This window comes from Ovis aries, chromosome 22, assembly GCF_016772045.2.
Source record: "Ovis aries strain OAR_USU_Benz2616 breed Rambouillet chromosome 22, ARS-UI_Ramb_v3.0, whole genome shotgun sequence".
NCBI lineage: Eukaryota > Metazoa > Chordata > Mammalia > Artiodactyla > Bovidae > Ovis > Ovis aries.
Window position 1 is genome coordinate 33,751,570 of NC_056075.1, and position 68,429 is coordinate 33,819,998.

At 41.5% G+C, this 68,429-nt stretch overlaps 1 protein-coding gene across 3 annotated transcripts; it reads left to right on the forward strand.

Annotated features, from left to right (window-relative positions):
* The first annotated feature begins 5,070 nt into the window (after positions 1-5,070).
* Positions 5,071-33,397, forward strand: PLEKHS1 (pleckstrin homology domain containing S1). 3 transcript variants are annotated; one of them, XM_012102957.5, is made up of 13 exons: positions 5,071-5,150; positions 7,471-7,517; positions 13,681-13,769; positions 13,881-13,987; positions 14,314-14,448; positions 16,414-16,489; positions 17,567-17,680; positions 19,460-19,585; positions 22,492-22,607; positions 23,101-23,307; positions 24,010-24,111; positions 25,737-25,872; positions 30,971-33,397. In XM_012102957.5, the coding sequence occupies exons 2-13, from the start codon at positions 7,490-7,492 to the stop codon at positions 31,142-31,144; spliced, it is 1,410 nt and encodes a 469-aa protein (XP_011958347.2). In that variant the 5' UTR covers positions 5,071-5,150; positions 7,471-7,489; the 3' UTR covers positions 31,145-33,397. The 3 variants fall into 3 exon arrangements, with proteins under 3 accessions (XP_011958347.2, XP_004020254.2, XP_060260485.1); XM_004020205.6 differs by having other exon boundaries at positions 17,570-17,680; XM_060404502.1 differs by lacking the exon at positions 25,737-25,872 and having other exon boundaries at positions 17,570-17,680.
* Positions 33,398-68,429: the final 35,032 nt, after the last annotated feature.

Here is a 68,429-nt window from a genome sequence, read left to right on the forward strand (position 1 = left end):
GTTACAACATTTGTGTCTACTTTTGCTTTGACAAAGGAATTCAACTATTAAAATGGACACTGATGTATGTATGTGTTAGGGGAAGTGGGCAGAGATGATTAACTTCATTCTGTTGTTAATTTCAAAAAAAGTTAGAGAATTTCAAAAGGATTTTGTTCCATAAACTAGACATCCATGTGGATGATCAACCATCTTAGCCGCTAAGTTCCGTGACCTCCTCATTGCCAATGACCTTCTTATACACTGTAACTCAGCCATCCCCTCCCTGCAACTGTTCTCCTTTTAAGATCATCAGTCAATCATGCTCTCTCCAAGGATCAGCTCCTACCCTTCCAGCCAGCTTATTCTACCTGTCTGCAATCTCACCTTTACTTCCTCTCCAGGAGCCCCTCTGTATGCCTCTCTGATTGTGTGGTTCATCATTTTGGGCACCCTTTTGCAAATAACCTAACCGGCCCTGCTCTTTTGTCCTTTCGTGGCATCTCCCCAGCAAAAATGCTAACCCAGAATGAACCTCACCACCTGGCTTTCCCACATCTGCTAGTAAACAGCTGGGTGCTGCTGTAGAAAATCACACCTTGGGCAGATAGGAATCTTGCCGGATTTATGGTCACCAACCTCAATGAACCCTCAACAGTTCTAGCATCAAAAGGTGCTTGAAGAGTGGGTAAATTTCTAGGGAAGGAATTGTACAGGGAGAGAAGTGAACAAAAAAGACGAAGATGGATCTGCAGAGACGAGAACTAGAAGAGAAAGTAGCTTGGAAGTAAGGGAAAGCGATGTTCAACAAGGCTTCACTAACTGCCATTTTCTTTTTTGAGCAAATCTCTTTGTGTCACCAGCCACTAGCCAACCCAACAGAGGGGTGGCTCTAGGGTCACCTGCTCACCTGATCCAAAGCCCAGGTTGGCTCATCTCCATTGACAGGGAGTTGGGGAATGTCAGTTTCAGCTAGAAAAGGTCACTGATCACAACAGACGTGTGAAGGTATGAGGAAAGGTCAAGGATCTTGAGGGTTTGGAGAGGCTGGATAAAAGGTTTGATTGAAGTAAGAAATGGTAAAAGGATGGGAATTTACAGTCAGAAGACGGGATACCAGGATTTCAATGTGATCAAAGGCCAGACAGGTATGGGTAATTACAAAGTGTGGCCGTGGGACTGGGGTACGGAAGTGGAGCAGATGTATCACTGGAGCTCCACGGCCACATTAAGAGCTCTCGAAAGACATTCATCTTTTAATCCATAAAATAACACCTTGCATATGGTAGGCCCACCGTAAATGAAGACTGGGAGAAGCTTCTAATCTAGCTACTGGGGATGCAGTGGTCAGTAGAAGCCAAGGTGATACTAATAATTCTCATGGATTTTGTGGAGGGAGAGACAGACATTAACCAAGTAATCAGACAAATGAGGATAGACTCACAAATGGGAAAGTGTGTTCTGAAGTTAACACAGCACCATGATAATGTACCAAGAGAATCTGGCCTTATCTAGGGGAAAGAGGAAATCCCTGGGAAGTGGAGAAGTTATCCAGGTGAAGAGATGAAAGAAGAATGAATCAGAGAGAGGGAACAGTAAGCACACAGGTAAAGATGCCTAGAGGGCGGGGAGCACAAGTGGGAATTCTCAGAGGTGATCTTGGAGAGGGAGTCAGGGACCAGGTGATGATGTCATCAACAGACATTCTGCATCCTCTATCTTCCTGATAACTGTTCCCCAATTTTGTTCAGATGCTAGGGAAAAGGATCACAATTGGTCCAAGCCAACCCAGGAAATCGTATTTCCTCTTGATCAACAATTGACCTTGAGGTGACACAAGACCTATTTTGTACAATTTGATGTAAGGAGAAGTCTTCTGCAGGTTTTGTATGAAATTTTTTTCCTCCTAAAAGTGGAAGGTACGTAAAAAGAATCTTCCTTTTCCCTCAACCCTTCTTTGCTGCTTGAGAGGCTGTCTTGTGAAACGATGATGCTTCTGACAGCAAATGTATGGCCATATAGAAAAAAATCAAGAAAATCAGAGACATGAATTCAACCTTCTAACATCACTGAATCATCAAACCAACTCTGAGTCGGGTTCACTTCAGACATCTTACATGATGTATGATAAGCAAATTATAAGCCACTATTCTTGACTACTTTCTTTTCACTTGCAGCCAAAAGCAATCCTAACTGTGTGGCAATTCTCAGTCATAGAAGAGAATGATTTATATTATCAATCCTGTACTCTTTGCAAATTTAAGATGATTTAGATTGCCACGAAATAGGCTGTTAAAAGTAGATTTTCATCTATTATCATTTTAACACAATCTAAAAGGCACCCGAGTTGTGATTCTTTTTTCCTGTGTACAACTCTCCCCTTGCTTCCCTTGGAGTCCTTGTTCTAAAGAAGAGGTACAGCAAGAATATCCTGAAGTGATGTGATTGATGTCCCTCCTTCACTGGTGACGTCAGCAAAGGCATGTATACTATCCACTTGGATAGCAAGCATGCAACGTGCAATGTGACAGCCTGCTTGTTGATGAGTCATTGGCACTGCCTTAAAGGCATCATCATAATCAGAACTGAATGGGTACTTGGAGCTCCTTAACAAAGGGACAGCAATGGGGTTAGGAGGCCCAGAAAGTATCAGCCTATGTAGGGTCACACCGTTGGTGGCGGAACAGGCCAAGAGCCCGGGCTGACGGATCCCAGCCTAGGATTCAACACGGTAGAGGGTACAAAGGGCACATAGAAGCTTAATAGTCAAGACAGTCTGATTTCTTGTGGTCTACATGTTAGTTGTATGTCTTTGAGCGAGTTGTTTTTTTCTCTCTAAATTTCAATTTCCTCTTTTCAAAAATAAGGCATCACAACACTTATCTTACAAAATTGTTGGGATTACATAATATATTATATGTAAAAGAAAAATTCCCCAAGTGTTAGGTCATATAAGAGAAACTGTTCAGTTGTGTTTTGCTTAAAAGGCAGCAGAGCTAAGCACCTCTTTCACGATAGAAAAGCACAACTGGCAAAATCAGGAAATAATTTACCTGATATTTTGAATGAACAAGTGAGTGGCCTTTTGTAATAGGTATTTCACTGACCTCTTGTTTACAGGTCACTGAAGATAATGAAGGAAACTATACTTGCTTTTCATAGGTATGGTCAGTTTTTACAAGCTTAGTATTTGGTGTCTACTTGCCATTTTTTAAAATTTTCTAGATGGCATCTACAGTACAAATAGCTCTCATAGGCACCTGTAAGATATATTAAGCCTTTTCTTCAAAGAGCTTTATAATACTGTTAGGAAAATATGACGAGAAAACCTAGAACAAGGTGAACTGGGTGGGTAGATATTTGAATGGATACACAGATGGATGAATCGATGGATGGGGAGTTCCTTTGTCTGTTTAACTGGTTTTATAGCCTTTCCAAAGGAATGCAGTCTTAAAGTAATTTTCTCTCCTCTGTTTTTTGTTAAGTCCCTGGATTATGAGGTACTGTCTGTAGCTTTATATTTCTGAGTAAGTAGAGAGCAGCACAAGATTTTCAAGAGCTGCTTAGAGCAAAAACTAATGATATCTGGTCAAAAATCAAATGTAAAGATACTAAAAACTATTTTTAGAGTAGTCAAAACCTGGCCTAAGGAAACATCTAAAGAAATACATTCCAAGAAATTATTTCTTCTCACTCAAGCAAAACCTGTCCCATGCAGGAAGTAACCTATAAAATACTCACTTCTGCATTTCTGAACTTCATCTGTTTGCTAAATGAAGTATTACCTGCACCCTCCATAAGGTACCATAAGGGAAAGCAGAGAAATAACCATTGTTGAATGCTTACCATGGATCAAGCCCTGGGCTATAGGGTTTTTATGGTGAAATCTTCATTTTTGAAAGATCCTGTGAGGTTAGCATTATCTGCCTCACTTTTCAAATGAGGAAGCAGACTCAGAGAACTTGAGTAACTGGCCAAAACCATTCAGTGAATACCTGGTAGAGCTGGTTCAAATGCAGCTACGCTAGTGAAGACAAAGATTAAAATTATGTACTTTTACTTCTGAAGGTGTTATAAGAAGTTAAAGTCATTTGCCCCTTCCTCTTTCCCCTAAAAACAATTTAATAGAAATGAAAATATATCTAGGGCCCTTTGGTGACCAGATATAACTGAGAATGACCAGTCATGGTGGCCTGCTTTTTTTTTTTTAGTAACTAATAATTATTGAAGATTATAATTGTATAATATGGAGAAGTGTAGAACAAAATACAATTATTGGGGAACAGTTGCTCTACAATATTCTGTTGGCCTCTGCCACACATCAACATGGATCAGCCACAGGTATATATAGGTCTCCTCACTCCTGAACCACACTCCCATCTCCCTACACCTCTAGATTGTCACAGAACACTAGGTTGAGCTCCCTGTTTCACACAGCAGATTCTTTTGCTGTCTGTTTTACATATGGTAACGTACATGTTTCTATGCTACTCTCTCAAGTGCTTCCCCCGTGGTGGCCACAAGTCTGGTCTCTATTTCTGCATCTCCATTCTTTTTAAGAGTTGTTGGTGGCTGTGCAGGATGTTCAAGACAGCTTGCCCAGTGCTACGCTGTTGATGACCACTCCATTATGGATATATAAGCAAATCTTCAGGAAGACCCTTGGCTTGTGCAAATGTGTTGGAGAAGCCAGGCTTTTGTTTCTTCATCTGGCATAAAAGAACCCTTCCTAACTTCCCTAGGAGGTTTGGGGAGGGTTTGGATGGGTGGGTAGCAAAGGAATTGTTTCACTGGTGGTCGCCTTAGGAGGTCAAGACTGAGCTGGCACTGTTTTCAATAACAGCCATTGTGATCATGGTCCAAAGTCTGGCAGGAACTTTTATATGTTTGTTTTCGTTTTGTTGTTAGACACCTGGAATGCCAAGGGCAGTTCTCTGCCAAACCACAAGAAGAATGAAAGCCCAGGACTTCCCTCGGGTCACCAGCTTCCTTCAGCTTGGGGCAAGAGTAAAATCTGCCCGAAGGTAGAAGTTTGGGAATTTCCCGTTGGCTCACATTTCAAACAAAGCTTGTACTTAATCCTCAGAGCTCAGAGTGAGCAGGGGTGAGTTCAAGAGACACAGGAACAGTGCACTCTGCTGAGAAGCACACTAGCGACCACCTGGCTTCTAGTAAGTACTGCTTGACATGATGAGTTTGGGTTCTCAAGGCTATGCCAATCTGGGCTGTCGCGACTCTTTCTTCATAACCTTCTTGGGCTGTACCATCAGAGGGAAATAGGACCTCTTGGGATCACACTCATCAGATTTCATTATAATGAACAGGTTAGGCAACAAGACTGGGTCGAGTCTCCTGAACAAGATCAAAGAGCTAAATCTGAAAAGCTTTTTTGTTTGGGGGCAATGACAAGAAATAAAAGGCAAACTATGAACAGATTTAATTCTTTTTTTCTCAGATAAAAGGAAGAGAAAAGTAGTTCAGACACCAGCTCTCAAGTTATGATTCTGACTCTGCTTTTTCTTAGTTATGTGATCAAAAGCAAATTACTTAATCTCTCTGGTAACAGTTTCCTAGTCTGTAAAATGGATATTGTATTACTGTAAGAATAATGAAAACTTTATAGTATTGTTGTATCTCATTATTACGTTATGGTGAATCTCATTAGATTTCATACATGTGATAGATAATATTAAAGTTTTGCTTATATAAGCAGAGTTTATATAATAGATTTTATGTTTTCATGTGCATGTAATAGTAGATTTCATATATATGTATACATATACTGGATTTCATAAAAATAATTTGAATTTGATATAATAGAAATTAAATTGCATATATATAGTATGCAATATATGTTATATGAAATCCAGATATGTATACATATATATGAAATCCATTGACATACATAAACATACAAAATCTATTTTACAGGTTTTGCTTAAAAATGCTTGGAATGTATTAGTCACTTAGTACATGCCAGTCATTATGAAGCAGTCAATAGACTCTCTGAACTGGACATGACCTAACAAGCAGCACTTGTTAAGCACCTATAAATTACTGAATGCTCCTTGCCAGATTATCTCAAGTAATGCTGACAAATCCTATGAGGGTGGTGATAGTATCGCTTCCATTTTATAGATGAAGAAACAGAGGTGTAGAGAGGTTAACATGTACATATGTACACACATATAATATACATACATACATATAGTATACTATGTTTGTTTGTTTATATGGAGAGTATAGTATATAGTACATAGTATATAGGATTCCCCGGTTGTTCAGCTGGTAAAGAATCAGCCTGCCAATGGAGGATCCGCAAGAGACGTGGATCTGATCCCTGGGTCAGGAAGATCCCCTGGAGGAGGAAATGGCACCCCCTCCAATACTCCTGCCTAGAAAATTCCATGGACAGAGGAGCCTGATTGGTTACAGTCCATGGGTTCACAAAAGAGTCAGACGTGACTGAGAACACACGCACGCAGCAAGCAGCACACAGGGATGGTAAGGGACAAAGTGCTTTTCAAATACTTTCATCCTTCACCCGTGAGTTATTTAATGAATAATTGTGTGTGTGATATGAATAGATATCTTTCCAGAACTTCTATGAGTTATTTATATCATTTATACCTTGGGAGGAATGAGAGTTTATGCTGGAGAAAGGGAGCCCTCAGGAGAGGAGGAATGATCTCATGCCAACCAGATAGTAAAGGACCCTTTGCCTCCTCCCATTTACTGGGATGACCCTGGCACTGCCCTGTTCAGTGCTGCCTCCTGTTTGAGAGTCCTATGAATTCAAGGTGAAAGTTTGATTCCTGATTTAAAGATCACACCTGCCCCTTGGGCTTTCATCCTGTGGGACCCCCCTACTCACAGGGCCTCATGTCATTCACAAGATTGCCAGCAGATGTGTGCAGGAAAGGACTTGACCTCTAGATTCAGTTTGATCATATCAGCCTGAGCTCCTAGGGCTGGGCAGCCGTGGGAACGGGCCTCTCAGATGGCAGAGGCAGTTTAAGGACGGGGTGTGCCCTGGTTCTTGCTCTCAGGTTTCCCTCTAGAGCAAATGAGTTCCTGGCACAGAGAAGAGCTTATCTTGGGCTTCTTTTCAGCCAGGAATGCTTTATCCGCTGCGTTTGGTCCGTAGCATCCTGCCCTCTGCCCTATTCTTGTCTCCCTGGTTTGGTGTTTCTGTCTCCAGGGGCTCTCTTGTCAGAGCCACTTAAGAGGCAGAAACGGAGAAAGTCCAGGGAAGATGCTCCTTCAGTCATCCAGCAACACTTCCACAGAACTGCCACTTGGTGAGCACAGGCCGCTGGGATGGTTCTCGTTACCATGACTGCTATCAGCCTCAAGGGCAGAATGGGAAGCGGGGCTGATGACCCATCTCACCAACATTCGAGAGCGCCATTCTGGCACTTGGTGACTGAGTGGCTATCAGGGAAGCATACTGTTGTTTGGGGACTAACACTTAGTCCTTCTTTTTTGCAGGTGAGAACAGACAGCCATAATGGAGCGCAAACCTCCGAAGAGTTCAGGTACCCAAGGGGCATACTCTCACAAGGAAAAACCTTTTTATTGGAAATCATTATCAATTCCCATAAAAGTAGACAGGATACAGAAGATGGTTTTAGTAAGGATAATGGGTGGCATTCTAGGGTAATGGTTGTTGATGTGGAGAATGTAGCAGAGACTGTTAGATTCAGTTAATTATTTTGTAAGAGCTCACTTATCTAGAACTTTGGCATTTTCCAACTTTTATGGATCAAATGTTTTATGGAGATGGTATTGATATTAACAGCACACTAGAGCCCTGAGAAGACTGGAAAATATTTCCTTAATTTTACAGGAAACTCTCACTTGGACAGAAACTGCCTAAATTGTTACCAAAGTGTATTATGTGGATAGATTAAGGGGCATCATTCAGATGTTCTTGCTTCATGCTCATATGCCTCACCATGTAAATGACTGGACAGAAAAGTCAGATTTAGGATGAAGTAACTTAGAAATCACACTATCCAGTTCAATTCAAAAATAAATATTAATGAACAATTATTCAAAGCACCTATTATTAGTAAGTTACAGTACTTCCCATTGCAGAAGGATGTACAGCCTAGTTAGTAAGAGTCTTTGCTCTCAATGAACTTGTAATTTCATTCGGAAGTTAAGATAAACACATCTGAGTAGCTATACTAAGAAGTTAAGACAAGCACATGCAATCAGGATCAGATTATGAAAGGCAAGAGCAAAATGCTGTAAAGTTTGAAGAAAAAGGCGGGGGGCGGGGGGGGGGGGGGAGCCACACACATAGTTGTGGCAATCCAGAGGTTTTATGGAAAAGGCATTTGAACTGGATCCGAAACGATCCAATCGAGTTTCAAAAGAGATTGGGAAAGAGAGCATATCTCAGCAGAAAGGGATGGTTTGACCAAAAGCAATGAAGTAGGATAGAGGCAGGTTGTGTTCAAGGAGAATATGGCTATAAAATAGGACGGGAGAGAATAGATTTGGTGCCAGGAATTGACCTCGTAGAAGCCTGGCGATCCTTGAAGAATTTCAAGCCCGGAAAAGGTATCATCAAATATGCTTTGGGGATTGCTCATATTTCGAGAAAAATAGCTTCATTGTGGTATAACTGACATACAATCAACTGCACGTATTTTAAATGGTTTGTGTGTGTATGCCTTGGAAATGATCACCGCAGGAAGAGATTATCACCCGCATCACTCCCAGTAATCTTCTTGTGCTTCTTTATAATTCTTTCCTCCAGGAACCAGTTCTACTCCCCGTAGTTCCGCTTTCTGTCATTCTTTTAAGTTCATTCCTACGTACTAGAGCTTTACACAAATGGAATCTTACTGAATGAATTCTTTGGTTTCTTTCACTCAACTTAATTCTTTTGAGATTCACCTATATTGTTGTTACATATATCAAGTTTTTTGTCTAGACAGTCAATTGAATTTTTATCTTTTGAATAGTAAGGAAAATATTCCACATATTTATCCTTGCCATTACCACTTCAGTGTTCATCATTCACTTGTATAAATTCAGATTCCGTCTGGTGTCATTTTTTCACCTGAAGGATTTCCTTTAACATATCTTATAAAGCAGTCCTCCTAATTCTTTCAACTTTTGTATGTCTGAGTATGTCTTGAAACTGCCTTCATTTCTGAAAGATATATTTGCTGCATATAAAACTCTAAAATGACCTATTTTCCTTTCAATAGTTTAAGCATCTTGTTCCACTGGTTTTTATTATTGTTGTTGTTTGCTTGCATTGTTTCTGATGAGAAATCTAATGTCATCTGTATTTTTTCTTCTCTATGCATTAATGTCTTTTCTCTTCCTCTGATAGTTTTAAAGATTTTTTTTTTTTTATCACTGATTTTGAGCAATTTGGTATGATGTTCCTTATCAGTTTTCTTCATATATTTTGTGTTTGGAGTTCCTGAGCTGCTTAGATTTCCGAGACAGTTTTCTTTAAATTTGTGAAATTTTCAGCATTATTTCTTCAAATATTTTTTCTGCCTTTCTCCTCTACTTCAAGGACTCCAATTACTTTAAATTGTTGTTGTTATTCAGTTGCTAAATTGAGTCTGATTCTTTTCAGCCTCATGGACTACAGCACACGAGGCTTCTTTGTCCTCCACACTCTCCCAAAGTTTGCTCAAACTATGTCCATTGAATCAGGTCACTTGAAATTGTCCCACAATGCACTGGCGCTTTTTTTAATGTTTGGGGTTCTTTTTTTTTTTTTTTTTGCTTTTCACTCTGAGTTTGTTTTGGTAGTCCTGTTAATCCCATCTGGTATTACTGTTTTTCTGAGACATTGTAGTTTTCATCTCCAGTTCACTTTGGATCTTTGCTATATCTTCTGTATATCTAATTTCTTGAATGTGAAAAATCAAATTAATGCTGGTTTTAATGAACTCCTCTATTAATTCTCATATCTCTGTCAGTTCTACACCTGGTTTGATGTATTGATGACTATCCACATTATGGATAATGCTTTCCTGCCTCTTTGCATAGCTGGTAACTTTTGATTGGTTGCCAGATCTTGCAAATTTTACCTTGTTGGGTACTGGATGAGTGAGTGAGTGAGTGAAGTCGCTCAGTCATGTCTGACTCTTTGCGACCCCGTGGACCTATGTAGCCTACCAGGCTTCTCTGTCCATGGGATTCTCTAGGCAAGAATACTGGAGTGGGTTACCATTTCCTTCTCCAAGGGATCTTCCCAACCCAGGGATCGAACCCGGGTCTCCCACATCAGAGGCGGACGCTTTAACATCTGAGCCATTTTTTTATTTCTATGGAAAAAAAAAAAAAAGATCTTAATGACCCAGATAAATGTGATGATGTGATCACTTAGCTAGAGCCAAATATCCTGGAATGAGAAATTAAGTAGGCCTTAGGATAAATCTCTGCAAATAAAGCTAGTGGCGGTGAAGGAATTCCAGCTGAGCTATTTCAAATCCTAAAATATGATGTTATTAAAGTGCTGCACTCAATGTGCCAGAAAATTTGGAAAACTCAGCAATGGCCACAAGACTGGAAAAGGTCAGTTTTCATTCCAATCCCAAAGAAAGGCAATGCCAAAGAATGCTCAAACTACCACGCAATTGCACTTGTTTCACATGCTAGCAAAGTAATGTTCAAAATTCTCCAAGCCAGGCTTCAACAGTACGTGAACTGTGAACTTTTAGATGTTCAAGCTGGATTTAGAAAAGGCAGAGGAACCAGAGATCAAATTGCCAACATCCGCTGGATCATCAAAAAAGCAAGAGAGTTCCAGAAAAACATCTACTTCTGCTTTATTGACTATGCCAAAGCCTTTGACTGTGTGGATCACAATAAACTGGAAAATTCTGAGAGAGATGGGAATACCAGACCACCTGACCTGCCTCTTGAGAAACCTGTATGCAGGTCAGGAAGCAACAGTTAGAACTGGACATGGAACAACAGACTCGTTCCAAATAGGAAAAGGAGTACATTAAGGCTGTATATTGTCACCCTGCTTATTTAACTTATATGCAGAGTATATCATGAGAAATGCTGGGCTGGAAGAAGCACAAACTGGAATCAAGATTGTCTGGAGAAATATCAATCACCTCAGATATGCAGATGACACCACCCTTATGGTAGAAAGTGAAGAGGAACTAAAAGCCTCTTGATGAAAGTGAAAGAGAATGAAAAAGTTGGCTTAAAACTCAACATTCAAAAAACCAAGATCATGGCCTCTGGGCCCATCACTTCATGGCAAGTAGATGGGGAAACAATGGAAACAGTGAGAGACTATTTTCTTGGACTTCGAAATCACTGCAGATGATGACTTCAGCCATGAAATTAAAAGACGCTTGCTCCTTGGAAGAAAAGCTATGGCAAACCTAGACAGCATATTAAAAAGCAGAGACATGATTTTGCCAACAAAGGTCCATATACTCAAAGCTGTGGTTTTTCTGGTAGACCTGTATAGATGTGAGCGTTGGAGCATAAAAAAAGCTGAGTGCTAAAGACTTGATGCTTTTGAACTGTGGTGTCAGAGAAGACTCTTGAGAGTCCCTCAGACTACAAGGAAATCAAACCAATCAATCCTAAAGATAATCAGTCCTAAATATTCATTGCAAGGACTTATGCTGAAGCTGAAGCGCCAATACTTTGACCACCTGATATGAAGAGCCAACTCATTATAAAAGACTCTGCTGCTGAAAAGATTGAAGGCAGGAGGAGAAGGGGACAACAGAGGATGAGATGGTTGAATGGCATCACCGACTCAAGGGACATGAGTTTGAGCAAGCTCCAGGAGATGGTGAAGGACAGAGAAGCTTGGCATGCTGCAGTCCATGGGGTCACAAAATATTAGACACAACTGAGCAACTGAACAAACAAAAAATAAACCTTGAGCATTCTTTCTGGGATGCAGTTAAGTTTCTTGCAAGCAATTCAATGCTTTTAAGACTTGCTTTTCTGCTTTGCTAGATCTGGAGCAGTTCTCACTACTGAGGAATGACTTTCCTGAGTACTGTTCCCAAAACTCCAAAAATGATCAGTTTTGCTAGTTTAGCTGGAGGGAACAAGCACTTTCTCTGGCCCACCAGAACACTGGGCATGATTTCCTCTAATTTTTTCTAATGGTTCTTTATCTGGCCTTGGGTAATTTTCCCACACACATATACTGATAAATATTCTTGAATACTTGAAAGTGAAGTCACTCAGTCGTGTCCAACTCTTTGCGACCCCATGGACAGTAGCCTGCACCAGGCTCCTCTGTCCAGGGGATTTTCTAATACTGGAGTGGGTTGCCGTTTCCTTCTCCAGGGAATCTTCCCGACTGAGGGATCAAACCCAGGTCTTCCGAATTGTAGACAGATGCTTTACCATCTGAGCCACGAGGGAAGTCCTATGAATACTTGAAAGTGAAGTCACTCAGTCATGTCCGACTCTTTGCGACCCCATGGACTATAGCCTACCAGGCTCCTCTGTCCCTGGGATTTTCCAGGCAAGAGTACTGGAGTGGGCTGCCTTTTCCTTCTCCAACGAGGGGGACCTTATTAATGTCTCCGGGATTCTCTCTCATGTAGCTCTTTCTTCTGTCTTGTGAGCTCTAGCTGCCTTGATCTCCCTGAACCCTCATCTTTCTTCCCCTAGTTCAGGGGTCCACCTGGTCCCACCTCAGTTCCCCTTTTCTGTGCTGTGGGCTGGAAACTCCATCAAGGGAATTGTGGGGCTCACCTAGTTTGTTTCCTGTCTGTTAAAGGTCCATTGACTTTTATTGCCTATGACCAGTGTCTTGAAAACCACTATTTTATATATTTTGTTTATTTTAAACAAGAGAGTAAATCCTGTCACTACATCTTTGTCCAAAGTGTAAATTTGGTCAGATTTGGCATGGGTTTGATTCCTGGGTAGGAAAGACCCCCTAAAGTAGAAAATGGCAACCCACTCCAGTATTCTTGCCTGGAAAAATCCCATGGACAGAGGAGCCTGGTGGGCTACAGTCCATGGGGTCACAAAAAATTGAACATGGCTGAGCACAAGCACGGACAGATTCTTTAGTAAAGGCTATCTTTTACCAAACCCATGGATGAAATAGAATTTTAGCCTGGATGTAAAAGCAAAGTCAAAGTCTTCTTTTCAAAATAAATTCTATTTTAGCAACATTAATTTTTTTCTAAATAATGAAAGTAGTTCATATTTCTTGCAGACATTCTCAAAAAATATAGGAAAAGTTGAAACTGCCTCTACATTTCAATCCTTACAGAGAAGTAGCTAACAATTTGGAAACCTCTTATTTAATGACTTAGCCACCTTATTTTCAATAACAGGTAAATTTGCTTTTGTTTGGTAAGTCAAAGGGTAAGGCAGAATTATCTGGCTGTGGCTGGTGCTTCAACAGAAATGGAGACAAATCTTGGTTCACATCTAGAGAGCCAATAGCCTCCTCCAGAGACAGGGAGCCAGACAGGTGTGAGCTGAATTAAAGAGCTTCTAAATGTCATCTGAATGAAGGTCCTAACAGTGGATGAATAAGAATCGCACACTTGGTCCTGAGGTTTTTGTTCTCTTGGCCTATGATAGATGTTCTTTTCCGTAACTGAGTAATTTGAAGACCTTTCCAGAGGTAAACAGTGTTTTTTAATTGAATCATTTCTTCTCAGAAATTTATAGAGAACAGATTGAGTCCTGTTCACTTTCTTTTACTAGGCAAACAATTTACATTCTATTATGAAAATGAAGTCTGCAAACAAGATTACTTTATTAAATCACCACCTCCTCAGCTTTTCTTCTCTGCGGTAAGTATTCACAAAAATTTAACAGGCCTCCCACCAGCCTCATGAGCATTTTTTAAATCCTTTCTCTTCCTCTGAGATTTAACTGAGATGCAAAGTGTTTTCACTTTTCAGACCTCTTGGAAAAAGCGGCTTTTCATTCTGTCAAAGAGTGGGAAAAAGGACTTTAGTCTTTCGTATTACAAAGACCATCATCACCGAGGTTCTATTGAAATTGACCGGTGTGTATCCAATCAAGAAAATGTTTACAACAACAAACACTAACATGTTGCATGCAAATTAGAAAAAGAATTAGCAAACGTTAATTTGTGGAACCGAGACTAACTGAAATATGAATTTTTCAGTTAAGTTTTAGGCTGAACAAAGTATTTTTAATCAGTGATAAACCAGATCTAAACTTATTTTCTAAAACTACTGGACAATTTTCAAAGCACTGATCAAGCAGATCTAAAGTTTTATTCAGTTGGGATCTTAACAATTGAAAAATATTAGCCAGTTTTCTTCCTAATTTTGTATTTGCATCTGTTTAATACTTCATATCTCCTAGAAATTCCAGTGTAGAAGTTGGCATCAGGAGCCATGAAAAAATGCAGTCTGTACAGAAGATGTTTAAATGTCACCCTGATGAAGTGATGTCTATCAAGACCACTAACAGGGAATACTTCCTCATTGGCTGTGACAGGTAAGTAGTAAGATGACATGGAGTGTCTCCTGTATGTAGAATAAAAAACAAACAAAAATATTTTAAAACAATAAATATGCCTTGAATAGAAACCAACAGCCATAACCTTATAATCAGCTATGCATGCATGCATTCTAAGTCACTTCAGTCATGTCTGACACTGCACGACCCTGTAGACTGTAGCCTGCCAGACTCCTCTGTCCATGGGATTCTCCAGGTAAGAATACTGGAGTGGGTTGCCATGCCCTCCTTCAGGGGATCTTCCCAACCCAGGGATCGAACCCGCATCTCTTACATCTCCTGCATTGGCAGGCAGATTCTTTACCTCTAGTGCCGCCTGGGAATACAAAGTAAAATACAAAATAAAAAGTCAAAAAAAGAAAAAAAAGAAACCCATGACCACGACCTTGAAAAGCATCTTGCAGTCTTTTCCTTTACTGTGGTTTGCTTAGGCTGTGCTGGGTCTTCGCTGCTGCACGGAGTTTTCTCTAGGTTCAGTCTGCAGGCTTCTCGTTGCCGTGACTTCTCTTGTGGAGCACGGGCTCTAGGGTGCGTGGGCTTCAGCAGCCGCAGTTCCTGGCCTCTAGAGCACAGACTCATAGTTCTGGCTCATGGGCTTAGTTGCTTCGTGGCATATGGGATATTCCCAGACCAGGGATCAAACCTGTCTCCTGTACTGGGAGGCGGACTCTTTACTAGTAAAGTCCTTTAGCATTCTTAATTATGATTTTAGTCTTTATTATGCCCCTTGACACATCACAGTATTCATTTCCTAGGGCTGCCATAACAATGTGCCATAAACTGGGTGGCTTAAAACAACAGAAATTTGTTATCTCACTGTTCTAGAGCCTAGGAGTCTGAATTTGAGGTGTCATGGGCCACATCAGTTCTAGAGGTTCTATAGAAGATCTGTTCCAGGCCTCATTCCTAACTTCTGGTAGTTTCTTGGCCTGCGGCAGCAAACCTCCATCTTTTACATAATGTTCTTCCTATGTGCACATCTCTGGGTCCAAATTTCTCCTTTTTATAAGAACACTAGTCATCTTGGATTAGGACGCCCTACTCCAGTCTGACCTCATCTTCACTAATTACATCTACAACAACCCGACCTGATTTCCAAGTAAGGTCACATTCCGAGGTACTGAGGACTGGGATTTCAGCACATGAATTTAGGGGGGAACAATTCAGTCCATAACAATCACCATCACCTCAGAGGCACTTTATTGCAAGAACCCAGTATACAAACATCTGTGCAAGCTACATACATTAGGGAGGGGCTGTGCTCATCTCTGAAGGAGTCTTCAGTTTTTAAGAGGGGCTTCTGGTGCTGGCAAAGATGCCTAATGGATCCTTTGTAGATGATTATCTGCTTGACAGAGAGGCTAAAGTCAGGGGAGAAAGAAGTATGGAGGAGGCAGGGAACGCTCAAGCCAGAGTATGAAGAAACTGGATCTGCTGTAGATCAACCCCAAGGCAAAAGCTTTCTTTTCAACCATCCCAAGAGTCAACAGAAAAGGAGGTGTGATTGATATACATTCGTTCAAACACATCCTTCATAAACACACGCACTCCCTAACGGGAGACACACCTGGAGAGCTGCAAAATGGCACTGACAGATGAGGGGCCGCTTGAGAACACAAAAGAAATACATGTCAAAGCCAAAAGCTCCAAACCCTGTGATTACGCTGTTACCTCCCACTTCTCTCCCCATTTCTCTGAGCTTTCCTCACAGAGGTGGCATGAGGGTTAATTCTAGTGTGTGAGTGTGGAGGTGGTGAGGAGGGGATGTTTAAATGCCGGGGATGGGCATTTAAACTACTCGGGGGGGGGGAAAAAGTCCTTTTCTGCCTGGTACCTACCCCCACTGCCTGTTCCAGTGTTCATAAAAGACTCATTCTCTGGTTCAGAAGGAGTGCAGGCACCACCGTTGCCACATGCCAGCTGAAAGTTTATTTCTTTCAACAGGGAGAAGATTAAAGACTGGGTCTCCTTCTTGTCATCACTCTGCCGGGATATAAAAGCAGTGCACCAGAATACAGAGGTGACTCCATATCACTAATAAAATTGCAGAGCCCCTGAACACAGCCCTCTTTCCCAAGAAAACAATGCAAGCTTCTCTCCCCCGCTTGGCAACTGGCATTCAACAAGGAATAAATAAGTGAGAGAATGTACATCCTTGTAATTTCTATGATTAACAATAGAAAAAAATTCTTTTGTGTTTTACAAGAAAGCTAAAATACAGACACTTCAGATTTTCATTACTGGAGTAGGAGGGGTAAATTTTAACTGTGGCATTTTTTTTTTAATAGTAGCTGAAACTACAGTATTTTCCATCATTGTTATTCAAAGTACATAACAGCTACCTTTGGAATGACTAAGTCCAGGCTGGTTTCTATAGAAATGCATCTCACCTGTCTTGCATTTTCAATAGAATGTTTCTGTGATGTAAATGCTAGCAATTTTAAGTTGTTTACTTGCTTCATAAGAACCTTTGCTAAATTTGCCTAAGTCCTTTCTTAAGATAGGCTTTCCTTGTGGCTCAGCTGGTAAAGAATCCACCTGCAATGTGGGAGACCTAGGTTCAGTCCCTGGGTGGGGAAGATCCCCTAGAGAAGGGAAAGGCTACCCACCCCAGTATTCTGGCCTGGACTATACAGTCCATAGGGTCTCAAAGAGTCGGACACGACTGAGCGACTTTCACTTCTCACTTCACTTTTCTTAAGACAGACCTTTATTAATGAAACTGGCCTCTAGGTACCATTTTGACATGGTTTCTTGGTTGTCCTATGCTTACAACAAAAGCAGAAGCCAAGGAGAAAGGAAAAGCAAGGGTGTGTCTGTAAGTACTCAGATAATTAGAAGGGGCTGGGTACAGAAGGATACAGGATTGAAAAGACAGGGAAACTCAGAGCATCTCTGAAAGCCAGGCTGGAAGTCCTCCAGGGTTTGGGAACAGGAGAGGGACAAGATCAGCTTTAATCTTAATGGGGAGCAGGCTGACCAGCAGTATAAATGCTAGTGGTCAAAGACTGGGAGCAAAGACCCCAAGACCAGGCTGTTGTTTCATTCTAGACCAGGGATCAATTGTGCCCTGATTCCAATATTCCTTTTCCATAAGCAGGAGAAACTCTCATCAGGTGATAAAAGGCCCTCTTCAGACCCTCTCCTTGGACCTTTCCGCCCACCAGAGGCTGTCGGCGCCACCATAACAAGAAACAGTCTTCCAGACATGGTAATCAGATTTACCTCTCTTTGTTAGGACACCATGCCTGGAGCTAGCTGATTCCAAAGTCAATTGTATTTGACATCTTCCTCAAAGCCTAACCCATCATGAATGATTCTTGGTCCTAGGATCTATCCTATATTTAGTCTGTTTCACCTACCATGATAAGCCTCACTGCTTGCCCTGCCTACCTCTAAATCTATTCTTTCATTTTGGATGCTCCTTGATACACATCCAGGTATCCACATTGGGTGGAGATCCTTCAGCTAAACAAAAGCCTGGCTGGCAACCTCCTCTTTCCTTTCACCCACAGGGCAAAGATTACTTCTGAAAAAAAAAAAAAAAAATTCCCCAAACACCACTTGACCATTTGTACTCCTGAGGCAAAATCAGATTCTTATTAATTTCATGTATTCACCCAAATCAGTCTTACTTCTGTGTGTGTGTGACTTCATTTCTAATGAAATCCACTTGAGAAAAAAATTATACTACATCTGCCCCTTGAAAGTGATTTGTAATTATGCCTCAGCTTTCTTAGATTTGCAGGCTGCCTAGTTTTGGATATTATTAACAAACAGGCTGAGTGTTTTTTTCTTCTGCCATGGATGCTATTTTGCACCTTAGAGATGTAACCATTGGCATTCTTTTTTTTTTCCCTTTTTTACCCCTGGGTACCAGGCACATCTCAACAGGGCCTAGCTTCCTGTTTTATCTAGTTGGAGGCTCTCCAACTATTTTAAAAGCTTTTTGTAGCATATCAAATGCACCAGGCCAAATACTTCACTTGGGATTTGTAGTAAGGGTGATAGGAATCAAGACTGAGAAGGATAACTCTTTTCAAAAAATGCCTCTTGCCCTCCTGCTTTTCAGCTTCCATACCCTTCTCTCTAAAGATAATGTTATTGGTCATTTTGTCTGTTCATGTGGTGTATTCCAACCAGTTCCCGCCACATACATTGTTGGGAGCTGCTGTGGTTGTTGTTTCCAAAATAGAATGGGAAACCTTCCTCATCCTCAATTCAGCATGGCCTGGCTCCATGAGCTTGGAGCTAGAAAAATGGACACAACTTAAATACATCTTTAAAAAAAAAGTCACTTTCTTTCAAGGCCTTCCTAGAGAACATTCAGGGTTTTTTTTTTCAAACCCACCACCTCCCCCACTCTTGCTCTAAGGTATTGTTCTTGAAAGAACTGAATTATACATATAACAATTTTTCTGCCAGGCAAAGCAGCTACTTTGCAGAATGTCCTGTATCTATGAGGAAGGGAAGCAATAATCGGTGGAACCTAGATCACCTTGAAACCTTATAATTTATACTATCACAAGATCAAAGCTAAAAAATTGCATTGGAAACAATAGAGGTATAGAAGCAGAACACAGAAAAGGAACAATGAGCAGAAAGGGAAAAGATACAGTGTCTTGACTCTAGGCTGCTTACCTTCTCAGATGGCACTGGGTGAAAGGCAGGAAAAGATGGGAGTGAGGGTTCTGTGGCAGAGCTTAGTGACTTAGAACACCATGCACCAGAGAGAATCACTTGTTCTGAGTTCCAGGACCCAATAGTAGAGAAAAGCCTGAAAGATGCGCTTCTAATTTTCTATCAGTGGTGACCCAGACTCAAGAAGCAGATTTAAGTCATAAAGGCTTCTGGATATAACCCCGGAAGATCCTCGGATGTTCTCAACCCAATTACTCTATTATGCCTTTTCCAGAAAACATGTGGTTTAATTCCGTCTCTTGCAAAGAAAAAGAAAAAGCATTAATTCTGTCTTGATCTCTTGATTCAGCGTTTAGTGAAAGAACATTCTCCAGGACTCAGAGAAGCTCGCCTATCGCATGACTTCTCATCAGAAATCTCTCAAGATTCAGACGAAGACAGCCATTATATTAGTCCTCGGAGCATTCTTTTAGAGGTAACCTCTCCCACCCATTAGTCATTTATTCCTTCTACAAATATTTACTGAGCCCCTACCAGGCACTCAGACTAGGTTCTGAATCAGACACAGGTGACGCGCTCATAGTGTTGACACTTTGATAGGTGCTAACCAGGACACACAACAGAAAAGTCTCCATGCTGAAGAGAGATGCTTATAAAATGCTCAGAGGGCCTGACGGGTGGCAGGCAGCGGGAGCTGACTTTCAGACAGAGGTCAGGGAAGGTTCCATGAAGATGATATTTGGCCTTTTATGCCAGGTGAAATTTAGACTTGAGGGATTGACCTGAGGAGTCTTTCTGGATAGAAACAGTAAATATGAACAGACACGATATTCTTGGGTGAGAAACTGTGTGGTATGTGCCAATCAGTATATTGATCACTGAGAGCCTTCTGTGTGCTAGTTCAGTCCTGTGCTAGGCATGGTGGCTGCCAGGAAGGACCTGACATCATGCCTGCCCCCCTTCCCCCACCAAACTCAGTCTTACCAGTCTTACAGAACGATGCTCCAGCAGAGGTGTGGTCAAAGAGCTCTGGAAGCAAACAGCAAGGCCCTATAGTATAGCACAGGGAACTGTGTTCAATAACCTGTGATAAACCATGAAGGTAAAGAATATGAAAAAGAATGCCTTTATATAATATATAACTGAATCACTTTGCTGTACAGTAGAAATTAACATTGCCAATCAGCTATATGTCAATAAAATTTTTTTTTTCAAAAGAGCCCTGGAGGCAATAGAAAAAAAGATTTTCTGTCTCCACTGGAGTCAGGGAAAGCTTCAAGATACAAAATGGCATTTGATATGGGTGTGATGAATAGTTTAGCTGAGCTCTAACCTAACACTAACAAGTGACCTATTGGGGGAAAACACACAAAAACCAGTAAAAAGACTTAGTCAGACCATGATGGATTATGAATGCCAAGTTGACTTCATGCTACAGGCAACACAGGGGGCAGTAGCAGCTTCTCAGTCAGGAAAGAGCAAAACCAAATTATCTTCTAGGACTGCTAACCCTGGCCTTCCAGGTGGCTCAGTGGTAAAGAATCCACCTGCCATTGCAGGAGACAGAGGTCCAACCCCTGGGTCTGGATGATCCCCTGGAGTAGGAAATAGCAGCCCACTCCAGTATTCTTGCCTGGAAAAGTCCATGGATAGAGGAGGCTGGAAGGCTACAGTCCCTGGGGTCGTAAAGAGTCGGACACAACTGAGCACTCACTATTAACCCAGCAGCTATATTCAACGTGGACAATGGAGAGAAGAGAATGGAAAGAGAAGGTAGGAAGACAGAACTGGGGGGAGGGGGCAGCAGTTCTCAAACCAGGGATGATGACATGTGTTCATATGAAGGAAGCATTCTGAGCTCAAGTAAGTTCTAGAAACAGTAAAATAATTTACACAAGCTTCTTTTGCTGTAGAATTCTCTGCGCCTTTAGTATGCAGTGGTGGATTATAAACAGCCAAGCAGAATACAACGCATAGCATGTGACCACAGGACCCTGCTTTACCCCAGATTTTTTCACAGCCGTGTTCTCTGGGACACAGTGATGGCAACTAGTCTTTTCATGACAGTTGAACCAACCAGTCAGGTGATATGAACACTAAGCTATAATGTCCGGCATTTTCTAGGTGCTTTATGAGATGCAAGGTCTAGTAAGGCAAATAAAACTAAGCTGGTGACTTCCCTAGCAGTCCAGTGGTTAAGACTTCACCTTCCAGTGAACAGAGCGTGGGTTCTAGCCCTGATTGGGAGCTAGGATCCCAAGTGCCTTGTGGCCAAAAAAACAAAACATAAAACAGAAACAATATTGTAACAAATCCACCAAAGACTTTAAAAATAGTCCCCCTCAAAAAAAAAAAATCTTAAAAAACAAACTGGAAGACCTTTATAAAAATTAAGTGCAACACTGTGCCATAGAAGTTTAGAGAAGGGAAAAGTTGGCAGTGGCTAATGTGGTCAGGAAGACATTAGGCCAGGCCTGAATACAGCATCAGTAGACAGAAGGGAGGGCTTCCCAGGTGGAGCTAGTGGTAAAGAATCTGCCTGCTAATACAGGAGATATAAGAGACTCAGGTTTGATTCCTGGGTTGGGAGGATCCCCTGGAAGAAGGCATGGCAACCCATTCCAGTATTCTTGCCTATAGAATGCCATGGACAGAGGAGCCTGGCAGGCTGTGGTCCATAGGGTCTCAAAGAGTCAGACATGACAGAAGCGACTTAGCACGCACACGGACAGAGGGGAAAGAGGGGCACTCCAGTCAAAGAAAACAGCATGAAATGGGCGCTAGAAAAACACTGTAAGGGGCATAGTGGGAAGACTGGCTTGTCTGGAATGAAGTGTTCCAATAATGGTTGATGATATTTTTAGGTAGGCCATCGGAAGCCCTTAGGGAATTTTGAGAAAACCATTGCCCCAAATGACTCAGTTCTGACCACCTTGGTGGGAAGGCCCCAGAGGGCAGTATTTTCTAGACCTTCACAGCCCCTTGGAGCAATTTGCCTGCCTGTGAGCATAGTAGCCTGCTCTCTACAGAGAGAGGCCAGCCCTGCATTGTGTCAGAGCCTTTGACCCAGGGGATATTATTCTATAATAGCACTGGTTGGGAGAAAAAGAGTTCCTGTCATTAACTGCCTAGTGATGAAACGAAAAAATAAATAGCAATTTAGTCCAGTAGTGTACTTGTATCAGGAGTGTGGGGAACCCAAGAGAAGAAAACAAACTCTGAGTCTGCAGAAACAATGTTGGTTCGTTCTCCCAGAGCAAGCACCGCTGTCCATTGAATGGTAGACGTACTTACGGTTTCAGGGACCAGAGCCATCAAGGAGGGGCAAGAAGGGACTTATTGGTAGACTTGCGTCCTTACATCTCTGCCTCTTTTCTATAGTTGGATAATATTATTGCTCCCAGTGATTCTGGTGAACTCACACACCCCACTGGACCTCGTAGTCCAGACAAGGTCTCCAAGGCAGCTGAGTGTCATTACTTGTCAATGAAATCCTGGTAAGTAAAACTACCATACTCTAAAATTTGCTCTTAGCTAATGTACTGTTCAAGAACAACTGCTGTCAGTTCATTTCAAGGGTTGATATAATAACACAGATGCACTACCATGGACCAAGCTCAGCATATTATTTATCTCAAAATAAGAAAAAGTGGGAATGGTGTCCCTACCTATAGAAAATGGTTAGTGACATCCTTGGGACATTTTCTGTCTTGTGGGGCAGTTCTTTCCTATCTTGCGTTTACATCTCTCATGCTCTGACTTCTGTCTCCAAACCGTCCCAATTAAAGAGCCATTTTGATTCCATATCCATTTTTAGAAGGAAATTCTATTGGATTTAATTCTGACTGTGGTTGGGATTCTGCTGGTTGGATATACTTCAAACACTTAATTTTTACACGGCTGTGAGCTACTTAAATCTGATTCACACACTGTGGAAATTTGTAGACAGACATGCTGAGAAAGCTTTTGTGTTAACTTCTTATGCTCTAGTCTTCTCAAAGAGCCGTCCCTTGAGTCTGTTGATGGCAAAGAGGAATTTCAGCCCCTGGAAGAGATCCAGAATGGGGAGCTTCATCAGCAAGAACAAGCCTCAGGAACTCACTTTTATCTTCCACCTGCCAATTCCGAAGCACAGACCACGAATGACACAAAGCAGTCGGCCTCACTAACTGTTGTGCAATTGTCTATATTAATCAAGTAAAGTCTTCATTTCTAAAACTTTATGGGCCCATAGAGCAAGGCAAACTTTCTTTTGTAGTCAGAACTCACATTTTCAAGCAGTTCCTAAAAATCTCCAACTCGGCCAAGAATCTGACCTTAGCCTTGTCCCTGAAGTGGTGGCTAAGGACAGTAAGTTACCAGAGCTAGGAATACAGTGGTTCTTGGGCTGTGGGTGGTGCTTTCAAATACTTAAAAAAATTTTTTTTGTTAGCTGGTTTTTCAGATTCTGGCATTTTGGATCATTCTGATCAGGTTAGCACATCACCCAGATTTTACTATTAAAATTATGGGCATGCAAGCCATGTCAAGTTTGGTTATAGGCTACGAGGGGGGATCAATTAGGTTTTAAATGATGCCAAGAACAATTTGATGAGATTGCTCTCATTTTTAACTTTTTGGTGTCTCCTTCAGTGGAAAAATGTGCCATCTGATGTGATATATAATGAATTTAGTCCAATTTTTACTTCTTTTTCATTGTCTACCATCATGAGCCCATTCCAGGAGGGATGAGGGAAGGCATTAATGCGGAACTTAAATCTATGATGTTCTTCTCCAGATGTTTTAGATAATCTTTAACTGGACAGTACCATCTCAGGTGTCAGAGGCCAAGTCCCCTCAGAAAGTACAGATCAGAGTCTGTGATAGCTGCCTGATTTTTGCAAACATCTTATCTTACAGTAATATCCCAGATGAAAGCCAAGTGCAGAAACTGAACGTGTTCCTTTCTCTTCCTGACATCAAAAATTATCTTGTTCTCAAAGAAGCTGCAGGACGGATATGGTAGGTAGATTTGAGGGTTATTGATTGTAAATGGGGTTGGATGATATGAAAACAAGAGTCATACCTTGAAGCACTGTACGTGGCAAAGCTGACTGGAGAACTGGGACTTGTGTCACTGTTGTGCGTGTGTGCTGAGTCCCTTCAGTCATGCCCGACTCTGCAAACCTGTGGACTATTGCCTGCCAGGCTCCTCTGTCCATGGGATTCTCCAGGCAAGAACACTGGAGTGGGTTGCCATGCCTTCCTCCATGCTATTGTCATAAAGGGTCTTTGATTGAGAATATTACTGTATAGGAGAGTCAGCTGAGGGTGGGTGGGTATAGAAGGACCCAACGTTCCAGGAAACAGTAAATTTCTGCTGTTTTGAATAGGCAGGGATATGTATGGTCCAAGGAAATCATTGCCAATCAATGACCAGTGATCGTTTCATGAATGAATGAAGTTACTGAGGTCAACAAGAATCTAAGATCTAAAAGAAAATGGCATGCCAGGGTAGAAGATGTCCAGACATCAGCTAAACACCTGCTGGTCAGGAAACTCAGACACAGAAGACTGTGTGGCAGAGAATTTCCTTAGAATGGTCACTGTTTATTTGACTCTATATTCTTTTTAAGACTTTGTAACTCATTTTGATGGAAGATGAGTTTTATAAGAGAAAAAAGCTTGCTAACGTAAACATCACATGTCAACTGTCTTACAATTATTAGAGGGCAGGAACCATAGCTTGCCATTTTTCCAGACTTCCCACAATCCAAGGCTCAACACAGTACTTGGCAGGAACTATAGACTTCTCTTGGAGAAGGCAATGGCACCCCACTCCAGTACTCTTGCCTGGAAAATCCCATCGATGGAGGAGCCTGGTAGGCTGCAGTCCATGGGGTCACCAAGAGTTGGACACGACTGAGCGACTTCTTTCACTTTTCACTTTCATGCATTGGAGAAGGAAATGGCAGCCCACTCCAGTGTTCTTGCCTAGAGAATCCCAGGGACAGGGGAGCCTGGTGGGCTGCCGTCTATGGGGTTGCACAGAGTCGGACACGACTGAAGTGACTTAGCAGTATAGACTTCTCTGTGTCTGAGCTTGCTCGTCTGTTAATTCATTTACGTGTTCATTGGCCATTCACTGTGTAATCATTATGTGCCCACTTTCAATAAATACTTAGCATCCTCTGTTTATAGGATTATAAAAATATTTTAACGGTGGTACCACATGCCTAGGGTCTCAAAGCCTGGTGGAAAAGACAGCTACATAAACAAGTAAATATAAAATCGCATTTTATTTAAATATACAATAAGTGAGGGGCTCACACAATACAATAGAAACCCAGAGGCAGGAGAGATTAATTAAGCTAAAGGAAGTGTGACGAGGGCTTTGTAGAAGTAGCATATTTTGGAGTAGGACTTTGGAAGAAGGTTCAGGCTGGTAGAGTAATGATAGAGGAACAAATATTCCAAATAGAAAAAGGAGTTTGATTGTTTCAGATATGGTGAAACACAGCTAAAGAAATTAGTAACAGTGGTAGAATAGACTAGAGTGAAGAGCCCAATCTGTGTCCCCATCTGTGTCTGGCATTCCCAGTGGGCACCATCTCACACTTGTGTTGGATGCTGTACCCTCATTGCAGTGTGGCTCAGTGGGATGCCCCTCCACGTCTGGGGTGCTTATTTTTCCATGGAGATCACCTTTTGGCTGTGAATGACCTGAAGCCCCAGAGCCTGGAGGAGGTCTCCTTGTTTCTCAGCCGGTCCATCCGGAGGGAGGTGAGTGTTGCTGATTGGCTCCGGGCAGGGCAAGAAAGAACAAGATCAAGGCCTTGGTTGACATCTGAACAATACTCTGAAGACAAATGAGATGTCTCAGTCCTCAGCCGCTGAATGTAAATAAGAGAATCAGAAGTGTAAATAACACTTCATACTACACATCTAAATAACAAGAATGTTATTTTAGGACCCTTTTAAAATTCTTTGTATAAAGTAGTATTTGGAGGGAGCCCTGGGCTAGGAGACTGAAACAGCTGGGTTCAAGACCTCAGAGTCAGCATGACCTGGCAAAAAAGAGCTTGCAGGGAAATCAGACAGGCTTTACATCCCACCTCCTTCAACCAAATGGTGCTTCAATTTTCTCTTCTGTGAAATTAGGGATAATGATAATACTAATTGAGCTTCCCAGGTGGCAGTAGTGGTAAAGAACCCACCAGCCAATGCAGGAGATGCAGGAAACACAGGTTCAATCCCTGGATCGGGATGGTCCCCTGGAGTAGGAAATGACAACCCTCTCCAGTGTTCTTGTCTGGAAAATGCCATGGGACAGAAGAGCCTGGCAGACTACAGTCCATAGGGTCACATGTGCATATGTTCTTAAAAGGCTCATCATGTTTCTGCCTGTTTGTAAGTCCCAGTATTGTTATCCCTTTCCTGGTCTTATTTTATTTCTGATGAGCCACATAACCTTGAGAAAGTCACTTCCTTCTCTGACAAGTGAATTTGAGTTTCTTCTCTCTAAAGTGAGAGAGGGTTGATTTTCAAACTGTACTTCTTGAACCCCTGAGAAAAAGACAGGAGGAGAGGAGAGGAAAGGGACAGTGTTCAGGGCCTCAACTAGAGAGAGCAGGGTATATTTGCCAGAGTCCAGCTCCAGCAGCCAAGAAATCAGCCTGAAGGGGTGAGCGGTATCGGTGGGGGATGATGTAGCCTCTGACTCAAAGTACGGGACTACATGTTTATTTCAAGTTTCAGGTTTTCTTTTACAGTTTGACAAAAGCATTAGATCAGAGGTTTGACATTTTTAGTTTCCCCCACCCAGATTTATTGTCTCCAGAAATCATTGTTGCCCTACAAACAGAGTTCCTGCTTCAGCGATTGGCTTTACTATCTATTATCTACTTCCTCTTATGTGTCCTATACTTAACTTGTGATTACATTGTAACTCATGCTACATTCAGTTCAGTTCAGTTCAGTCGCTCGGTTGTATCTGACTCTTTGTGACCCCATGAGTCGCAGCACGCCAGGCCTCCCTGTCCATTACCAACTCCTGGATTTCACTCAGACTCACGTCCATCAAGTCCGTGATGCCATCCAGCCATCTCATCCTCTGTCGTCCCCTTCTCCTCCTGCCCCCAATCCTTCCCAGCATCAGAGTCTTTTCCAATGAGTCAACTCTTCGCATGAGGTGGCCAAAGTACTGGAGTTTCAGCTTTAGCATCACTCCTTCCAAAGAAATCCCAGGGCTGATCTCCTTCAGAATGGATTGGTTGGATCTCCTTGCAGTCCAAGGGACTCTCAAGAGTCTTCTCCAACACCACAGTTCAAAAGCATCAATTCTTCAGCACTCAGCCTTCTTCACAGTCCAACTCTCACATCCATACATGACCACAGGAAAAACCATAGCCTTGACTAGACGGACCTTTGTTGGCAAAGTAATGTCTCTGCTTTTGAATATGCTATCTAGGTTGATCATAACTTTTCTTCTAAGGAGCAAGCGTCTTTTAATTTCATGGCTGAAGTCACCATCTGCAGTGATTTTGGAGCCCCCCAAAATAAAGTCTGACACTGTTTCCACTGTTTCCCCATCTATTTCCCATGAAGTGGTGGGACCAGATGCCATGATCTTCGTTTTCTGAATGTTGAGCTTTAAGCCAACTTTTTTGCTTTCCTCTTTCACTTTCATCAAGAGGCTTTTTAGTTCCTCTTCACTTTCTGCCATAAGGGTGGTATCATCTGCATATCTGAGGTTATTGATATTTCTCCTGGCAATCTTGATTCCAGCTTGTGTTTCTTCCAGTCCAACGTTTTACATGATGTACTCTGCATATAAGTTAAATAAGCAGGGTGACAATATACAGCCTTGACGTACTCCTTTCCTATTAGAAACCAGTCTGTTGTTCCATGTCCAGTTCTAACTGTTGCTTCCTGACCTGCGTACAGGTTTCTCAAGAGGCAGGTCAGGTGGTCTGGTATTCCCATCTCTTTCAGAATTTTCCAGTTTATTGCGATCCACACAGTCAAAGGCTTTGGCATAGTCAATAAAGCAGAAATAGATGTTTTCTGGAACTCTCTTGCTTTTCCATGATCCAGTGGATATTGGCAATTTGATCTCTGGTTCCTCTGCCTTTTCTAAAACCAGCTTGAACATCAGGGAGTTCATGGTTCATATATTGCTGAAGCCTGGCTTGGAGAATTTTGAGCATTACTTTACTAGCATGTGAGATGAGTGCAATTATGCGGTAGTTTGAGCATTCTTTGGCATTGCCTTTCTTTGGGATTGGAATGAAAACTGACCTTTTCCAGTCCTGTGGCCACTGCTGAGTTTTCCAAATGCTACATTCCTCAGTTTATTTCTTATCTTTCTAAATCCTGTTTGCCCCTAGCATCTTAAGATCACTATCTCCTAAAAAGGCTTCTAGCTATTCTTAATTATTCCTAAACCCTAAGCTCAGCAAACTTCTTTTGCCATAAACATTCCCCTCACAAACAGGTCTCAGATAACAATCCTTCGCATGGCCTCAAGCTGCGGCCTGCCTGCTCATCCTGGAACATTCTTTGTAAAAATCTTTGAACAAATGTCAATGGTTACTTTATAGATTATTTTCTGGGCACAACTGCAAAAGGCTTTGTGCCTTCTCATACTCCCCTCAAGAACAATAAGCACCTTAACATTCTTTCCAGCCAACTCAACCAAAGAAAGGAAAGAACAAGTCAGAATCATAAGGCCTAACTCCTTCATCCCAGGTCCGTGCCTGTGGGACAAGGAGAGGGGGTTGGAGGCCATGCCTCCATTTTGCCAGTTATGCCTAACGCGGCTCCTGACACATATTTATTATATTTTTTTTCATGTTTGAATTTCCTGTTACCTTACCTTGAGGAAATAGTGACTTGGCTTAAAATTTCTAAAACCTGCTCTATTGGAAGATCTCTCAAATGTCTTCCAGCTCTGAGAGTTTATGATTAAATATGTCTTATCTCATCTGTATCACACAATAACATCGTTGGTTAGACAAATTGTACTGCCCCTACTGTCTAAATAGGGAAACTTAGTAAGAATGAGTAAGTTGTTTATGATACATAAATAGTTAGAGCAAGGACTCATTCATTCCTTCATTCATTTGCTCACTCACCATTTATTGAACATCTATTGTATGCTGGATTCTCTGCTAGGTCCTAGCGCTACAGAAATGATGTTTGAGTTTAAAGAGCTTGCAGATTAGTGGATAAAACAAGTATGTGCTAGTTACAGGTACAGTGTGTGCCTTGAGATATGAGCAGAGGGCCATGGGATCACAGAGGAAAAATGAAGTTAATCTATTTGAGGGAGGCCAGAAAGGTGTCTCAGAGAAAGGGATGCTTGGCTTGGGTTTTGAAGCCTAGGATAGGAGTTTGTGTGGTGGAAAAAGAGGGAGCTTTCAGGAGTCCAGCCCAACAATCTAGTAACTGTGATATATTTCCTCTGCCAAAAACCCACACTGAGGCCACATGTTTAATATAATCTTCTGAAAGTTACCAAACAACACTCTGATCCAGAGACCCAGGCATCAGCTCCGAAGCCAAGAAAAGGATTTTTGCCTGGGAGCATATCCAGGAACTCCACCTGGGCATCGCTGACTGCAGTTTATCAAGACTGCCTTCTACACTATGCACTCACTTGCAAAAGAGTGGCAGACAATGTTTGTTTTGGGCCTGTTCTGCCTCCTCACTTTCTCCTGTGTGCTATTGAGAAATACAGGGTGTTCACTGACATGATTATTGGAAGGTCAAAAAATTCCCCAACTTACTCACCCCACCATTCCTTTATGCTAAAAATGAATACCCGGTCCTTTTTAAAATTCAAATAGCTGGTCCCTGGAAGGAAAATAATGTTGGAAGAGGGGAAATGTGGAACCAAAAGTATGTGTGTGTGTGTGTGCGCACGTGTGCGCGCGTGTGTGTGTGTTAGTCTCTCAGTAGTGTCTAACTCTTTGGAACCCCATGGACTGTAGCCCACCAGGCTCCTCTGTCCATGGGATTCTCCAGGCAAAAATACTGCAGTGGCTAGCCATTCCCTTCTCCAGGGGATCTTTCCCAACAAGGATCTAATCTGGCTCTCCTCCACTGGCAGGCAGATTCTTTACCCTCTGGGCCATAAGGGAAGCCTAGAGAGGGTGATCAAAGACTGATAATGTCTTAGAATAGTTCAACCAAGCAGATGCGTATTCCATCCTTGAGACATGAAGTTGATGGAAATAGGAATTTGGGGTGATCAGGGCCTGGGGTCAGGGAGGGGAGAGAATATGTGAGGGTAAAAGGGGAGGAGATGCTAGATTGCAGGGAAAACACAGAGAGATTCAGTTTCCTCTCAATTTTGTCAGAGTCTGGTCCTGTCCAGTGCTCTGGTTTCAAGAGGCTTTTTAATTCTTGGTACAAACGGGCCTTTCTGGGCAGGATTAATGTATTCTGATTGTGTGTGTGTCTTCAGTTGCTCAGTCATGTCTGACCCTTTGCGACCCCATGGACTGTAGCCCCCAGGCTCCTCTTGTGGATAGAATTTTTCAGGCACCAATACTATAATGGGTTGCCATTTTCCTCCTCCAGGGCATCTTCCCAACCCAGGGATCGAACCCACATCTCTTGCATCTCCTACATTGGCAGGCAGATTCTTTGCCACTAGCACCACCCAGGAAACCCCAGTGTACCCTGGAATCTGCCCTGAAGTCTCAGGCCAGTGGAGGCCAGAGAATAAAAACCCACCTTCCCCCTGGCTTTTTCCTGCCCAGATTTTCTTCAAAACCAGCTTCACAGGGTGTGAATGAGGAGAGACTGAAATTGAGAATCAACAGTCCTAAGGATAATCTTTAACCATTTAATGTTCCTCTCTCTTGTGTTTTAGAAAGTAAAACTCACCATCGGTCGTATCCCAAATTCAGAGAAATTTCACACAATAGCCTGTACGTGCTCCTTACAAGACCTTAAACCTCCTCAACTGGTTACATCTGTACTGGAGGGAACACTGAAAAGGACTCCAGCCATTAAAAAGGGTCAGCAGAAAAGATCTGGAGAGTAGCATGCTGGGGCCCACCTCCACCAAGCCAGGACGGGCTTTGGACTCTGTGCTGGACTCTGGCCCTCACCACTGTGTGACACCAGGCAGCCAGCACACCTCTCTGAATTTCTCCATCTGCATCTTAACAATGGAAATGACCCTCCCCTCTCTGGCTTTAGCATCAGGGATGCTGAGAGGGCCAAATGGAATAATGTCTATGGAACCCAGTGAACATGTAAGACCTTATTATCTCAGACTTTGTCCCAAACACCACAGACAGAGATTGGGTAAGTTTCTCATCTAAAATGCGCTGTGTGTTCTGTGAGGTCATGATCCACACAATCTCTTCTTTGTTAGGGAATGGACAGTTGGAAATACTCATTCCGGGAAGCCAAGATTCCCCAGGGAGATGTGATACCATATCGGCCTTCCCAAACACCTCCTGTTACTCATCATGTCCAGAATGTTGAGACATCAGTGGCCTCTTGGATTCCATGATTGTCTTGTTTTCTTAAAGACTCAGGAAGAATTTTAGAAGTCAAAGCAGTTTGAAGGTTCTATCCAGCAAAGTTTGCTTGTTCTACAAGTACTAAGAGAACTGCTTAGCACTTGAAAGTTTGAAGGGTCTAAACTAATTGATGGGCTTCCTAGGTGGTGCTAGTGGTCAAGAACCCACCTGCCAATGCAGGAGACATAGGAGACTCGAGTTCAGTCTCTGGGTCAGGAAGATTCCCTAGAGGAGGGCCTGGCAACCCACTCCAGTATTCCTGCATGGAGAATCCCATGGACAAAGGAGCCTAGTGGGGTACAGTGTATAGGGTCTCAAAGAGTCAGATGTGACTGAAGCAACTTAGCACGCATGCAAGTAATTGATGCATTAAACCCACTGATCCTGAAAGGTGGGAAGTACTTTTTCTCATAAATAAGAAAACAAATTCAGAGGACTAAAAAGGATGAATCAAATCAAGGAATGGTAGAGCAAAAGAGGGCTTTGGAAAATAGATCTTACTGGGTTGCCGTTTTACACAGGAAGAAATAAGGCCTCTGACCGTTTACTGATGTATTTTTTTGTGGCTCCTGGTTTCATAGCTATTTAGTGGCAGAACCAACAATCCAAAAGCAGATATGGCAAATGTCCTGATCCTCTCTTTGGATTGGGATTTAGATTTGAAAAGACCTTCTTTCTACACATAGATAGACAGCACTGGTGGCTCAGACAGTAAAGAATCTGGCTGCAATTTGGGAGACCCAGGTTTGATTCCTGGGTTGGGAGGATCCCCTGGAGAAGGGAATAGCAACCCATTCCAGTATTCTTGCCTGGAGAATCCCATGGAAGAGGAGCCTGGTGGGCTGCTGTCCATGAGGTCACAAAGAGTCGGACACAACTGAGCGACTAACACTTCCAGCACATAGATGAGACACTCAGATACAGTTTATTTTCTGTCATCTAGATTGTACAGAAAAGTATTAAAATGTTTATTCATATGCCCTGTTGGATCTGTTTCTTTCTGTATTTTTGTAAAGATTTATTGGAATTAAGGGTCTGCATTTTACCCAGTTTTACTGAGATGTAGTGGACGTATAACATTGCCTTAGTTTACGGTGTACTCTATAATGATTTGATATGTGTATATCGACCTACTGTTTCCGCTTCTAGAAATTTATCCTACAGAAATATTCACACAAATACACAAAGATATCTGTTAAAAAGTTGTTCACAGTAGCATTGTTTGTTACAACACCACAGAAATCCTTTGGGAATTGCTTAATTATAATGACTTCATGTAAGTGAACGTTCTGTGGATGTTTCAAGTTTCACATTTACGATTAGGTAAGATGTGCACAATGCCTTAAGAATGAAAGGAGCAGGTTGCCGTACAGTAAGTGGAGCATCATCACACTTTTACAAAAATGACTGGGGTTGGTATGTATGAAATTTCCCCAACCCTAATTAGGGAAAGAAATTCTCACCCCGTGGGGGTTGTTGTAAGGTTGAAATGGATGGTCTGCATACCGCACCTGACGCATTGCCTGACAGGGAGTGAGCACTTAGCAAAGATCAGCTCTGCCACTGCTGCTCAGACAATCTTTTTTTGTTTTTGGTCTTCTTAGAACATACATCTAATTGTCAATAAGAATCATCTCTGAGAAGTATGATCACAGTTGGCCTTTGGGGGGAGGCATTTCTGTAATGTTTGAATTGCTCTCTCTTTTGTTTACTATGAGCATATGTCATGTTTATAATGAAAAATAAATACAGGTGTAGTAAATAAATAATATATGTATTTTAATATATTTATGTATTAAACCTTCATAAGTAGAAATCAAGCCATCTTATTGAAGGAATTAAAAAACCATCAAGATAAAACTGTCTGGGAATCAACAGTAGGGGTCAATACACTTTTGAACCCCAGAAGTCCTCCTTCTGTTTTGCCCAGACATTTAAACTATGATGAGATGGATGGACAAGCCTTAGCTCACAGGCCCTTCAGCCTCCCCACACTGGGGGGAAGAAGCACCTGAAGACTTAGACACTGAAGTGTCTATATGACTCCCAAAAGTGCTGGGAGGACACAGGACTCCTGGCTCCCAGTCCACGCTCTTCCCTGTACCATGAGGGAGGAGAGCCTGCTCCCAGCCCGGTCCTCCTCCCAAAACATTCCACCTGAAGCTGAACCAGCTGGGGTACTTGTCATGAAGATTCTGCTCTAGGGGCTTTCTCCCACATGAATGGCTTTGTTCCCCCAAAGGAAGTCTCAGGGCAGATTTCAAGGTGTCCCCCAACCCAAAGATTCTGATGCACTAGTTCTGGTGTGGGGTCCTGGAATCTGCCATTCTCTGCTGACCGGATGGCTGTTGGACCAGGGGGAGCACTTTGAGGGAGCATCACTGCCCTGGGTCACGGGGAGAGGCCCGTGTATCTTCTGAGAGGCTGCAGAACACGGAACCTGCACAAGGACGGCATTAAAGGGAAAATGACCTTCATTTTCGATAGCTCTGGAAGAGGCTGATGATAATCCCCCATCCTTTTTTTCCCCTCCAGAGAAGAACCTGTTCCTGAGCAGAGAAGCCTGGTTTCCACTCTTGGCTCTCTGCCACTGGGGAGTGTCAACCAAGGCCTGGAAGAAGCAGCCTGTCCTGACTGAGTCCCTGTATGCCACTGGGAGGCGGGGGAGGTGCGGAAGCTTTAGGATGGAGAGGAATGTGGTATGGGGCTGCAGGCTGCTCCTCATCCAGTCTCATTCCTTTCCAGTGCGGGAAGCCAGCTATTCTTTCCCAGGACTTAATCTAGGTCCAAACATGGCTCTTCTTCCTCCTAACAGTGGTAGTGGTTCCAAGGAAAGCTGGTGACTGAACTGGCCCAAAAGCCTCCTGATTGAGGCTTTTGTCCCAGCGCCCACCTTTTGGAGTCTTCTGTGACTCAACAAAGAGCACTGTACGACAGCCTGAGGATGGGTGGGGGCAGGTCTGAGGCCAAGGCTGAAAGGACAAGTGCCTCCGAGAAATATAATTCATGAGAGCAGACAGGGGAGGACAGACCCTCCTCCCGCTGCGCGTCCCCAGCCACGTCCACAGCCATCCTGGGTACACAGAGCCCTCTGTGACCTTCCCCTTCCTGACCTGCCCTTGATGTTCATGCCACCTGATTCCAGGGGGATGACCAGAGTTAAGGTGGAGTAGAGGGCTGCAGAGTGATGGAGCCAACTGTCCCTGCAAGGGAGAGCCCTGTTCTGGGCGTGTTTCTGAAGGAGAGGTGATAACAAGAATGGATTATAAGCTAGCCTTGGAGACTTTCCTGGTGGTCCAGTGACTAAGACTCTGCACTGCCAATGCAGGGGGCCCAGGTTTGATCCCTGGTTGGGGAACTAGATCCCAGATGCCAAAACTAAGACCTGGTGCAACTATATATGTTTGTGTGTGTGTGTGTGTGTGTGTGTGTGTGTGTGTGTGTGTGTGTGTATAAAGTTAGTCCTGGCCATCATACAATCTAGGCCCAAATTTGGTGCAGTCTTGCTGGGGAAGAAACCAGACCTGGCCATGCAAAGAGACTTACCTGAGTGCCCCAGCTCCATGCAGTGCCTCCAGCTCCCAGGGCAACATCTTTTCTGCTCTTGTTCAACTTTCCAGCAGGACATTTGGAGCTGCCACCTCTTGGCCACTCCATTTTGCCAATGGTTGCCTCATGTCTCTAGAACAAGCCCCAGAGGGTGCCCGTCTCTTTCCACTTTGTTCTTTCTGCTGAGGACACAAACTATTCAGAGTGAAATCTAAACAGCAGCTGGTAAGATATGCAATGAACGTGCAGGGTCAAGTGCAGGGTCAAATGCATCCATTCCGACACAAAGCGGCTGACACGTGAGCATGGATTCCAGAAAGGTGTTCATCATTACGTAGAGGGTGAACTGCTATGCTCTTCAATAGATGTGCGTGTGTGTGTACGTGTGTGTGTGTGTGTGCGCGCGTGCGCAGGTAGATGGCAGGGATGGAGTCGACAAGAAGGGAGCAATAATAATTCTTTAATCAGCTGAGAAGCTACAGCACTGCAATAGCTCCACCCCTCCCCTTTCTCTTCAAAACTTGTGTCAAATACTTTCATTGGGAAGATAAAGAGAATTTAAACTATCATAAACAGGTCCAAGGGAGAGGGCTTTCAGATTCAGAAGCTGGATTAACTCAGGGTTCTCTGGTGAAGCTGGATTTACAGATAGGCAAAACATGTGCTTGTTGATGAAGTATTTGTCTAATGAGCAAGGATCTGGAAAGAGCTTGGGAGCCATTCTCAATATCAACTCTGGCTAGATGGTTCTGGAAATCTAAGGGTATAAGTGAACTTTGCAGTCACAGTACTGAACTTGGAGCTAGGCTGCCCAATTCAGTAGCTGCTAGCCACGTGTGACTTTAAAATTTTAAACTAACTAAAGCAAAATAAAAAAATTGGTTTTTCAGTTGTACTCGCTATACTGGAATTATTCAGTAGCCCTGCATGGCAAGTGGCTACAAACACATACAGAGTATTTCCATCACTGCAGAAAGTTCTAGTGGACAGCCCTGATCTAGAATGTATGTTAAACCCCTTAGAGGGGAACGACGAATATTTGCCTTGCTCGGGACCATATTCTAGCACATAAATACAGTGTACTGTGCACAGCCAATGCTAATGCATTTATATAAAGGGACTTCCCTGGTGGTCCAGTGGTTAAGACTATGCTTCCAGTGCAGAAGATGCAGGTTCAATCCCTAGTCAGGGAACTAAGATCCCACATTCTGGGGCAACTAAGTCACAGGCTGCAGCTACTGAGCCCTTACACTCTGGTGCCTGCACGCCGCAACTGAGACCTGACCCAGCCAAACAAAAATTTAACATAAATAAATTATGTTATAAAAATATGTTGGCAGAAGGAATCACTAAATATGGGGTTATATACCTTTTCTACAGCAAGAAAGAAGCAAGGTCTATACCTTTTCTTTATTCTGATAATATTTTCAAATAAAATATTCTTAATGATTTTTATAAACTTTTTTTTTTGGTGTGGGGTCAGATCCAATTAACTTAAAGGCCCACCTGCAGACATTTTTAATATAAGCTATTTTCTCAACAGGTTTCTATGGACTACTCAGTGTTATCTTGGGAGCTTTCATGAGGACACAAACAATACCCAAGATCTAAAATTCTTTAAAAAAGAGTTTATGACATGGTATAAAAGAGGAAGATGACCAAACTGTGATCTCCTGTTTACCTGATGTCATTTGCAAAGTCACTCATCTATAGTTTATATTTTAACTTATGTTCGTCACAATCTTTCTGAAATTTGATAACGTTCTCTCACCATCTTAAACTCCTCTTACTCAGAGTCATGGTAATGGGCTTTATTTTTACCACACTCTTGAGTATTTTCTAATAAGTACTGGGACATGGAAGGCTTTTTTTTACTTATACCAAATGATCTTGGACTGCTTTTGTTTATGCTGTAGGCTGGGGAGGCAGATGGTGCCTCATGTTCTCACTATATATACAGTAAGAGTTAATAGGCTATGATTGTGTGTATAAGAGGTTTCGGAGAAGGCAATGGCACCCCACTCCAGTACTCTTGCCTGGAAAATCCCATGGACGGAGGAACCTGGAAGGCTGCAGTCCATGAGGTCGTTGAGGGTTGGACACGACTGAGCGACTTCACTTTCACTTTTCACTTTCACGCATTGGAAAAGGAAATGGCAACCCACTCCAGTGTTCTTGCCTGGAGAATCCCAGCGATGGGGGAGCCTGGTGGGCTGACGTCTATGGGGTCGCACAGAGTCGGACACAACTGAAGCAACTTAGCAGCAGCAGCAGCAGCAGCATAAGAGGTTTCATGAGTAGAGCCCATTCATTTTTATTTTATATTATTTTCAAATTTCAAACTTTTTATTCTGTATTGGGGTATAGCCGATTAACAATGTTGTAGCAGTTTCAGGTGAGCAGCAAAGGAGCCCGTTCATTTTTAGTATAGGGGTTCTGTGACATTAATTTGGGGTGTGCAGTTATCTTGATGGTGGTAGTGGAGCTATTGTTATTTGCCTGCCTCTTGGCTCTCAAGTGTGTTCTGGGAAAATGACTGAGGGACTAAGTAAAATTATAAGAAAAGTTAGAGGACAATTATCACATACCAAACTGCATGTGACAGAGGAAGAGGTGGTGGTGGAAGGGAGTGACAATCATGACTAATGTTCAGTGAGCTCACGCACACTAGTGAACCAATAACAGCTTTGTAAAACCAGGACTGTCACTACCCTCATGTTTTGGATGGGAAACCAAAGCACATCAGCACCAAATAATTTGCTCAAGGCTATGGCTGCTGCATTCCATGGGGTTGCAAAGAGTCGGACACGATTGAGCAACTGAACTGAACTGAACTGATGGCTGATACGTGACAGAAAGCAATAGTGATACTTGCTCAGTTGTGTCCAACATTTTGCAGCCCCCATAGACTGTAGCCATAGGATTTTCCAGGTAAACATACTGGAGTGGGTAACCATTCCCTTCTCCAGGGGATTTTCCTGACCCAGGGATTGAACCCAGGTCTCCTGAATTGCAGGCAGATTCTTTACCATCTGAGCCACCAGGTGAGCCCCTATCCATGACAGAGCCAGAATTTATATCAGACCAGTTGACTTTGGAGGCCACAGGTCTAACTCTACATCACACTGAAAGCTTCTTGGAGAAAGAGAGGACTTGAGCTCGGCAAGTAATCCGCAGGCAACAGGGGCACAGACAGGAGTGAGCACAGGCGTACTTTTCAAGTGCAAACAAGAGCTGCGTGGAATGACTCAGATTTTTCATACATCTCTGATTGCAATAATATCCACTCATTGACTGGGCCTCTTGCCCAGGAGAACCATAAAAGTCACACCTTCTGTTCCAGGAACCAGGGGGATTCTACAGAGGCTCCTGTTATGATTGGTTAGCATGTTTTACACCCCTCCTTTTAGATGGCCATCTGTCTCCACAGGACATTCAAGATAACAAGCAATGCACATCTCCAGTGGCACAAAGGTATGAGGCTGGAACTGTGGACAGGAGAAGAGCAATGAAGCATCTTTGACTCTGTAAACCTTTTCATCAAGTGGAGGAAATAGAAACGCGTGGATAGATAACAGCAAGACAAATCCAATAGCCCTGAATCCTTTGTTAAAGTACAAATTCAGTGTTAAATGAGTAAAAGACTTAAGGATTAATCCTATTTGGTTGGTTTGGGAAGGGTGATTCTTATTTATTCATTTTTATATTATTTATCTATTTTGAGAGGTGAAATTTTACCTATGGAACAATGCATAACATTTACTTTATTTTCTAGAACAGGCCAAACCACCAGTGCACTGACATCAGAACGTGACTGGCAGGACCAAAGAAATTCTCTAGGCCCTCACACCGCCTAGTTCAGTTCAGTCGCTCAGTCGTGTCCGACTCTTTGCGACCCCATGAACTGCAGCACGCCAGGCCTCCCTGTCCATCACCAACTCCTGGAGTTCACTCAAATTCACGTCCATCAAGTCGGTGATGCCATCCAGCCATTTCATCCTCTGTTGTCCGCTTCTCCTCCTGACCCCAGTCCCTCCCAGCATCAGAGTCTTTTCCAATGAGTCAACTCTTCGCATGAGGTGGCCAAAGTACTGGAGTTTCAGCTTTAGCATCATTCCTTCCAAAGAACACCCAGGACTGATCTCCTTCAGAATGGACTGGTTGGATCTCTTTGCAGTCCAAAGGACTCTCAAGAGTCTTCTCCAACACCACAGTTCAAAAGCATCAATTCTGTGGCACTCAGTTTTCTTCACAGTCCAACTCTCACATCCATACATGACCACTGGAAAAACCATAGCCTTGACTAGACGGACCTTTGTTGGCAAAGTAATGTCTCTGCTTTTGAATATGCTATCTAGGTTGGTCATAACTATCCTTCCAAGGAGTAAGCATCTTTTAATTTCATGGCTGAAAATCACCATCTGCAGTGATTTTGGAGACCTAAAAAATAAAGTCTGACACTGTTTCCACTGTTTCCCCATCTATTTGCCATGAAGTGATGGGACCAGATGCCACACCACCCAAGCCCTTTGAATTGTCACCTTAGGCACATTTTAAGCACATCTTGGGCTCAGAAAATGATACCAAACACTGGTGACATCAACAGAAATAAAATACATTCTCTTAGGGATGTGATAGCCTAATTAAGGATATGGGTATAAAAATTGCTTAGGGATAAAACTTTTGCAGATAGAATTAAATATACGTTCACATAAAAACTTGTACACAAATGTTCATAGCTGCATTATTCCTAATAGTCAAAAAGTGAAAATGTCCATCAGTTGATGTATGAATAAATAAAATGTGATATACCCATACTATATAGAAAGTGAAAGTCGTGTCTGACTCTTTGCGACCCTGTGAACTGTAGCCCGCCAGGCTCCTCTGTCCAGGCAAGAATACTGGAGTGGGTAGCCATTCCCTTCTCCAGAATGGAATATTATCTAGCCATAAAAAGAAATGAAGTACTGACATTTGCAACAACATAGATGATCCTTGAAATGATGCTAAGTGAAGAACAAAAAGTCACATATTATATGATTCTGTTTAAATGAATTGTCTACAATGTACAAATCCATAGACAGAAAGTAGATTAATGGGTGACAACAGATGGGAGGAGGGGATAATGGGGAGTGACTGCTAATGGGTTTGAGGTGAGAATGTTGTAGATAGTGGTGACTGTTGTACAACTCTGTGGATATCTTAAAAACCACTGAACTGTACACTTTAAAAAGGTGAATTTATGGTGTGCAAATTACATGTCAATGTTTAAAATATAAAAGAAAAATTTCCCTCATAGACTCTAACCTGGGGTAGGGAAACTGGATATCAAGGTTATCTCCCCAACCTTGAACCTTGGGTTCACTTACAGTTGATGAAGCAAAAAGGCAGGAGCAGCCTTTCCTGTGACTGACGAAACAGTCTTTCCTAAAACACTTCATGTGAAGATGATAAGAATATCCTATTGTAAGAAACAGTTGATCACCTGATTAACAATAATCTTTAACTCTTTTATGGGGGTAATTCTTATTACCGTCAAATCTTAAGATACAAGTACCTCTAGGACATGGGACCCCATTTAAAGTCTCGTTTAGACTAAGGTATAAATGACTACAAATCTTAGGGCAGAAGGATGGTGAGAGAGGACAAGGATGTGCTCAGTGCCTGGAAGGGCAGGATGTGCACAGCCAGATGCCAAAAACAAATGAGGAAATATACCAGTAAACATACCAAGACAAATAAGATCCAGAACAAATAACATTATTAACTTGTCAAAGTAGATATTGACACTGGGTAAAGTGGCCAGAAATTATATTCCCTCCTCTGAAGCCTTCTTCTAGGAATTGCTGAGTAAACATAATTGTTATTTTTAGTTCAGAGTCATATATCCTGGCAGGATTTTCTTGTGCTCCAAAGAAAGTGCTCCTTGATCAAATGTTTTCTGCCTTCTATGCAAATCCAATCCCACTATCTCATAAACTACTTTGCAATCACACTTTCTTGCCACCAAAATAAAACAAAAACACACACACAAAAATTAACACTGTAGTAAAAAAAGTCTTCCCAAAGCCCCCCAAAATTTAACACTGTAGTAGAAAGGCCTTCTCAAAGCCCAAATCAAGAGGATCCTGCTAGGAGGTCAGAAGCTCTAGCAACGAGCCAGAAGGAGGAAGAGTAGGACTTTAGTTCAAGAAGAGGGAGATTTAGGAAGAAATTGGGCTTTAACCAATTACAGATGGCTAGCAAGATGCTGCCAGCTCAACTCAGCCTGGATGCTATAATCCAGCTTTTCTTTAATTAATATCTCACACTTCCAAACAAAGTGGGTGAGATCACAAATGCTGTGCCAGGATTCCTCTCAGCTTACATAAGCCCAACTTGAGCTGGGCTGTGGGTTTATTAGGCGCTGCTGTGAACATTGTTAATGCAGTATTTATTTATTGAGCCGTATAAATAGGCTCGATACTAGTGTCATCCTCAGTTGAGAAAAGATGCTCCTCTTCACATGTTGGCTGTAAGACATCTGCACATTATTCATTATCTTCAAAGTATCTTCCACCCTCCCTTCCTCCTTGCCATCTTTCTCTCCTAACTTGCTGAATTTGAGAATACAGATGACAACCATATCAGGATTGCCTGGTTAACTCTCTACAAGGCAGGAGTTAAGCAAAAAGTTAAATGCTAGTCACAGCGCTGTGAACATTTTTAAATGCTCATATTTAAAAGCAAACTTGACCCCTATGGTCCATCTCAAATGTCATCCTTTATCCCTTTGCCTCGCTTTCTCAAGTAGAATGAATTGCCCCATCCATGTTTCCACATCAATTTGTATTCATTTCCTCTGTAGCATGTACATCTATTCTTTTTTTGTTGTGGTTGTTAATATGTCTGTTATTCCATACAAGTCTGTGTATTCTTTGCAAGCAAGGCCATATCTTTGTCACTTTTATATTATTAGGATCTGTAAGAGTGTTCAGAATAACACACGCATGTCGAATTAAAGTGAAATGTGAGGTTACAATCTCACAATATGGAGCCTTCCCCAAAGTACAGCTACAATACCCATTGCACACCAAGTCTCCACTTGGTTTTAATAATGAAGATAAGTTCTCAGATCTGTATACTTCAGAGTGCTAAGATGATAGAGTTCTAACATTTGTCATCAGCAAAACTCCTCTACTTTTCTCTTAAGTCAATAAGAGTATTTATTCAGTGGTGGGTGCTTAGTAAAACTTGGAGCTTAGAAGTCGTAGAAGATGTTCTTTAAGATGCAGAAAGGAATGAAAAGTGGTCTTTTTTTTTTTTTTTTTGAGCATCTATTCAATAACACTAAGCACTATTTTCTGTGCATTATTCCATTTCAACTTCTCAACAACTTTCCAAGGTAAGTACTACCAACCTCATTTTACAGATGAGGAAAAATGAAACTCAGAGAGGTTTAGTAATTGTCTCAAGGTCACAGATTTAAACCTAGGTGGTGTGGCTCGAAAAACCATGCACTTCCTTATGAGGCTTTGGGGGCCCACTGATCTATCACCTAAGTGCCATTTGACCTTGGGCCTGGAACATTCACTTCATCTCCTAGGCCTCAATTACTGCATCTGTAAAATGGGAATGATACTACCTTTTTTGGACAAATGACAGCCTAATATTGTAAGAAACCCTTGTAACCCTCTCAGGCCTGTCATACTAAATCCATTAGAGGACATGTGACTATCATGAAACAAGTATTATGTAACACAAGAAAGAATGTATCAAAGTGCTAAAATCTACCATACACACAAGGAGTAATGCAGGAATTCACAGGAAGATCACATGCACGTGAGCTAATGTTCTCTGAGAAGGCCGCTTGGAACAGAAGTGCAATAAACTGGAACTAAAAGGATGAATGAGATTTGGAAAGACAAAGGAGGGAGCAGATTGAACAAAGGAAGAAAAATGAATTTGAAATGAGCATGTTAGGGAAAAGAGCACTCCACATTATGATAAAGAAAACTTCCATTTATCGTGTGCTTACTATTAACATACAGCAAGAAGTGCACCAAGCAATTTGTAAGCATTACTTTATTTAATCCTCACACTAATCTTGTGAGGTTAGCTGTTTGAGAAACCCCATTTTACTGATGGGAAAACTAAGGATCAGAGAGGTGAAGTGATTTTCCCAGGGTGACACAGTTTCTAAGTGGTAGAACCAGCAGTCTGGTTCCATGCTTTTGACTAACCAGGAAAGATGACAATGTGTTAAAAAGAGGTTATTCAGAAGAGTCTGGAATATCATATGGTTTCTGTAGTCACTGAGATTATCAGTTTATGTGGATTAATTTTCCCCACAAAATATTAAGAAATGTGACACCCTAAAGATATCTTCCCTAAATTCCTGTAATTTTTCCTACCTTTTGATGGACCAACAAACTCAACTTATTTGATTTGGACTTTTCTGGATATTCGTTGCACCAACTGTATTTTTGTCATGTCAATAGGTTTTGTTTTTGTTTGTTATATTCTGATGTCATTATAAAATCAAGGTGGTTTCTGTTACATACTTTTCTTCCCTTTTGAAAATTAGCTTTTCTTCCTCTTTTTAAAATTAATATCTAGTAACTTTTTACTTAATAACTGGTCTGTTATCCCATGTCGAAAAACAACAGGGAGAGGTTGGCAATGAATAAGCAGATTTATTTCTTCAATTCCATCTGATAGATGGTAACCAGATGAAACTCTTTACAGAGACACATTTCCCAAGGGTTCTTTAGGAGAAAATAGTTCTTTGAGATCTTTGTAGTCCAAATTTCTTTTAATTTCATTCAAGAGTGCCAAATGTTGTTGTTATTGTCATAATTTCTAGATGTGTTCTTCATGTGTCTGTTGATATTTTTTCCTTTCTCTTTCTCCCAGGCTTTCAACTCTCAGTTCTTGTCTTTGAGCCCTTTGACTAATACAGTTTTTTCCTACACGTTAGTGTATCAGAGAATTTGGCTCTCTAGAAGCTCTGGTTCTATCACATATTTAGTCCTTGTGTTCTAAGCAATTCAAGAATTTAACATTTGACCTCTAATATAGAAGTGATGTCATATAAGAAGCCACTTTCTCACTGCACTGCACAATGCGACAATCAAATACTATGCCTGTGTGACTTCAAGGGTCAAGAAGTGATGGGCTTCAAATTAAGCCCCCTTTGACCACTGGCCCTTTTGGGTTCAGCAAGAACTACTCTAGAGGACCACCACACTTTCAAGCATCCACATCTGTTTTCACTCATCTGCAGTGGCAAAAACTCAGTCAACCTCTCGGCCAACTTCAAGCCACAAATGTTCAAGGCATAACCTATCTCCCAGCCTTCAAGGCTGGGGCCCCCAACACTTGGTGGAAATTTGTGCCCAGAATGTGTGGCAATCTTGAAGATTCAGTGACCATCAATTGAAGCTGCTGTTACACATTGCATTGGCTTTCTCAGGACACCAATTATTAAAAACTAAAATGAATACCTAGCAAAGGATAAAGTCTTTCCAGAAGGGAAAACTCTGGATGTCATGACACTAGATGTAAAGATTACCATTTGGAAGGGAAGTTGCGTTGAAGTGAAGAAGTGTTAGTCACTCAGTCATGTCTGACTCTTTGCAGTCCCATGGACAGTAGCTCACCGGGCTCCTCTGTCCACGGAATTCTCTAGGCAAGAATAGTGGAGTGGGTTGCCATTCCCTTCTGCAGGGAAGGTGTGTGTGTATTGAAAGCTGGCTTTTAATAATAACCACCGTTGTTACTCTGAGGAACATAAATGGACAAAGGAAGAAGGTGTGGTGAGGTGGTGGGGAAGTCTACTCCCGTATCCTCTCCTGTGTGCCCAACTCCCCATGGTGTCTCATGTGAAAATTCAGCTGTGCCGCCCCCCTAACAGTGAGTCTTGATTAGGTGGGGGTAGCATAGAGCAAGCTTAGCCATATCCTGTCAACCTACCGGGTCTTGGAGGGGGCCTCATATTGGAATACTTAACCAAAGTATCTTAATGTAACATAAATTCTTTGGAAAACCACATGGAGAATTAAGGCAATGGCACCCTACTCCACTACTCTTGCCTGGAAAATCCCAGGGATGGAGGAGCCTGGTAGGCTGCAGTCCATGGGGTCGCTGAGGGTCGGACATGACTGAGCGACTTCACTTTCACTTTTCACTTTCGTGCATTGGAGAGGGAAATGGCAACCCACTCCAGTGTTCTTGCCTGAAAAATCCCAGGGACGGGGCAGCCTGGTGGGCTGCCGTCTATGGGGTTGCACAGAGTCAGACATGACTGAAGTGACTTAGCAGCAGCAGCAATACTTTCTTTAAGAATGACTGGCAGGTGGAGAGGAATTGTGCAGTGGGTTCCCATATGTGAACTGCTTTTCATTTCAGGTTGGAAATAAGACCAAACTTAATCATTGCAGCAGGACTGAATAACAGTATGTCTACATGCTCGGTCCTTATGTCGATTTTTACCTAGATTAACATTTGTCAAAAGAAATAGAAAGCTACACTTAAAACTGAAATTGCATAGTTCAATGCAAATCTGTAGATGTGTATTGAAAACCTAGTACGTGCAAGACATCCTGAAGATATAAGATTAGATGAAGTATAACTCTTCTTTCTATTGCCACCACAGCCAGGCGTTGAAAATTATCACAGTGAACACGTGATGGCCAACACATGGGCTGAAGATTTGAAAATATAAATCAAGGTCAAAGTGGAAATCCCTTCTTTATCCCCAAATCAATGACCAACCCCAACCTGAAAGTGGGAATGGTGGTAGCGGTGGTTTAGTCGCTAAGTCGTGTCTGACTCTTGTGGCCCCAAGGACTGTAGCCCACCAGGCTCCTCTGTCCATGGGATTTCCTAGGCAAGAATACTGGAGTGAGTTGCCATTTCCTTCTCCAGGGGATCTTTCAAACCCAGGGATTGAACTCATGTATTCTGCTTGGTAGGCAGATTCTTTACTGCTGGGTCACCTGGGAAGCCCGAAAGTGGGAATAATATCCGAGTATTAAATTCTCCTTGGTCTTAGTAAATCCTGCAGATTTCCAGTCCTGGTTACTTGGTGGCCAAATTGTATCTGTTTAAGAAAAAGGCACTGGTTCAACAAATATTTCCAGCACCTCTTATGTTCTAAGGACTATTCAAGGTACCAGAATTGTAGCAATAAACCCAAAGAGTGTTGCTTTAGAAATTGGTGTCACTATATTCTCTCCCTGAAGATTATCAATCTGTTAATATCTACATTTTTAAACTGTATGGAATAAATACCATAGTGACTCAGACTCAAGGAAATATTTTCTAAAATCAGTTTCATTAAATTACTTCCTACTTCCATTTCTGGATCTGGTATCTCCTAAAATGTAAGAAAGTAGCTACTATTCATAATAAATCATCTGCTTGTTATAAATGTGAAGTTTAACAAATAAGTAATACATGCTATATTTATCACCGTGTCTACTGCTTAACTGTTCACTGTGAGCAGATTATTAAAGATTACTCTATTTTCTGCAGTTTATTACACAGTAAGTCTTTGAATAAGTTGAAGTTTAAGCGTGCAACAAATTTATATTAGAATACAATTTATTTCTTTTAACACTTAAAAAAATCTTATTTTAAAATAAAGATCCACGGAAGTTGAAAAAATAGTACTGGGAGTTCCTATGTAGGTTTTCGCTTAGTTTCTTTTAGTGAACTTTTTTTCTTTTTTAATTTTTCATTTTTGTGTAGGGATATAGCCAACTGACACTGTTGTGATAGTTCAGGTGAACAGCGAAGGGACTCAGCCATACATATACATGGGTCCATTCTCTCCCAGACTCCCTTCCCATCCAGGATGCCACATAACATTGAGCAGAGTTCCATGTGCTCTACAGTAGGTCCTTGGTAGTTATCATAGAATACGATTTAAAGTGTTTTTCTCTATAGATTTTTTGACTGGGGAAGCAAAAGACAATGTTGATTAGTGCATTTTTAATACATAGCTGTGTTTCTATAAGACATGTTTCTGCATGTCCCAGAGAGCTAGAAAACTTTGTTCTTTGCTTCCATTTGTGGGTTCTGTTTTTGTGGGGTTTTTTTGGAGAAATGCATAAAGGAATAAAATCTTCCTTACTTGTTTTTTTTTTAAAAAGCAAAAAAAAAAAAAAAGGCAGCAAAGTTGCTGCTTTCATAGACCTTACATTTTGGTAAAAACATTACCTCCAATATAGAAATTATAATAATGGATGTGTTTTCTATACAAAATTGACAGAGAGTATGTATTTTCTGCCAATATTTTTTAGGAAGAATTTTCATTGACTGACATCTGAACTGAACATAAACTTTCCTGATTTTCCCTCTGTGTGTCCCATGGACAACACCTGAGGTATACAAGTTAATAAGCTTCTGTTTGTTTTTCTCTTGTTAAAAAAATAAACTCTTCTAAATAACATTGTTGATGAAATGTTAATCAGATGATCTAAGAAAAAATGGAAATTTTTATTTGAGCCAAATTTGAGGATTATAACCCAAGAAGAGCATCTCGGAAAACTCTGAGAATTGTTCCACCTGTTAGAAGTCAAGGCACAGTTATATAAGTGTTTTGAGACTGAGGGCTATACGTTAAATGACATGTCATTGATAGTTTACACAATCCAGATCTAAGTGGCATCATGGCCCTTTACAAGGTCAAGAAGAAAGGTTACCTTTTAAGGAGTTGCCTACTGATGCTGGGAGAAAGTTGCTCTTCTTGGTTGAGAGGGTGTTTCTGCCAATGGGGAGGTCTAATTGTTGTATAAGGCAGATATACAGTGCACAGTGGCAGGGAGAGAGGAGGCCAAAGAGCAGAGAAAAATTTTTACATCTAAATCTTTCTTGTCTTGCCATAAAATATGAATTTCATTTCACAATATGAGAACTGGTTACTATTTAATTATACCCTTATTTGAAAAATAAGGTATTTTAAAATTTAAGTATAACTGTGTTATTGATTGGAGAAGGTGATGGCACTCCACTCCAGTACTCTTGCCTGGAAAATCCCATGGACAGAGGAGCCTAGTAGGCCGCAGTCCATGGGGTCGCAAAGAGTCAGACAAGACTGAGCGACTTCACTTTCACTTTTCACTTTCATGCACTGGAGAAGGAAATGGCAACCCACCCCAGTGTTCTTGCCTGGAGAATCCCAGGGACGGGGGAGCCTGGTGGGCTGGCGTCTATGGAGTCGCACAGAGTCGGACATGACTGAAGTAACTTAGCAGCAGCAGCAGTGTTATTGATTAATATGCATATTTTAACTGACTATTTAAACATTTAAATACACTTAACATGCTGACAGTATCAAAACACTTTCATGAATTTGCTGTAATTTCTAAGATCCTAGGTCTTGCTGGAATGTGGTTTTTGGCTTTTCCCTCCTGGCAAATGTAATCTCTTGAATAACTCTGTTTTGTCCTAAGAAGTAACAATCCCACATGTGTACCCTTGAAAAGGCCTCAAATATTTTTCACTTCATAATTTTGCTACATTTACAAGGTAGTTGGAATGGATCAGACATTTCCTAGCAACATCTTTTAGATATAAAAAGTCTGGAATTTAACATTCCAATGAGAAAGTGCACCATTTGGAAAAAGCAAGAAATTGATTAAGAACTTGCTGAGGTTTGCATTTATCAAAAGAATTAAAAAGAGTAATGTCAACAATGCATTCAACAATGGGGTTCCCAAGGCAATGGGGTGTTGGTGGACAGCAAAATACTTGGATATAGTCTGACCTTGACCATGACTCACTGTGCAACCTTAGATGAGTGACAAGTTCTCTTCGTCCCCAACGCTCTCCAGTTTAAACCCATACCTGGCCTCCAAATAAAGAGTCTTCCCTCCCGAACAATTTGATGGAGTAGATTGGGTCTCTATGAGCGATCCTGTTTAGTTTAAAATAGAACCAGGTGGAATAATCCATCTTAGTGATAACATTTTGACTGATATTGACACTAATCTCAGGAATTTAGAACTGGCTATTTTGCAGTACGAACGGGTGCTGAAATTATTTCCTTCCAAGTACAAAATGATTTTACCAGAGATTTAAAAATCACATTATCTCCCCTAGATCTATTCTGGATGATCAGAATGGGAATCTTGGCTAAATCAAAAATGATAATGCTGAGAAATTCACGGGACTATAATCCTCTAGATAAAACAAGTGTGAGAGAATGAGCTAGTGCGTTGTTTTCAAAGAATTTCAAGACCGCATCTCTCTAGTTTTGTAGCTCATTTCTTCACCCATGAAAATAAATAATTGCACAATATTTTCAGAACTTTAATCAGGCAATAAGACTAAAAACAAATGAATTTACTCTGCTTCCCTTTCATGCGTCCTTATATTTTGTAAGGCTATATTTATTGGAAATCTTTTAAGTTCAGCGAAATTTTCAAATTAATCTTGTTAAATAATGAGTTATATTCTATTACAAAATGTTTTCCATAAAAATTGCACTTGAGACTTACACTGGCAATTCTCCCCCATCAGACTGAGAAAGCACTTAACAAGATTGTGAATTTTTTGTGTGTTTATAAAATTTTTGAAGCTAAGGAAAGGCCTAAAGGCCAAAAGATACCAGATGAGTTTTTTTGTTGTTACTTGTCGTGGTTCGGTTTGGGGTTTGGCTTTTTTTCTAGAAAGCTCACACAGTTAAAGAAAAATGCCACAGCTGTAGTTTCCTAAATGCCATGAAGTCCAGGAGGTCAGAGTGTCAGGGTCTCACAGGTACGGGTGATGGATAGATTCTGACATTCTGTCCTGACAAGATACAGAGCCTCCCGACCATAATGAGGATGTATAGGATAAGCAGTCTGATGCTGCTTTGTCAATTCACCCCGCCCTCTCCTTCTCCCACTGTGTCTACAAGTCCGTTTTCTATAAGTAGCACTGACATACACGCCCTGGGCTGCGCTGTGCTGTGCTTAGTTTCTCAGTCGTGTCCGACTCCTTGCGTCTCCATGGACTGTAGCCCATCAGGCTTCTCTGTCCATGGGATTCTCCAGGCAAGAACACCGGAGTGCGTTGTCATGCCCTTCTCCAGGGCATCTTCCCAATCCAGGGATCAACCCGAGGTCTCCCCCATTGCTGGTGGATTCTTTACTGTCTGAAGCCACCAGGGAAGCCCCAAAATACTAGAATGGGTAATCTATCCCTTCCCCAGGGAATCTTCCTGACCCAGGAATCAAACTGGGGTCTCCTGCATTGCAGGTGGATTCTTTACCAGCTGAGCAGCAAGGGAATCCCATATATATACTGCTGCTGCTGCTGCTAGGTCACTTCAGTTGTGTCCGACTCTGTGTGACCCCATAGACGGCAGCCCACCAGGCTCCCCGTCCCCTGGGATTCTTCAGGCAAGAACACAGGAGTGGGTTGCCATTTCCTTCTCCAATGCATGAAAGTGGAAAGTGAAAAATGAAAGTGAAGTCGCTCAGTCGTGTCTGACTCTTAGCGACCCCATGGACTGCAGCCTATCAGGCTCCTCCGTCCACGGGATTTTCCAGGCAAGAGTACTGGAGTGGGTTGCCATTGCCTTCTCCGAATATATACACTGCTGCTACTGCTAAGTCACTTCAGTCGTGTCCGACTCTGCGATCCCATAGACGGCAGCCCACCAGGCTTCCCCGTCCCTGGGATTCTCCAGGCAAGAACACAGGAGTGGGTTGCCATTTCCTTCTCCAGTGCATGAAAGTGAAAAGTGAAGGTGAAGTCGCTCAGTCGTGTCTGACCCTCAGCGACCCCATGGACTGCAGCCTACCAGGCTCCTCCGTCCATGGGATTTTCCAGGCAGGAGTACTGGAGTGGGGTGCCATTGCCTTATCCGAACATATACACTACCATGTGTAACATAGGTAGCTAGTGGGAAACTGCTGTATGACACAGGAAGTTCAGACCAGTGCTCTGTGATGACCTAGGAGGGTGAGATGCGGTGTGGAGTGGGAGGGATGCTCACGAGGGAGGGGAGGTATGTATACACATAGCTGATTCATGTTGTTGCGTGGAAGAAATCAACACAGCACTTTAAAGCAATTATCCTCCAATTAAAAACGAACTTTTAAGAAAAGGACAAACATGCCATGTTTTCCCTTGGGCTGTTTGAGACTGGGATTGCCTAGGGTGTTAACAAGCTTCCTGATCTGCAGCCGACACAATACCTCCTGGGAACACAAGATTAACATTTATTTATTCTGATAGATGGTCTTGGGATCATCTGTCAAATTCACTTTCAAGGAAATCAAACCCCCTTTCCCATCCATTTGTAATTTTTGAAAATATATAAGATTTGTACATGATGCAAGGTGTGTGTGTGTGTAAAACTTATGTTATTTTCTCCTTTTGAAATGTTCAGTTTTCCTCATGACCGGATAGAAATTCAGTCTCGAATAAACTGCCTTTTTAATCTGCCTGCTTATAATAGTAAGAAAGCCTCTGACTTAGTCTAACACTGACTCATGTGTTAAAAGAATGCCAAGCTTACAGGAACATTAAAATGAAATGCAAGCCACCTCTTTCTGAATTATACATTATCATAGCTTTTAATAAGAAATGCAGTGAAATAATAAAGCTAACTTACGTTAGGTTGGACTCCTGTTTAGTCATGAGGAAAATCCTAAAAGTTTACAGTGAAAATAATTGATTTCTATATTTTTTATCCATAAAAATCAGCTAGAGTCACAGTGAGTTGTATTAATGGTATGAAATAAACTGGGGTACCGGTCTAGATATGAAAAAATTGAATGCATATTTTTCACAGCTACATTACCCTTCCTATTATCTGTACTAGTGAAATTTGATTGATTTAGGTTGGTGTCTCTCAATACTGGCTACAGTTTAGAATTCTCTGGCGAGCTTTTCAAAAAATGCATGGGGTCCTCCCCAGACTGAATTGAATCAGAATCTCTAGGGGTGAGACTTGGGCATCAGTACTTGTACAGCAACTTCTGTTTTGTGGGGGCGCAGCGTGTGGCATGCACGATCTCAGTTCCGTGCCCAGGGATCAAACCGGCAGTAGAAGCACGGAATCCTACCCACTGGCCCACCAGGGACGTCCCCGGCATCAACACTCTTGAAAACATCCCCTGTGGTTCTGATATGCAGGTGAAGTTGAGAATCATTGATTTATGGAGAATCTGACCCTAGAAACAAATGATTGCATGGTCTATGGCCTAGAAGGTGCCATTGCAGGTTTACTACCAGCAGGTAGCACTAGAGGGAAACAAAAACCCAGGCCAGATGCCAGCCCTGGTTAAGAAGCCTGACCCAGTGGGCCCCAAAAGGAATCTTTAAAAAACTGGAGGACGTCTTGAAAATTATTCTCAAGGTTGTGGTTTTTTCGTTTCTAAAACTTATATTTGGGTCTGATATTTGGAAAGTTCAACACATTTATCCAAGGCAAAGATGTATGGAAGCCTGGAAAATGGAATGGGGAAGAAAAGAAATCACAGAATAAAAGATGTTTCATTTTCCAAGGACTTCTTTGCTTCCAAATAATGCGAAGTTATTGAGAGAAAGAGCTGTATCTGTCTATATTTATGTCTGTATTTATATCCTACATGTTCGGGATTTGGAAAGAATCATGGAATTTAAAATTAAAGGTAGAGGAATCCTGATGCGATGACAATGAGGTCTTGAGCAAATTAATCTGTATAACCCCTAGTTTTCTCATTTGAAAAATATAGCTTAGACGGAAAAACAATTGAAATGCAAACCACATACAAAATTTTCAAGTGTGCAAGTACTAATTATTTTCTTTAAAGTTGGCTTTCAGGTATATTGGAATTTCAAGGTCAGTCCCTCAGCAACCATTCTTTGAGAGTCTCCCATCTACAGAGCTCTATACTAGGGGCTTTATCTAATGATGACCCTGACTTGTTACCAAGTATGGTTAAGAATACTCATCACAGGAACTTCCCTGGTGTTCCAGTGGCTAAGACTCTGTGTTCCCAATGCAGGGGGCCTGGGTTCAATCCCTGATCAGGGAATTAGATCCCACACGCCACGACTAAGATTTTGCATGCCACAGCTAAAGATCACGTATGCTGCAACTGAAAGATCTTGCATGCCACAACTAAGATTCAGTGCAGTCAAACAAATAAATACCCTTTTTTTTTTTAAAAAAAAAAAAAAAAGAGAAGACTTCCCTGATGATACAGTTGATAGGAATCCACCTGCCAATGCAGGGGACACAGGTCTGATCCTTGGTCCAGTGAGATTCCACAGGTCGCGCACAACTAAAGCCTGGGGAGCCACAGCTACTGAATTCTCACTCTAGCACTTTAGAACCCTCTGCTGCTGCTGCTAAGTCACTTCAGTCATGTCCGACTCTGTGCGAGTCCATAGATGGCTGCCCACCCGGGTCCGCCATCCCTGGGATTCTCCAGGCAAGAAGACTGGAGTGGGTTGCCATTTCCTTCTCCAATGCATGAAAGTGAAAAGTGAAAGTGAAGTCGCATCCAACTCTTAGCGACCCCATGGACTGCGGCCTACCAGGCTCCTCCGTCCATGGGATTTTCCAGGCAGGAGTACTGGAATGGGGGTGCCATTGCCTTCTCTTTAGAACCCTCAAGATGCAACTAATGAGCCCAATCGCCACAAACACTGAGCCCATGGGCCTGGAGCCTGTGTTCCGCAACAAGAGAAGCCACCAAAATGAGAAACCTTCGCGCTGAAAAGAATAGCTCTGCTCACGGAAACTAGACAAAGCCAGTGTGCAGCAACAAAGACCAGTGTAACCAAAAGGTAATGAATGAATTAAAATATTTTTCAAAAAAGGATATTTATCACAAAAGTAGTCATTGTTCTAAATACTTGTACATGCCTTGACTTTTTCTTGGTGTCTCAAACTAGCTAATAAGGAGTTAAAAATTCAATTAAAGTTACTTAAGTGTGACTAAAATAGGACATTCTCTTCTCAGCAACTGGAAAGAGTGCTGGCTTCTGGAGAACAGCCGAGTTTTAAAATGTTTATATCCACATGTCCTCCTGCCCCAAAAGGCTTAATAAAGATTCTGGTTGGAATTAAATTTACAATACGGTGACTAGACATTTCATTTTTTACTGAGATGCAGTCTAATCCCCTTAGAGTATTGCATTTCATCTCTGTAAATATCTGCAATTTGCAGATGCCTGTCCCTCCTCTAATAAATTGCAAAAGACTGTTGATGATATTTGGCCTCCCAAGAGCTCACAGATTTGTTTACAAACTGTATCCAGTATTATTTTCAAGCTTTGCAATCAGAATTGTGAGCCTCAGCAGTCAGCTGCTTGGGCGTTTCATAACACATAGCCTTGGGCTGATAATTCGACACTTGTTTGAAGGCTGTAACCCCTCAACTGCACTGTAGTTACTGAAGGTCAGATACCAAGACCTCGGTTTCCTGTCCCTTCTCACAGTCTCCTATACATCTCATTCAAAGATTCTCCATAATATAGAAAGTACTGGAATTGGATGGAGTATGGGAGGGCATTTGATCTAACAGTTTCATCTTCTGAGTAAGGCTGAAACACTCCAGAAACTCCAAAGACATGTCCATGGTAACTCAGTAGCAAAATGAGAATGGGAACCTAGCACTCCTAACCTCTAGATTCATTGGATGAATTGGTAAGAAGCATTAAACATCACATAGCAGATCTGGTGGTCTGAAAGGCTGCCAGAAATAAGGAAGCAATAAAAAGTGTGGAGTCACTCTATTCCCCTTAGCTCCCTACAGGTCCCCTACGATGGAATGACACTAGGTTGCCAGTCTTAGTGGAACGCATGAAAGCAGGAGTCGTGGCATTTGGAGGGATATAAGGATGTGGGACAAAAGTGGAAGCGGTCTTCCGTTCCAACCTACCTCCAGGAACTTTCCCAGCTTGTCCAGACCTGTTTCTTGAAAGAGCACAAACTGATAACTGAAGCTCTAAGTAAGGACTTTCATGACATCTGCTTATATTGGTCTGGATTTAAGTAGGTGAGATGAGTGGGAAAGAGATTTGTAAATAACAAAGCACCAGACAAGCAAAAAGGAGATTATTGTAAATCATTAATTTTAATCCAAAAAACACATGACTTTCATTTGTACTGTCAACATATGGAATCACAAGAAAAAGCACTAAGAATGTTACAAAACTCAGTCTCAGCTTTTACAGTGCAGAGTGGCCTTACTTGTTCACTTCATCACAGGAAAGCCTCAACTTGCTACAGGTGAAGTTCTCTGATGATACTCTCATTCTAAGATACATAAGAAGCACGCATCTTTTATTGGATTCAATTCCATACATGCCTAATATTTCTAAGGCTGACAAAACACAAGAATGGAAGGACAGCTTTTGTGAGTAATCCTTGTGTAATATGATTTCAGGCATTCTAGAATCTGACCTTTGCAAAATGAAATGTCAGTTTCAGCTCTTGCTACTTGATTCATGACAACAAATCAGTGACATATTGTTACAACTCAGCCAATGGAAAGTCACCATACTTAGACCCTCCAGGTTTTCCCAGTGGACTTTCTGTTTATAAACAGTCCCTTCCAACTTCCCCTTCTCTGCTATAAAAGTTTTCTCTCTTTTGTTTTACTAGACTTACATGTAGTTCACCATAGTTGCATGCCCTGAATTGCAAGTCTTTGCTGCTCCCAATAAACTTGTTTTGTTGATCAAATAAAAAGCTGTTCTATTGTTTGAGGTTAACAAGAGTCAGTAGGGAAGCAGTATTTGTCGAAACCTGTAAGGACTGTATAAAAATGGAAAACTTCATAATTTAGCAATATAAGCCTTTATAAATACAAAACAGAATTTTTTCTATCTTATTCATCATTCCACAAAATGTTCATTTAATCAACGCAGAGTGGATTACTGACAACCAAAAACCTTTAATTATTGACTTTTCTTCTTTTTTTAAATTTTTTTTTCCCTTTGAGTTTTCTTCTTGGAATGTTCCATTCTTCAATCCCACTGTTTATTTTTTTGACAGAGTGACTTTGCTGTGAGTGTTTATAAAAATTTCTTTCTTCTATTCCTATCATGAAAAACAGTTTAAGAGGCTGGTCATTACAGAATTGAGGCTCCCCTGGTGGCACAGTGATAAAAATCTGCCTGCCAAGCAGGAGACATGGTACATCCCTGACTTGGGAAGATCTCCTGGAGAAGGGAATGGCTACCCACTCCAGCATTCTTGCCTGGAAAATCCCATGGACAGAGGAGCCTAGCAAGCTACCGTCTATGGGATCGGAAAAGATTCAGATGCGACTTAGCAACTAAACAACACCAGCGTTACAGAATACAACATGGAAAGCACAGGTGCTTCTCTGGTTGGTTGGTTGCTTGTGTCCTGGCTTATTCCCAGACATCAGGTTTTCAGGGGTACCTGATGGTTTATCTAACACCGTGAGGTGGGTTGTCTTCCCTCCCCTCTGTGTGTCATTTCTGATTCTCTTCGGGAAGCTCCTGCACACTGAGTTCACAGCAGAGAAAACCCAGAAACACGGGTTTGCATTTCAGGGTTGAGCCAGCCACCTGGCCAGGCCCTGGATCTCAATGTTTTTCCGCCTCAGATTATAGTACTATTCTGTCAGCTGCATTTCCTGGCTCTACAGCATGCAGACTGTGGGTAATGAGCCATTGTGCCCACCACGAGGCAGGGAAGAATGCCTCCAGCATGGAGAGTTGGCAGTAAATTATGCTGGAAATTCACTGCAGTACAGTGTGCTGAGATCCCTAAAAAAAGCCACTTCCTCATTGAAACTTTGCTTTCAGGTGTGTTATCTCTTTCCATATACATAGTACGTATTATTCTTAAGCCCCTGCAGATGAGCTTCCTAATTCGTTTTCTTTTTGGGACTTATGATGTCGGTATCTTTTATGATATCTGGCTATGTGTCATAGCAATGCAGCAAATGTTTTCTCTTACAATATTTGTACACACATCTTTCTTTAGTGTTTCAGGATGCTTAGAGCTATGCAACACCCACATTTCTTGGCTGGTGATGCAAGTTCTAGACACTGTTAAATTTTATCCTTCACAGGGAGAAAAACAGAGCCCTGAGTCCTATGGATTAAAGCACTGATTCACAAAATTTTGGTGACATTAAGGATCATCTGAGTCCTTCTTCTTTAACTATAAAAAAATTAAAAAAAAGAAAAACACAAAACCCTGCTAACCCTGCATAAATTCCCAGGTCAACCCCGCTAGCCCCCTTAGAGATACTGATTTAGGTCCAGAAATTGGTCTTTTTTTTAAATTAGGGCCCCAGGTGATTTTAAGAAATGCTCACAGATCAGGCTCTGAGAAACCTTGGAATGGAGGAGAGCGGTCGTAGGTTTACTCACCTCCTTATTAAGCTCTTATCTGAGGGTTCTCTAAGCTCAGAAAGAAACCCACGAGGAGCGAAAAAAGTCCTTCTGGGAGTGAACTGCACATTCAACAGTGGGAAGTTTCTGGAGGCCTCGGAAGAGATACAGGCAAATGCTTTGTTTCAAAAAATGGTCTCGTTTCATTGCCTGGTTGCCTTCTTCTTCTCCTTCCTGTTCTCCCCTCCCCCCTCTCCTCCTACTCCCCTTCTTCCTCTTTTCTCTCCTCCTTCTCCCCCACCCTCCTCCCTTTCCTCATCCCCCATCTCTCCTCTCGCTCCTCCTCCCCTTCCTTTTTTGGTGCATTTAGGCACTATATTCTTTTCTCCTTTCACTCTCCAACCCCTTTTCCCACAAGCTATTGCAGTCTGTTAGGTGACTGTTTTTAAGAAGATGGAGTAGGTAGAAATTATCAAATGCTAGCAGAACTGAAGGACTTCTGGGAAGCTAAAGAGCTGCTCTCCGCAGAATCTTGGCATTGGTTGGGAATAAATTACCTTTCTTATTTTTAGGGTGAATCAGATAGGTGTGTAAAGTGGTAGAGAAATTCAGCATCACTCCATTGCTCAGATCCTAGCAAGGGAGAATTCACCACCCCACCCCTCCCTACTCCACACAAACACACCCATTACCAGGAACAGGCAAACACAGAGCCCAAGTTCCTACCAAATTCAAAGCCATCACACAGAGGCACTAAGACTCTGCCACAAAGAAAACCTCCAGGAACTGATTATCAAGATTAGTCACCAGGGTGACTCACGGCCTAAGAATGGGCAGAGCATTTGAAGTAGCCCTTGGGGAATGCGAGGGTAGCAAGGCTAATTTAAGATGTTGCTAACACAGACAAAGCTATTTACAAGCAAGGCCTTTCATTCTTTTATCGGTGAAGCAAACCAGCTGCCCAGTTAGTCTTGACACTGTAATCTGACCAGTAAATGGCAGATGGTGAGCAACATCCTCTCCCACCAGGCCAGGATATGGCAAAAATAAATTGTCTCCATGGACCCTTTTAGGGATAAACAACAGATAATGCTTAATATCTTTTGATCATGTCTCTGTTGGGAAGATAGGCACTGCCAAAATGGGTGAACAATTGCCAGTGGGGTTTGAATGCTGGTGGGTTTGGATCTGTTTTACTTATGGTTGAAGAGCTGGCTCCAAAGACTGAGAGAAAGAGAGAGACAGAGACAGTGGAACTTTAAAAAGCCACTCTTTTTTTCCAAAAGCAGAATAGCTCTGTCCTCTATTGCTCCAACTAGGGGCCAGACCTCTGTCTTGGCTTGCCACATAGAGAATTAAGCCATCTTCCATCTGGGAAGAGAAAGGGGTAGAGAGGGGAAAGGCTGCCCACTTCAGTATTCTCGCCTGGGAAATTTCACGGACACAGGAGCCTAAAGATAGTCCATGGGGTCGCAAAGAGTTGGACACGACTGAGCGTTAGCTCCGTAGCCATTATAGGTCTTACCAACTGCTTGTCTGACACCTTGCTTATCAAGATGAATAATCCGAGTTTGCAGATTTGTTCTGCTCTCATGTACTCACTATTGCCTGAGAATGCAGAAGAATAAACATGCTCTTCTTACTCACTCTTTCAGTTACTTACCGATGGGCTGGTCTGTTGATATTGGCTCCTGACCAGGAGCTGAAATAGTTAACACAACTATTTTGGTTAATAACACTATGAGAGATCAGTTCTTCCATTGCTTTACCTCCAAGGCCACAAATCTAAATGGCAGGAAGTTCTGCTTTAATATATCTTAAACAAAATAAATTGGTTGAAACCTTTTTTTATCTGACATATTTTAATATTATAGAATGTATATCTTGTGATAAGAAGCTTGACCAAAACCATCATATCCAAGTCCTGGAAAAGCATGAAACACTCTGAACAAAACAACAACTGAGCTAACAGGACTTAGAATTATAGAGTCGCGATCTAGAGATCTATCAGCTCTCCCATTATAGTGGGGGAAACAGACTTCATTTCAGTAATTCAGGGATGTGAATTAATTTGCCCAAGGTCACAGTTAGCGGTTGCTGCTGCTGCAAAGTTGCTTCAGTTGTGTCCGACTCTATGCTACCCCATAGACGGCAGCCCACCAGGCTCCCCCGTCCCTGGGATTCTCCAGGCAAGAACACTGGATTGGGTAGTTAGTGGCAGAACCAGGCGAAAATTATAGTCTCTGGACACTAAGCCAAAAGTTTTCATTACTATACCTCCTACATCAGCAATGTCGCTTCTCAAAAAAATTTGTAAATTGATTACAGGTTGTATATGATGATAAGGCCTTCCCTGGTGGCTCAGATGATAAAGAATCTGTCTGCAATGTAGGAGACCCAGGTTTGATCCCTGGATTGGGAAGATCCCCTGGAGAAGCGAATGGCTACCCACTCTATTATTGCCTAGAAAATTTCAAGGACAGAGGAGCCTGGTGGGCTACAGTCCATGGGGACATAAAAAGTAGGACATGACTGAGCAACTAATACTTTTACAGGATGATGATACTGACCGTCTGTTTTGCCGAGCTAACACCTTTGAGCAACATGAAATGAAGTTAGTATTCCTAGCTCAGCTGGCTAATTCCACCGTGTTTAATTGGAGCTAGAAAAATTTCCCTCCTCCTTTGGTTGGTGGTCATTCCAACCAAAAGGTTTTCATCATCTAAGAGGTTGCTTACCCATTCACATTCATCTCAAAAGGGACTCAAGACTTGCCATCCATCTCTTGACCTGCTTCTTTGTGGGCTGCTAGAGCAAGGACGACCATAGCTGCCAAGGCTTTATCTACAGGGTTTTCCAAGTGTGAGGTCTAATCTCATGTTATACTCTCTCCACAAACCCCTGGATATATCAGTCTGAGGTTTCTCATTCATTCACAGACTTATTGAATAGCTGCTAAGGCCTGTATTTGCCACTGAAGTTTATAGCACATACATGGCATCTGCCACCAACAACGTGCTGAGAAGTACCTGAGTAAATGTTTTGATGATAAAACAAGTGGCTTATAATTAGAGACATTTTGTTTGAACAGAGTGCAAGCTACCACAAAACAATTAGGCCCTTAATATTCCTGTGTAATTTGCTAAATCACTTATTGTCTCCAAGAGTTATTATAAAGAGAAAATCATGAAATACCATGGAGGAGAGAGATTTCATATTGGTTAAGCAGAGGCAAGAAGTATGGTTGGTTAATTATAAAGGAAAAATAATACTATGATGGAGCTGTGTTAAAAGAGAAATAATGGCTTGAGGGAAGAAAGAAGCAGGTGGGGGAATGCCATATTAAGGAAATATCCATGTGCTAAGAATATCCTAGTTGAGAAAATTTGGAAAAATACACACTCCAAATCTCAATCAATAATCAAAAACACGGCAGCAGCAGCATAATTTGTAATTTGTAAAGTTATAGAATCTATTATCTTTTTCTGGATCTTGAGTGTGTGTATGTAGTTATAACAGGAAAGGTGAAAAAGACAGGCAGAAACTGAATGTGACCATAAGGCAGGAAAAGGCAAGCATCTGGAGGACCGGTTTTGTAGGGTCACGTTCTGAACCAGCACAAACAAGGCGCTGTCAGCTTGCTGATAATGCACTGATTACAACTGTGACCAAGTGGAAAAACCTTCCTGCTGCCAAATTAGTCATTGGAAACTTGATAAGAAAGTGACAATTTAGCAGTGGGTGCAAGTTCAGAGAAGCATGAACATTAAAAGGGGAAAACCCTAAAAAGGAGGAAAAGGTGGTAGCTTTGTCAGTCTCCTTAACACACAAAAAAACGGCCCCCAGTCCCTATTTCCTCATATATTTCTAAGCTTCCCAAGTGAACATCATTTGCGACCTCTTGGCTCTAAATACAATGGCCATTTTTCAGATCTGAACTGAGTGCTCTATTGGCAGCACTTTATGTCGGTGACTCTCAAACCTATTTCTAGCCAAGATCTTCTAGCCCTGGAAAGTCAAATGTTCCCCGACTGCCTTTACATCCATCAACACCAGGAATCTTCAAGTTGCTGGCTGGTCTCCCTTGCCTATGTTGCCGCTCATGTGATTGCTCAGCAAACAGCAAGGTTACCCAGGTCACCTAGTCAGACTTCTGAGTTCATCCTTGATTCTTTCCTCTTCTTTGCGTGCATGCATGCTCAGTGGCTTCAGCTGTGACTCTTTGCAACCCCATGGGTTATAGTCTGCCAGGATCCTGTGTCCACGGGATTCTCCAGGTGAGAATACTGGAGGGGGTTGTCATGCCCTCCTTGATCTTCCCAACCAGGGATCAAACTCATCTCCCCTTTGTCTCCTGCACTGGCAAGCAGATTATTTACCACTGAGCCACTCGCTGCGGAAGTTCTCCTCTTCTTTAGATCACAAATATCCACTGAGCATCGGCATGTACCAGGAACCATGCTAGGTGGTCCCTGGAGTAGTAACAAAGGTCCTTGACCTCACAGAGCTTATAGTCATGAACATGCTTCATTCTCACTGATGCTGCTAACACTGTCCTGTTGTTCTTGAGTCAGCCCCCTTCTCTCTAACCCAATCACTCTTTTCCCACTTCAGGGATCCATCATTTCTTGTCTTGATTGCTTCAACTGATTCCTAAATCATTTCTCTGATTCTAGGCTTGCCTCTTCAAATCATTTCCACAATACAGAGAGACAAACCTGCCTGAAGCCAATTTTATCCCAGCTTCTTTGCTTAACACACCCCAGTGGATCCTCACTGCTCTTAGGTAAGGGTAAAACTTCTCAAGAAACGGCTCACTAAGTGGCCTGTAGGACTCATAGGAAGGAAGATAACACGGTGTCTTTTCAAAGCTAAAGTCTTTAAATATTCATTCAACATTGTTAATCAGGAAAAGGTGGATTCTATTAATAAAACTTGAATATCCATTTTTATCTAAAGTCAGGAATTCGCCATATGCATTGACTATAACACAGCATCTTTTTTATGCGTATGTTCTTCATATATATACACAGAAATAGATCTAGCGCTACATACTGATGTGTTATGCAACCTACTCTTTTTATTTTCATATTTCCCTATTATTAAACATTCTTCTACCACTGTGATGACCATACAGTATTTCATTGATTTGTTTATTTTTAAATTTGGTCTTTTCCAAAGTGATAAATGCACAAGTTAAAAAAATTAAATAGTATTAAAGGGTTTATAATAAAAAAAAAAAAAAACAAAATCAATAGCACCCTGTGCCAACAGTCCACCCTCCAGATCTGGTACCAAGGAGCTACTTAAGAATGTTTCAGCTGTTGCTTTTCCTAACTGATCTCTATATTTCCAAATAATATGGGTATGCCACTTTGTATTGATTTATTTTATCTGTTGTGATCAAGTCAATAATTCAGCTCAAACATGTTACTACTACGTGCCAGATACTGTTGCAGGCAATGAGCAAAACAGACAAGATTATTATATGCGTGAAACTTAATTCTAGGAGAAAGGCAATCAAAAAGCAAATAAGTAGGACTTTCCTGATGGTCCAGTGGTTAAGAATCCACCTGCCAATGCAGGGACATGGGTTCATTCCCTGGTCCAGGAATATCGCATGCATGTTCTATGTGCCGTGGGGGCAACTGAGCCCATGCACCACTGAGGCCTGCACCGGTGCTCTGCAGCAGGAGCAGCCACTCTCTCTGCAACGAGTAGCCCCTGCTCACCACAACCAGAGAAAGCCCAAGTACAGCAACAGAGACTCAGCGCAGCAAAACCTAATAATTAAAAATTTTTTAAAAGGAAATGTTCCTCTGAAATGACATTTGAGGTGAGCCTGTATTCTGAAGATCTAGAGTAAGAAAGAATGGTATTAATTAGGATCTGGGTAAGGTGCATGTAACAGGCCCTATGACAACAGTTTAAACATGTGAAGATTAGTTTTTGCCTTATATCGTAGCCTAAGGGTAGGCCAGCCAGTGGTCCAGGCTCCTTCTGTTTTCTTGCTTTTCATCTGTAAGGGCCAAGATATTTTCACTACATTCATGTTGCACACGGCAAGGTGGAAGAAAGAGCAGGGTACATCCTTTCTCTGTAAGAACACAACTCAGAAATTTCCCATCTCTTCTGCTCACACTCTTTTCGCCAGAACTTAGTCACAGAGACACAGCTAGCTTCAAGAGAAACTTGAAATGGGGTTTCTATTCTGGGCAGCCATGTGCTGAGCTAAAATTCTGTTCCTGTGGGAGAAGAGAATGGGTAACAGGGATCAACTTATTCGCCAACAAAAGAATATTTTACATACAGGGAAGATCAAGGGCAAAGGCTCTGAGGTGGGAAAGACCTTGACTTGTTTAAGGAAGAGAAAGAAGGCCAATGTCACTGAATGACGGTTCAAGAGCTGGGGAGAGAGGCTGTGGGTTCAGGGAGATAGACAGGGACCAGAGGATGTGAGGATTTTAAAACCACGGTGAGGATTTCACTCTAAGTGCAATTGGAACCCACGGGAGGCTTTTCAGCAGGGAACTGATTTAACCATTCTCTCTCACATCCTCCTCTGTTCCATTCCTTAATACTGTTATAAAACTGACTTGGATGAAATCATCATCACCGTTCATATCATCATGCCCGTGTGCTTAATTGCTTGGTCATGTCTGACTCTGCGCACCTTTGGACTATAGCCCACCAGGCTCTTCTGTCCATGCGATTCTTCAGGCAAGAATACTGGAGGGGTTGCCATTTCCTCCTCCAGGGGATCTTTCTGATCTCCAGGGATTGAACCCACGACTTCTGTGTCTTCTGCATTGCAGGTGGATTCTTTACCCACTGAGCCATTGGTGAAGCCTGTCCTCATGATATATAAATATTGCTCATTGAAGAACCAAGTAGTATAACTGGGCTTCCATTTGATCTCTTGTATAGCTTTTGGTTTGCCTAATGCTAATAATATAATTTGGTTTTAGCTTACTTAATTATACACATATGTACACAAATACACAGTTTCAACTCATTCCAAAGTATATATCATACCATCTGTCATCTATTCTGTCCAGCTGACTTTTTTCTGTCTGCCGGAAATTTCTTGTTGAAATCTTTCACCCACTGGTGGGATTATTCATTTTTTGTTGTTTTTAACTGGAGTGTGGTTGCACAATGTTGTGTTAGTTTCTGCCGTAGAGCAAAGCAAATCAGCTACATGTATACATAGTATACATATATCCCCATTTGTTTGGATTTCATTCCCATTTAGGTCACCAAGTGAGTAGAGTTCCCTGAACTATACAGTTGATACTCCTTGGTTATGTATTTTTTACATAGTACTGTATATATGTCAATCCCAATCTCCCAGTTGACCTCCACCATGGGATTACTCTTATGTATCTATTTCTTTTTAATACATTTACTACCATGTTAATGAATCTTGGGACAGAGAGGAGGAAAATATCCATCAATTTAACTGACACTCCATTAACATTTTACCTTAAGAATTATCTCCTTTTACAATAACTATTAACTTGGAAATACACATTGAAAATAAGACTCCCCTTTTGACACTTTTGTGAGTCTACAGGAAAGATTCAAAGTCTTCCAATATGTTTTTGTTTAATTGTTCCCTTGACTGTGTCTAGATACCAGGGGCTCAGCTTTAATGGGGCCATACTCCTCCTCTGTCAACCTCCAACTTGGACACTATCTCTGCCCCTACCATCTTATTTCCCAGATAATATATTTTTACTTCCTAAAAGGCAGGTATCTCTCTTTTTGACTGCTTTTGAACTGCTCTGTTTATTGCCTGAACTTTTGTGGACATTTAAATGTTTCTTGGATGTATGAATGCTGTTCACCTCTTCTTTGAGTGGAAACTTTTACTCACAACCAACTTTGATTTTTTTTTTCCTTAAGATATAATTGTCACTCTGAGCTTTTATCTATTATCAGTATCCCAATGGTTGTTGTTCAGTTGCTAAGTCATGTCTGACTCCGAGATCCCATGGACTGTAGCACACCAGGCTCCTCTGTCTTCCACTGTCTCCGAGAGTTGGCTCAAATTCATGTCCATTAAGTCAGTGAGCTATCTAACCATCTCATCCTCTGCTGCCTCCTTCTCCTTTTGCCTTCAATCTTTCCATCGTTAGGGTCTTTACCAATGAGCTGGCTCTTCACATTAGGTGGCCAAAGTATTGGAACTTCAGCTTCAGCATCAGTCCTTCCAATGAATATTCAAAGTTGATTTCCTTTAGGATTGATTGGTTTGATCTCCTTGCCATCCAAGGGACTCTTAAGTCTCTTCTAGCACAACAGTTCAAAAGCATCAATTCTTTGGCACTCAGTCTTCTTTATGTTCCAACTCTCACATTTGTACATGACTACTGGAAAAAACATAGCTGTTTAAAATCTACTTTAAATGCTACCTGGTCCCCGAAGACCTCCCTAAGGAATCCAAGCCCCTTCCCTTGCCCAACACAGTGTCTTACATATAATTAACATCCAGTAAATGACTCCTGAATGAATAAACTAAGCCAACCAATGAGGATTTAAATGAACTTTTTCATGCTATGTGTTAAAAAATTTTCAAGTTTCTGCCATTAAATATTGAACAGCTGGAAAAGCCAGCATTGTTAACGTCAAGCACCATTCCTAGCCTAGACACAGACATGTAGCAAAAGGATATTTAACATTTTCCTCAATTGTTTATTTGGCACAGCAAGGGTAATGTAACCAAACCCATCTGTTTCCTCTTGTCTGGGGATTCATACGGTGACAAAAAGAACTTTATGCTGACCTTCTCATGACTCCTGACTCATCTCACCTGTTCTTTGTCACAAACTTGTTAAAAATTTTAATACATATGAATAAATTACTAGGACATAACCTGGGATAAGTAAAGAGTTCTTATATAAATGTCAACAGCTTCAAAACAAAAAGATAAGTTTCTTGGCTGATTATCTATTCTCATGACAAGTGAATAGCTGAACTGTGTAAAACACTGTGCTTTTATTATGTACTTAAAAAAAACCTGGATGTTAACCAGGAATTATATAATTAGAGGATTTAAGACTAAACAGGACCCAAGTAAGTTGTTTATTTCATTATCTAGCCTTCACAAAATATCTTAAATAGCATGCTGCAATTTTAGAGTTTAAAAATTGGATAAAGATTTACATTTATATATTCACATCAACTTGTTGGCCATTTCTATAAATTGCATTGCTTATTCAATATGATCTGCTGTTATTGACCACAATATTTGAAAACTTCCTGTCTTCCTATCTCAAGTCTTCCTTTCCAGTGTATAATTATGAAGATCATTTTGCTTCCTTTTTGCAAACTGAGGCAGGAAGTCTGTGATACCTGCGTTGCATATAACCACTTTATGGTATTCGGAATGCTGTTATGCATTTTAAATTTGTTATTAATTTAAGTAATTCTCATTGGACCAAAATTTTACACCTGTTTTTACTAAACATCATCATCTTCTAGCAAGTCAAAGCCACAGTCTATAAAACTATTTTACTTAGGCTTAACTAACACATTTTACAACAACCAGTTAAGTAATCTTCCTGAACAGTGTACTCTTTCAAGATAGAGTTAGTGAAAAATTGCTCAATATCATTAGTCATTAGGGAAATACAAATAAAAGGCACTACCAGACACCACTTCATATCTACTGGTAGTTCTCAAAAAGGCAGACAATAAGTGTTGGTGAGAATGTTGGAGAGGTTGGAATCCTCATAGATTCCTGGTGGGAATGTAAAATGGTGAAGCACTTTGAAAAACAATTTGGAGTTCTTCAAGCAATGTAAACGGATTTGCCATATGACCCAGCAATTCCCTTCTAGGTACACATCCAAGAGAAAGATATAAAACCTTTCTCACAAAAACTTGGACAAAATGTTAGTTGCAGTTTGTTCATAATAGTCAAAAAGTAGATAACCCACATGTCCACTAGCTGATGATTGGATGAACAAAATGTATTTTCAAACACTGGACTATTATTTGGCCATAAAAAGGAATGGCATACAAATACATGCTATAATATGGATGAACCTTGAAAATATTAAATCAAAAAAGTCAATCACAAAAGACCATGTATTATATTTCATTTATATGAAATGTCCGGAATAGGTAAATCTACAGAGACAGAAAGATTAGCTGTTGCTTAGGAAGACAGGATGGTGGTAATCACTGGGTGGGGGGAGGGGAGCAGAGGCGTAGGGAGTTATTGCTAATGGGCATGGAGTTCTTTGGGGGGTGATAATATAAAATTCATTGGGGCAATGTTTGAACAACACTGTAAGTATACCAAAATCCATTGAATTGTACACTTTAAATGGGTAAATGATATGGTATGTGAATTATAACTCAATAAAGCTATTAAAAAAAAAACAAAATAGAATTCAGCACTCTTTCCATGGATACAAGACACTAATAAAAAAATTGGCTGATTTAACAAAACAAGGGTATTTGGCCTTTAATCCCCTTCCAGACACTGTTGCTTTTAGTTCATTTACAGTTTTATCTTCTTATCCTGTGTGATATGTAATCAGAGCCCGGAGCCTCGGAAGGAAGTCTACAACAGTTTTTCAAACAAACTTAAAAAAACAGCTTAATAACATTATCTGATAGTGTATTAAAGCATTGCTTTGAGCATTGCTTTATAATTTTAAGCTCCTTGCTTTCTATTTTGAAATAGCAGAAGGAGTTATACAGATAATGTAATTTGACTTTTTGAAATTTCTTTTTTCATTGGAAAAAAATCTATCATATTTAGGACAGAGCAAATAGTGTTCTTAGCTGTTTTTAAATCCCTATGTAATCTACAATAGCTTGATAAGGATTTAAACCACAAAATGCAGTCCAAATAGAAGAGCAGTACTTATATAAACCAAATTTGATTTAAATGAGCTTGTTAAGGATCGGTTCAATTGATCATTCATGAACTGTTTACATATTGTT

Coding starts and splice junctions, on each gene's coding strand:
- PLEKHS1 (XM_012102957.5), top strand. CDS start 7,490: ATGGAGCGCAAACCTCCGAAGAGTTCAG. Junction 7,518..13,680: donor CAAACCTCCGAAGAGTTCAG/GTACCCAAGGGG, acceptor TTCTTTTACTAG/GCAAACAATTTACATTCTAT. Junction 16,490..17,566: donor CAGTGCACCAGAATACAGAG/GTGACTCCATAT, acceptor CTTTTCCATAAG/CAGGAGAAACTCTCATCAGG.